This window comes from Centroberyx gerrardi, chromosome 24 (genome assembly GCF_048128805.1).
Source record: "Centroberyx gerrardi isolate f3 chromosome 24, fCenGer3.hap1.cur.20231027, whole genome shotgun sequence".
Classification (NCBI taxonomy): domain Eukaryota; kingdom Metazoa; phylum Chordata; class Actinopteri; order Beryciformes; family Berycidae; genus Centroberyx; species Centroberyx gerrardi.
The window spans coordinates 13599333-13671421 of record NC_136020.1 but is presented as its reverse complement, the minus strand read 5'-3'; the positions used below and the strand labels follow the sequence as shown (position 1 = coordinate 13671421).

General features: G+C 42.5%; 2 protein-coding genes across 3 annotated transcripts in view; both read left to right on the top strand.

Annotated features, from left to right (window-relative positions):
• The window catches only part of atxn7l1 (ataxin 7-like 1), a 34597-nt gene extending 17780 nt beyond the window's left edge, over nt 1-16817 (top strand). For both annotated transcript variants that reach the window (XM_071903186.2, XM_071903185.2), the window contains 7 exons: nt 2331-2413; nt 3886-4145; nt 5438-5654; nt 7896-8017; nt 8815-9354; nt 11318-11570; nt 12362-16817. In XM_071903186.2, coding sequence (XP_071759287.1) covers nt 2331-2413; nt 3886-4145; nt 5438-5654; nt 7896-8017; nt 8815-9354; nt 11318-11570; nt 12362-12379 — 1493 coding nt within the window. In that variant the 3' untranslated portion in view covers nt 12380-16817. The remainder of the gene's footprint in view (nt 1-2330; nt 2414-3885; nt 4146-5437; nt 5655-7895; nt 8018-8814; nt 9355-11317; nt 11571-12361) is intronic.
• A 9953-nt stretch (nt 16818-26770) lies between these two features.
• On the top strand, nt 26771-59176 carry znf800b (zinc finger protein 800b). Its single transcript, XM_071903187.2, has 12 exons — nt 26771-26837; nt 39753-39864; nt 42661-43024; nt 46830-46925; nt 48290-48433; nt 50940-51120; nt 53711-53900; nt 54841-55003; nt 55701-56065; nt 56531-57754; nt 58366-58509; nt 59144-59176. The coding sequence occupies exons 2-11, from the start codon at nt 39808-39810 to the stop codon at nt 58495-58497; spliced, it is 2916 nt and encodes a 971-aa protein (XP_071759288.2). The 5' UTR covers nt 26771-26837; nt 39753-39807; the 3' UTR covers nt 58498-58509; nt 59144-59176.
• Nucleotides 59177-72089: the final 12913 nt, after the last annotated feature.

Here is a 72089-nt window from a genome sequence, read left to right as displayed (position 1 = left end):
ACTAATTCCTAATGCATGCACAAGCTCACACACATACCAGTTCTTATCTCGGTAACCTTTGGAAAGTCTCCAGCGCTGAGAGTTTGGTGTGACTGTGTGTTTTGGAAAGGGAGAGACACCTCCCTACAGGTCTTAATCGCCTTCTCTCTCTCTTACTCGCTCTCTCTTCTTTCTTTCTCCCTTTCTCTCTGTTCCCCTGACGCCTCTTTCACTTTCTGTCTGATTCACTCTCTCCTCCCCTAGCTTCTTCTGTTTTCTCTCATTCCAACTTTTCCCCCCTCCTCCTCTGCATCAGAATTAATGTTATTGCCAAGTACATTACAAATATGAGGGAGTTGACCCACTCACAAAATATGAGAGGTCAGGACAGATTTAATAATTAGGACAAATTGTTTTGGCAATAGATGCTTTTCCTACAAATACGCAATTACTACATTCAGACACTTTTTTATGTGTTTGTTTCTTTCTTTTTTGTCTCTTCTCTCTCTTTCTATCTACTGTATCTATCTTTTCCCCTCCTCCCACTCCTCATCTCTCTCTTACTCGCTCTTCTGTCTCCACGTTTGTGCTGCGTCTTGCTGTGCTGCATGCCTCTGATTTACACACTCTAATTCATGAGCTCCTGCTGCCAAAAGCTGCTTCTCTTTTTAAAAATTTCTCCCCACCTCCTGTGTCTCTCTCTATTTTTTTTCATCCTGTCTTTCTCTCTCTCGCACACACTCCCCACCTCCTGCCTCGACCTCTCTCCTTCTCTCTCACACACTCATGCTCTGTCCTATATTTTTCTCTTTCTCACACACTCTCTCTCTCTCCTCTCTCTCTCGTTCGCTCCCCCTCAAGTATCCTATTGACTTATCGTGACAACCATGACTCCTCATTTTTATTTTAGTGTTTGTGAACCCATGTGAGTGAGCGCGTGAGGCTGTTTGTGTCTGAGTGTGTGCTTGTGTTTGTTTATGTATGTATGTATGCCTGCGTGTGTGTCTGACTATTTGTCTATCTACTTGTATCCACTGGAGCTGTCGTCTCTCACACTTCACACACACACACACACGAAGATTACAGGGATTATAGCAAAGGCCAGCACTAGATTACAGCCTTCTGACAATAACAGTATTTAAGATAACCTGCTGATTGGAGGTTGTTTGTTATTGTTTGTTTTGCTTCAATGGAGCACAGAGGTCCCGCCCCCACTGTGTTTCCAGGAAGTGTTTTTACCATTGATATTAATAGAGAAGATTCACAAAAGCTTGGTTTCAAATGGTTCTAGAAATAAAGTTGGTCTCAACATTTACCAGTATACCCAAGATTAAACTTTTTTTTTGTAGGTGCTACAAGAATAGAATTAAGTCATATTTCACCTTTTAGTTGATACAAATTTTAGGACTTTCTGTGTGTACTGTGGGTGATGTGGACAGGCACCTGTATTGCACACATTATACAAAGAAGAAAAGTTTCAGATGAGCAGTCTGATTGGTCAAAGATATGTTCCAGCTGTGCTGATAATTCCAAAGTAAAGTAAATAAATCAAGTAGGGTTAGATTCCCTTAGCTGGTTCCTATGTCAACTCTTGTGGAAACCAGGGAGTTAGTCAGCAATCAGTCTTGTTTTCTGCTGGTTTTAATTCTTATGCATACTTCTTACTAGAATACAAGAACATTTTTCAGTCAATACACAAGTGCTGGTAACAAAGCCATAATACCCTGTTCTTTACTGATCTTTACTGTTCTTTACTCAGCTACTCCTTACACCTGCAGTATTTCATCACATAACACAGAATTGCCATAAGAAACAAAAATCAAATACTTTCAATGCAAACTGATGAAATAATAAAAAGTGAAGGGTTACATTTCATCATGAAAAGTGTTCTCTTCCCTCTAGATTCTATTCAGTAAACCACTGGAGAGTTTGTTGGGCTGTCAGTCACAGACGACTCCTGCCAGCCTGTCAGTATGTCCTGTCAAGGGCGATTTGGCCCAGCATGGTGTTTTACAACAAAGATGCTTCATTGCCCTGTGTTTCTGTTTGAAACCTTACACAGAGCATTACTCTTAGACTAGCCATAGACCACCACTGAATGACTGAGTGAATATGTGAATAAATGAACAAACTTGTTAGTGAGTGAATCAGTGAACAAATGAAGAGCTGGATGGTAGTCAGTGAACAAATGAATGCGCTCATGGTATTGCAATGCTCCCAGCAAATGGGATTTGCTCTTTAAAATGAAGGAAGGAAGGAATAAATAAATGATGATCTATGAGTACCGTACCAGTCTAAAGTGTGTGTGTGTGTGTGTGTTTGTGTGGTGTGTATGTGTGTGTGTTTTACAGGGAGAGTGTTTGATCCTAACAAGCACTGTGGAGTCCAGGACCCCGAGAGCAAACGGCCCTGCACGCGGTCTCTCACCTGCAAGGTAACACGCACAAACACACACACACAAACACACACACACGCACACACACACACACACTCCAAAACCGCTCAAACCATCTCATCATCCATCTGCATGGAAATGTATAGTGCAAATATACAGACGCACATGTATACACCTGTGGCCCAGTGCACTGCAAACAATCTGTCATGTGTATGGACACACGTGCAGATAAACACACACACACTCTCAGAACAAGACAGAACGTAGCCCCCTGAAAAGGGAATTTGCTTCAGTGTGCAAAGTTTTGAGGGAATTTCACCACTGTACAGTTTTGTGGGGGAGACATTTTTGAACCAATCAGAGTTTGCAGACACCTCTTCCTAGTTCCTGTATTGGGTCAGCTGACCAGGAACAGCAGGAAGGAAACTTTGTTTGTTTATGGGAATTAAAACATTGAAGGCCCACTGACACGACTACAGTAGGACTCCAGCTCCAGCTGTGATCCTGTCTCTCTCTCTCCCTGTCTCTCTCCCTGATATGTCTGCATCCCCCAGTTCTCTGTTAATACCGGATAGCACTGCTTAAGCATTAGAGGGCCTACTCTGCCCTTGACAAGGTAATTATAGATGTTTGGTGAGGCCAGAACATTTTGGAGCACTAATACTGTATTTCACTGCCCTTTAATTACCCCTAGCAGCCTTTCTGATCATTTCAAACTGGTTATTAAGTAATAAAGGGTTTATTAGGCTGGCGTGTTGGTATTTGGAGAGGTTGGTGAGATTAATCACCTTGTCTGATATGTTGTTGTGTTTTTTCAACAAAATGCAGTGTTTCTCTCAAGATTTTTAAGCAGTAGGAGCAGTTTTCTTATTTAACCTTCTTTTATACTGGTCGTCCTAATGAGAGCCTCATTTTCAAGAGAGACCTGGCCAAGAAACTGGCATTATGACAAACATTGACGACAATGTAACAAAAGTACGTAACATCACAGGTAGCTCCCATTCTGACTCCTGCTGTCAGTTTCAGTATCTGTTGTGGATTCCTGTATCATGGTATATAAACAAACTGTACTGCACTTGCCCTATTTTTTGTTTGTTTTGCTTCAGCAATAAATTGTTGTAAGATCTGTCTCCATAGTTATCTAGAATATTCTAGAAATCTAGAATCTAGAATTATTATGAATGTACAGGATAGGACAGCACCTTACACAACCGAATCCCAAATATCACGTCGGAATGAGTACAAGAAACATTTTGTTTTTATCCTAATCTGTTAAAATGAGAAATTCACCAGCTGCTTTCACTATTTTATCAGACAACCAATTTTTTAGAGAACAGTTAGAAATCCAAATGATGGTGTAGTGATTAGGAAGACAGTCCATCAAGTTTCTAACGCTAATCAGGATATGAGCTAGTATCTCATAATACTCTGTGCTTATTAACACACTCACAGATGCCAAAGGACAAGCATGAAACTACTAATAACCTCTTTATCTGTATTATCTGGTGCAGACCCACTCGTTAACCCACCGCCGAGCCGTCCCCGGCCGAAGGAAACATTTCGATATCCTCCTGGCCGAGCACAAGGGGCGGGCGAAGGAGGAGGGAGCGAAGGAGAAGGAGAAAGACAGGGAGGGAGGACAGGGAAGGAAGGAAGGCGGCAGCCAGAGCGTCACGTCACAAGAGACCACGTCTCCCAGCAAGCCTCACTGCCCCAATGGACGACTCCTGTCCACACTGAAACTACGGCTGGCGAATGCACACATACCAAGGTAGACACACACACACACATGAACAAACCCAAAACACGCCAATACACTGAAGAACAAACCAGCAGGGTGGCTGACTTAAACTTATCCCAAAACCCTTAACCACAGCCTGAAGAGTCACATCTTTATCCCTAACTTTTAACTGAAAATGGCATCTTTTAAAGTTTTTTTTTTTAGGGTTTTAAATACCATTTGTTTGGATATATGGTCCTCACAAAGATAGAACTACAGGAAAACACACATACACACATGCTGCATTTAACAAGCAGGATGGAAAGCAGGTAAACAAATTTTTGTTTCCCTGAAAACAAAAATCGATAGAGGTGCACACACACACACACACACACACACACAGACGCACTGTCAAAACTACAGTTGTTTGAAACACACACGCTGAGGTGTAACTGGACTGACCCCAGCCTGATGCAGGAGCAATCCTTGTCAGTTCATGTTTCCCCCACTAGGGGATGCTGTAAACTAGATTGCTCTAAAAGTCACCAGTACAACAGACGACAAAAGTAGAAACAATAGTGAAAGAATAGACAGTCTGTCGTTGTGAAAGGGATGTTGTAGGAAACTTGTTTCCTCTTTCTGCTTAGAAAATTGTCATCTATTTCCAAGAAGGAAGTTATTTGGGTTTTTGCCTCAGTAGTAAACTTTTAGAACAAACAGTGTTAGGAAAGATGGGACATCAACCATTTGTGTTTATTCATGAACCGTTTTCTTTCTTTCTCTGTCTCTTTTTCTTTGTCTTCTCCTTTTCCTTCTTCCTCTCCTTTTTTCTCTTTCTCCACTCCCCCTGCTGCCTCTCTTACTCTTTCTCCCTTTTCTCCCCTATCTTGTTTTCCTCACCCACCTTTCCTCCCTTTTTCTTTATCCATCTTCTCCTCCCTTTGGCTCACTCCCACTCTTTTTCTCACTCCCTTCCTCCTCCTCCCTATCATTCATACTCTCTATCTCCTCCCTCGCTCTGCCTTTCACTCCCCCTCCTTTCTCTCTCCCGGTCTCTCTCTTCTCCTCTCCTTCTCCCTATCACTCTCTTTACCGCTTACTTCCTCTCCTTTCTCTTTCTCCCTCTTGCTTTCCTCTCTCTTCTCTCCCTCCCTCTGCATTTCCTCACTTCTCTCTCCCTCTCTCCCTCTTTTTTGTCTCCCATCTTCTTCCTCCCCCTCTCTCTCTCTCCTATGCTCTGTCCTTCCTCCTCTTTTACCCTTTCTCTCCTACTTCCTCCTCTCTCTCTCCCTCTTCTTTCCTTTCCTTCACCCCTGCCTCTCTCTATCACATCCATATCCCAGAGTTCCAGGGTCGGCCACCTCCACCTCCATCTCCAGTCCTCTGCCCCCGGCTCCAGCCCCCGCCCCGGCCTCGCACCCCGAGCCGTCTCCCCACAGCTGGGTCAGGACGGCGGGGGACGGCGGTCGGCTCTCCAGCGACGAGGGAGACGCAGAATCCCCAGAGGACACCGATAGACCTGCCTGTCACTACAACACTCGCCACCCGCGGCCGCTAGGGGTAAGCACTATGATATCCCTTATGAAACATTGTATGATGATAACACTTACTTCAGGACACGTCACCAATCAACTAAAGCGCTATATGACTTATAAACAAGTTGTTATGAAAGGCCTGAGAGAAGTGGCGTCTTCCGCAAGGATGTTTTTACATCTTAACTACATTTTATTAAAAAATAAAATCATGAAATCATTACATTATTAAAGAAATTTGAATTAAATGTAATTCTTATTTTTTTCGCCATGCCATGCCAGGTTTCTTCACATACCCACACTTTGATTAATACAGAACAGGGTTAGTTCAATACACAAAATATGTTTTTGTTTTTGTTTTTTGTTTTTTCATTGTAACAGTTGGGCTTCATGTCCCTAAACAATTAATTTCCTGTTGTTATTTTTCTTACGCTGGCCATTTATAGTTTCAGAACCTTCATTAGCTATGTTTAATTGGAAATAGGCTGGTTTTGTCAGCTTTGTTTCTTTATTTTGGTTTTTAAATTGGTCTTAAATTCAATTCCAGGTAGCATAAAAAGGTCTTAAAAAGTCTTGAATTTGGCTTTTTGAAATGTTCACATCAAGGGGAGAGAGGTTTCGTCCCGTTGGCTCGTTCACTTCGTGGTTCTTTATTTGTTCGACGTTTATTTCGCCCACCCAAACACTTGGGCAGGTCCCAGGTGTGAGTGTGCGTTACTGTATAAGTGTGAAGCAGGACGTTGCTGAAAAAAGAGCGTGTGTTCTCCGCCAAAAACATTCCCTGGATAAATATAGGTTTAAAACAGAACAAGAACCGTTCATACGAGGATGGACTGTTGAAACCTGAATATCAAAGCTTTTCAGTCCAATCTGTTTGCATTTGTGTGGGATCGCTTACCTGGGGCTTCTATGTACGGCTGCATATCGAACTGCATTTCACTATCGTCATGTGAAAAGCTCTTCACTCAAGTTGTTTTTTAGATTATTTTTTAGGCATTTCTGCTTTATTAGACAGTGTACAGAAGAGAGTGACAGGACAGATGGGAGGGAGAGAAAGGAGGGATAACGGTAAAGATCATGCCTCGGCTTCACTGTTCCCACCGGGCTCCCAAGATAGCCTGTCTTAACTCCACTGTCAGGCATTTTCATACTTTTGAAGATTTAGATAGTTCTGTGCAGGTGGGAAAGGGCATTCAAGGGCATTCAAAACCCATTGGAGCAATATCTATAATATATAGATAGCAATGCCCAATCCTTGGATGTTGCTTTTTTGAGCACCTAAGGATTTACTGTTACCTCTCTGTATTTATGTTTATCTCTGTGTCTTTTTTTATATGCCAACATAGGGAAGTGTACTTTCTGATTGCTCAACCTCAACCATAGCTCTTACCCAGTGTTTCCTGTAAAAAAACAAAAAAATCAGAGGTGTAAGGTTGGTTGATATTTTGATTCTGACACCCAGATTTCATCACACTTACATTTTCATTGGTGTGTGTGTGGGGGGGAAATAAAAAAGGAAAATGCTGCTCTTTCCATCAGCTAAACTGACCACTGTTACCACCTCTCAAGATAGGATTAATGGAGAATCATCTAGGGCAGTGTTTTTCAAAATCCGGGTCAAGACCCAAAAGGGGGTCAAAGGAAGAATGCATGGCTCCATTTTCTCTCTTTTAATTATACAGCATATATTGTCACTAAACCAATGAAATTAGGAGGCTGGGCTGCCCACTCTCCCGGGAAGTCTAGGCAAGTATCCTGGTTCTGGGGAGGGTTCAAAAATCTGTTCCTTTAACATCTGTCCAGTCCCTTTAGATTGTTGCTCAGACCTCTGAAGGGGCGAAGTCATGAAGTTGGTTTTAACGTTGGTTGCGTGTTTCATCATCCTTCATATCTGTCAATGTTAATTTGGACTTTTTCTGTGTGTCTCTTCTTCTTGTCTTGGTCCTCTGTTCTTCTCCATCTATCTCTGTCTGTCATTTGATGCCTGTTTCACTCTCACGTCCATCTCTCTCTCTCTCTTTTCCCGCCTTTGTCTCGACGCCCTCTTCATCCTTGTGCCCATCTTTTCCTCTTCCATTTCTCTATCCCTCATCCTCCTCCCTCTCTCCTCCCTTTCTCCATCGCCACCTCCATCTCTGCCTCTCCCTGTCTCACCTCACTTCTCCATCATTCTCCTCTTCCCTCTCACCCTCCATGCATCCCACTCTTCCCTATCTTCCTTTGTCTCTTTCCTCTCTCTTTCTCTCTCTCTCTCTCTCTCTCTCTCCAGTGTTGTGTATTCAGCAGCAGGCTCATGGGGCGGGGCCACTATGTGTTTGACAGGCGATGGGACAGGATGAGGCTGGCGCTCCAGAGCATGGTGGAGAAACACCTCAACGCACAGATGTGGAGGTGAGTGTGTGTGTGTGTGTGTGTGTGTGTGTCCCTTTACACCTGGCATGAACATGCATCCTGTGTGGCCAAATGTTTTTGGGATAGAGCTTAACCACATAGAACTACAGAGACAAATTTGGCCATACTGAGGACAAAGTGTAATATAGAAATCATGTGAATGGACTTTTGCATGCAGATCTTACCAGGAAGCTGCTGCAAATCAGACAGGTGGCAGGCAGCTTGGATAGTAACATACTTGTCAAAGATACTCGTGGATGAGGAACAAGCAAGATGAGGTGTTCACTGTCACTTTGAAAGGATGTAAATATTATGAGAGGAAGTGAAGTGTTCAGCAATCTGTGTTTTACGAGGGAGTGAGGAATCCGATTTGCATACCAGAGAGGCGCATTTTAATGTCAGGTGTAAATGTAATCCAGCTAAATCATATCTAGACACAATCTGGGCACAAGACGCCAGTCTCTGTTGATTAGAGAGTTGACAGATCATTGAAGGATGTAGGGGAAAGCAAAAGGGATTGTGTCATGCTGATCAAATCGTGGTAGGAGCAACAGTTTGAATCCCAGACCGGCTGAGAAAATCATACTGTAGTCTGATTTAAACCTCCCAAGTTAAATAAACATAAAAAAGTTTGTCTTTTTTTCCGGTGGCCCAAACTAATAATCCAAGTCTGTGTTGTTCAGTAGAAGTGATGTATTGATTGGTACTTAAAGTTTAGTACTGTGAATCTATATCGGCAGTGAAAGAGCCTTCTTGGTGCATTGCTCATTTAAATGGTGCTGTCCTCTGCGTTCCAGGAAGGTGCCCCTGGCTGCCGAGAGCCTCCTCTCCTTCTCCTCCTCTGGTAGCGCCGCCTTCACTTCCCAACGGGCGCTCTCTCCCTCTCCCACCTCCCTCACCCCTCCGCTCCTCTCCTCCCCCTCCAACCCCTTCTCCTACACCGCCGCCTTCCCCCAGTCTGCGTCCGTGGCTGGGGTGTTCAGCATCCGAGACGCCTCGCAAACCCTAGCCCCTGTTTCCATGCCCGGTAAACCCCGTAATGGCACGCATAAAGCCGGCCGCCCATCCAAAGAGACGGAGGATTCTGTAGTGGGAGCCAAGAGGAGAAAAAACCCTTCTTCCTCCTCCTCCTTCTCCTCTTCTTCCTTGTTTCCGACCATGGATAATCACAAGAGGAACGGCAGCAGCTATCATCCAGTGTTCCAAGGTTCAGCGGGGGCAGCCGCCACCTCGGGCCAGAAAAAGGGGCTTGGGCGTGGGGGAAGCGGGCTGGGGAGCAGGGGAGAGGACTGGCTCTCTAGAGCTGATGGGTCTCAAAGCCACAACTCTCAGAACAGGTGGGTTGACTGAGAAGCAAATACTTCAGGTCTGTGACTCAGTCTGGAGTTCCTACTCAGGTCTGGAAAGTTTGGAAATTAATTTGATCATTTCCAGGTCTTGAAAACTTTGGGAACTTTATGAAGTCAGACAAACATTGGTTACAGCTTGGAGAAATATTCAGTCCCAATACAGAACTCCCATTGTAATTTCACTTACTGTGATATTGTTGTGAAGAATACTCTTCAGCTGTAGAGTGTTATGGCCTAGTCTGTCGCCCAGCCACTATCAACATACATTATGTTGATGTATGTACTTAGGCTAATGTACTGACCATAATCTTCAAATCCAGTCAAGACATGAAGGTCTAGATAGAGTGTAGAATTGTCAAATGGAAATGTATGAAAATGTGTGAATAATGTGAGTAGCTTACATTGTACATTTGCATGCCTAGACACATTATGTACGTACAGTATGCTCTTTTTCTTTGTACACCTGACTATGCAAACAGCTAGCAATCACCACCTGTACATCTGACCTTCAAATATAATAATGTAGAGAGCCATTAATGCACATTTTACACACCCCCTTACATGTAGATCTGTTAACTGCAAGCATCTGGCAACAAGGATGCTTTATTTGTCGTATTACCTTCAATGCTCTGTATTTGCTCTATTCTTATCTACAGTATATCCTACTCTCTGCTGCTTCAATGTCCCACAGGGATTATTTAAATTTCATCTACCAGAAAAAAACACCCAGAGAGTGAACCATAACAGCCAACCAAAATCAGTAATTGGTAAAAGTCTTGGTTAAATTGAATGGTAGTCTTGATTAAAAAAAAATAATTTAAAGATTAAAATTCAGTTAACAGATTCCTTTTACTTGAATGCTGAATGCCATGTTTTTCTAACTTAAGTCACCAAGTCAATTATGTATTTATATTGAATATGCAAATATTAAGAACTCAAGCTTTTTGCATGAAATAGTGACGAGATGAATCCAGGTGAAAGCCAGGATTCCTGCCTATGTATATGTATATATATATATATATATATATATATATATATATATATATATATATATATTATTAATCAATATTATTATTACATCATCAAATATGTATAAATAAATAAATAAAATATACTGCATACCATATAAATTAATATTCACTGGTTAATGTAATAATGTGATGTTATTACTTTATCCAGCACTTTATTACATTCACCGGCTTTATTATATTTTCAACCCGTTTAGAGGGACATTTTGTTATGTTTTTGTTTTATTACGTTACTATATTTTCATTTTCATTATATTTTCAGTTGCTACAAGGATGCAAGTCATTATTAGGAACTTGGGGTTTATATCTTGCCATCCTGTTCTGGGGTCCCTAAAACTAGAAGTGATAGAGTTACCAATAACCAGAAGGTCACTGGTTCAATCCTCACAGCAGCCATTGTGTTTATCAACAGGCTTGTGTTCTTGAGCAATGCATTGAACCCCTACCTGTTCACACATCAGAAGTCACTCTGCATAAGAGCATCAGCTAAATGCCTAAATGTTCATTTCTAAATTCCCTCAAATTACTTGTTTATTCAATTCACATTATCGTTATTGTCCCAACAAGGGAAATTGGATTGCAGCCTGGGTTAAAACAACACAATACACAGAACCACTCAAAACGTGACTTGGCACGTCGACAAAACACATCAGTGGTAGAATCCGTAAAAGTAGAGCTGTGCAGAAGTGGAAGATAAAGTGCCGTGAGTGCAAAGGCTATGATGATAGGTGTTTCCTTCTAAATTATCTATTGCTGTGAAATAAATTGTGATGCCCCATTGTTATACTAGCTGAAAAAAATCCTTCCCAGGTTTCCCTTAAAGGACAATAAAGTTTGAACTTGAGCTGAGCAGCTGACCTTTAACCATAAAGGTGATTAATGGCCATTTTCCTCTTTTTCCCTCTTCTTCTGTTCCTCTCCAGCCTGGATCCCGGCACCACCAGCGTACCCTACTCGCCCAACAAGGAGCCGACCTCCGCCCCCCATCTGCCCCCGGCCCCCCCCTCCGGCCCCCTGGCCTACGGAGGAGGAGCGGAGGGGAGGAAGAGGAGGAGCCCCAGCTCGTACGGAGGGAAGGCCAGCAAGCTGAGCAGGCCAGGCGGGCTGGAGAGCCTCTGCAGGAAGGGGAGCGGCACCGGGGGGATACTGGCCTCCGGGCCCGAGTCCCCAAGACAGGTAGCTGCTACACACACACTACACTACACACTTAGTCTCCCTCCATTGCACAAACACACACACACACAGACACCCACCCACACTGTCCAGTCTTTGAATAACTGCAATTTATTTATGTCCATTTTATTTATGTCTTGTTTGTCAGAGGGTCACAGTGGAATTTCTTGCTCTGTTGTTTCATCTCATGCCTCTGTGCCCATGAACTGATGTAATAACAAGTACAGATTGAGCATTCATGGTTTTGCAAGTTACAGCTAGCTAGCTAAAACATAATAACACAACACAAATATCATCCATAATCCATGTCAGACAGGGTTCTGAATTGTGAATTGTTTTCCTATAGTATACATACAAAAAACTCCTAATGTTGACTTGATTAGTTTATGAGCATGGGTTTATTTATTGTTAATTTAGATAGAGGAGATGGAGTCGTTCTTTCTGAATGCAATAAAAGGATTGTGGGAGTGAAAATCCACAGGGCAAGGTGGGAAGAGCCAGAGTTAATTTAAAATTTTCACAATAATAGAACTTTAACTTCCTTTTTAATTAAGTAGATGCTACTCCGTAAACAACAGACATGGTAGTGCACAGGTACAGAGCAGCAAAGTGTCTGATGCCAACTGATTAATAACTTTTTGTTTTGTTTTATATCTCTTTTCGAAACATTTACAAAGTGCTTTACAGACAGATAATAAATGAAAGCCATTTTCAGCTTTCAATCAAAAATATTTGTATATATTCTATACATGTAAAATGGCACTTAATAAATCTGAGTCTTCCTCTCTCTGCAGGCCAAGTTGCATCATTGACAGCAACCTGTTCCCTGGACAGAATGTTGGGCAGCTGTGCAGGCCACCACCGTTTGTGACCTTTGACCTCACCACTCTTCCACTGACAGCACCAATCAGACTGCTCCACCTCGGCGATGTCACCCTATTTACCCAATGACAGCTCAGTTCACCCACGGTGACATCTGGGCTTTGGAGTCTTTTGTAGGAGCCTACTTCACTGGCTCCTCCCACTTCTCACACTGCTATCCCATATATGGACTGGTGGTCCCTTCCGCTCTCACTGTGGTTGCGGCCTTTTCAGAACAAGACAGTGAAATCCAAAAACTTACCCTCCGAAAAGGGAATTTGCCTCAGTTTGCAAAGTTTTAAAGGCATTGTTAATAATACCGCCACTGTACAATTTTTTGGGGGAGACATTTTTGAACCAATCAGAGTTTATTTCCTGGTTGTGTCCTGACTCCTCTTCCTGGTTCCTGCGTTGGGTCAGCCGACCAGGAAAGAAGTTTGTGGTCTGTGTTTGTTTTTGGGAGTTAGATCATTGAAGGGCCTACTGACACGACTACTGTAGGACTCCAGCCCCAGCCTCTCTCTCTCCCTCTCTCTCTCTTTTTTCTTTCTCCTCTGCTCCCCTTCCTCAGAAAGACAGAAGGGATAGCAACAGCCTCGTTTGGTTGATTGGTTGATTTCATCCAACATGTTCCCTCTCTTTCAGTTTCTCTCCATCTTTCTCTCCCACTCTCAACTTCGAACATCTTTGTCGACTTCTCTCTTTTTCTCTTTTTTCCTCTTCCCCCCCCCCCCCCCCCCCTCCACTCCCTGTCCATCCCCTTTCTCTACCCAGCATGCCCGTGTTCAAAGTGCACTTACTCCTCTTGCTTCCCCTCACCTTCTTCTTCATTGACACCGGAGCGGTCTCCAGCAGTGCCACACCAGGACCTGTTCATACAAGGGAAGACAACGTCTGTATTACCAGCGACGCCGCGTCAGTGCATTGCATTTCAATGTAGGAAGAAATCAGGTTTTTTTGAGGATTGTTCCTGTTTTTTTTTTTTTTTTTTTAAATGTTGCAAGAAACACAAACTCCTGTCTGTGTGTCAGGACTTGCATCCAAAATGGAATTATTACTACGGTGTTGGATTTTTTTTGTATAATAATTTATCATTTCTTAAATGATTGTTTTTTTTTTCTAACTGACCACCAGAGTTGAGCTACAGAGACATTTTGAGCAAAACAATATTTGTATGGCATTTTGGAGAAAAGTTGAAAGTGTTATGATGGTTGATATTGTTGAAAAATGTGTACATATCTTTTATTATTTTTGTATTTATTAATAATTGTCCCCTTTTACTAAAAAATGAGCTAAAGATGGAGTATTTTGCCCTCCTACCTTGGTCTGTGTGTTGAGATTGGCCTGGTTTCCCAAAAATGATTGTTGTTCATTGGCAGGTCTTGAAATTAATGCCAGCCAACAGCCAAATGTGAACTTTGGTTGTAGCTGCTGTGTCTGTCGATGCCACTAGCTGTGTTGCCAGATAACCAACCTGTGGTCTGTTTTCAAATGATTTTATTCAGTTCTGGTCTAATAGCTAATTGTGGTTGCTGAACAATGAAGTTGTCTTTTGAAATTTGTGAGTCCACTCCTGTTCCAGAGGTTCAGTCGGCACATCTGGCTCATGATAAAGCTGCAGTAAGCATCACACAGTTATCATTTCTAACTATTTTGCATGCTGCTGACTGCGGTGGAAGCCAAAAATGTTACGGCTGACATAGCCTACATCACAACTTGGGGTGCCAGGATGGCCTAGTGGTCCGTGAGGTTGCCATTCATCCTTGGGAGGTGAATAAAGTATATTAAATTACAAATATACTCATAATAAATTGAAACTGGGATAAAATGTACGTGAAACAACCTAAAAAGGTTAGGTTTGGCTGATAGTGTACACTGAGTGTCCAGGTAGTGTGCTCATTTAGGGGTGGGGGTGGGGGTGGGCACTTCAATCCCACCAAACCAAGATCTATAGATCTGTGTGCCTGCTTGGTCCAAAATCAATTCTGATCCAAGTGCTGGACCCACAGTCGCTAAACTTCCACCTCTTTCTCAAGACCTGATCATCTGTAGATCTTGCCTAAACCCTGTTGCACATTGACTGAGACGGTCCTAAACAGTTTCATGGACAGTCGTGTTCCCCTACCTGTATTTCCTCAGAATTCTAATTGGTTCACATCAGTTCTACCCAAACCCCGCCCCACAGTATGTATCTAATGTAAGCTAATGGACAAAGAGGATTTTAGCAAGTTGATTTTGTGAAACCAGGCCCTGGTTAGTATTGTAATATAAAGGGCCCCACATTCCTGTTTGCCTGTGGTTACCCCCTTTTTCATACTTCCAATGTTCAAAACTTTATTTTATTTTTTTAAACTGTCTTTATCTTCCAGTGGTCTAAGACAGATTGGTCTAATCTCAGTGCGATTCTGCTTGGTAGTTGTGTGTGTGAAGTCGGACCTGGGTCAAAATGCTTTCAATTACTTCTCAGACGGAGCCGTTTATCGAGGCAAGCCATTGGCTAAAATCTGATGCGATGGAGGCTTAAAATAGATCCACACAGCTTCAGTATTGTAGTTTGTCGAGATACAAGGCTCTGTTCTCAGCAATTGATTGAACTTGCCTGGCACCATTTCTGCCCTGGTGGCTCAATTGTTCACTGCTCTGGAAATACAACATACCTGTTACTACAAGAGTTTGAATCTCAGCTTTTCTGTATGTAATCTCACTTAAATATCTATATATATTGTTGAAGATAAGATTGTTGCAGCATGAGAGTAATTCAGTTTCCAAAATGAGTACGGACAGAACAGTGAGCATACAAAAATTCTTTAAAATTCAGTTAAATCTCCAATCGTTTGCATTCATTTCATGTGACAGTTCCCTGCCGCCATTTTGCAGAAGCAATTTTATGTCCCAAGTGACAAAAATATGGTTTAATGAAACCAAGGATGCAAAATGGCGTGACAGCAACTCGATCCCAAAAGCAACGAGAAAGGTTACAGTTTCTGAAATGTGAGAGGACCTGCTGCATAATTGATTACAAATCACATTTGTGTATCAGAAAGCCTGTGTATCTCCGTAGACTGGCTTTGCGTGTTATTGTGCAAAACACGAAAGTCTCCATTGTAGTAGGTTTAAAGAACAAATAGCGACACCCATGAAATTGTCTCAGAAGTAAAATTCCTATGCATGTGGCGCTGCTGATCAAGTAATTGAAAGCGTTTTGATTTGCTTGATGCAGGATTGATACAGTGTGAAGCTCTGAGCGACGCTCCCACCTGGTACTTGCCAACTGCTTTAGAGCCGGGATTAGGTTTTTGTCTCAAAAGCATCTCAGCACTAATGATGAATCAGTTGTACATAATCAGTTTCTATTTGTGTTAATGCTTTTCCAAGTGCTCAAAGCCCTTCCCATGATGACACTTTATTCGTCACTGATGTTTGAGATCGTCTAACATCTCTTGGATCATTGTTGTCATACTGGCTTTGTGTTCTTTATCTTACTGTAGATACACATGGTATATCTGGGTACTTGCGGTGTACAGCTAACTGGCTAATGTGCCTAGCAGTTTATACTGTACCTGTTAGCATTACAGCATTGTCAAATCTTTTTTTTACAAATCTTTCTATTTAGCAGTCTGTTGCCAGTATAGTGATGCCCATATGTGTTAAAGGTGACAGTTACATCAAAACAGGCCAACAAAAATACAATATTGATGTTTTATTTGGGTTCACAGAGTGAAATTACATGGTTTGGGTTGGAATTTATGCTCATGGGACGAGAGTTTACCCCGCTAGCGTGTTTCTCCCGCTTAGTACCGTCTTCCCTGTATATCTACAGAACAAAGATGACGATCTTAGCGCTTGGATGTTTTTGGGAAACAGCACCTTGACTTACTGTTGACAGTAGTAGGAAGTTGCAGCTAAAATGAAGGCAATGCTATCATGACTGGTTTTTTCAGAGCAGTTGTACATTGTCTTTGCTGGTGAATGGATGAAATATTTACGAAGGTATTGCAATTTTTTTTTTTTTTAATCTCCCTTCTCCTTTTTGCACTTTGTCATAATGCCCAAATCTTTAATCGACTTCTATTTATATAAATATTTGAGATATATAAATCTACATCTATATATTTGTAAAAGTGTTTTTGTCAACTGCAGTAAAAATATGAAGAGTATATTCTTGGTGAGTTGGTAGAAGGCCCCTAAACCAGCGCACTGTTGTTTTTTTTGCATCTGATCCAAACTTTGGTGAATGTTGAATGTCTGAACAACGCCTTGCAAGAGTTGGGGGTTGCTTCCCCTCTCACTTCAATTGGTTCAGAAAATGGATTTCTCATCAAAACAACTTAACACTTGCTGTAAAAAATGGTCTTATATCCAAGCTTTTATTAAATGATTGAAAATGGGTGTCCTGTTATTTCTAAATGAAACATGCAGCTTGTAAGTTGGTAGGAAAGCGGCACTTCTGATGGATGTTTGTGTGTGTGGGCGTGCTTTCCTTGGCATTATTGCTTAGCTACCTGTTGGCCATCTTCTGGCTAAACAACTCAGCTACACATAAGTTGCACAAACACTATTAGTCATGTTGCTCCAGAAGAGAGATTTATGAACTTCCTGCTGCCTTTTATTTATCTTTTTTTTCATTGGTGTTTGACATATTTTTCGATGCTGTAGAAGGGCGAATATGTTTTCTATGGTCATAGGCTTTTCACAAAGGAGCTTCATCGACTGATATTTCTTGTGTAACATGCTTAAAATCTTACCAAAGCCATCTGTAACTGCCATTTTCATTTTTGAAATTACTCAACTGAACCCAGCCCCACCTGCTGCCAAAGCAAAATATGAGCACTGTTGCAACATTTCATACTTTTGCCCAGTTTTCATGTTTTTTAAAGACACCACATATTATTTGGATTATTATTTAGATGATAACAGTTTCACTGGCAGCTCAAGTGTTAGTCAACCTATGAAAAGTGCATTTATAGTAGTATTTTTAAGAAGAAATCTGTTTTTGCTGATGTTCTTGGGTTGAGACTACTAGAAGCTTGGCTTGCCAGGGCAAAGGCCGGGTCTAAATGCTGATAACACAGGATCAGAAACACTGTTTGTTTTCTTTACACTATAGCCCTGCTGACAAATCACCTCTGTTGGCAGCAAAGTGAGGAAAATAATCGCATAAATGTTGCTTTGGGGGAAACCGAGCGCATAATGAGTCATCTTTGGGGAGTCCCTCTTCGTGCTATAGTGGGAGCCAAGCTAATACCGGACAACCTGGGTTCAAGCCTCTGTGTTGGCAAGAGTCCGCCCTGCTGAAGTGTCTTTGAGCAAGTCACTGAATCCCTAGCAGCTCCGGAGGAGGCTGAAGCTGACCTCTGACCTCTGACCTTCCTGGAGGGGGACATTGATGCATTCATCTGAAGTAAGATAGATAAAATTGAAGCTCTTGATCGAAAGTTTAGCCAAGTTGTGTTACGGTGCCGTATTACTGCCCCTTCATTTTGTCATTGTTAACAATGGAAAGCAAGCACAATTTTACTTCTTTGACAGTAATGAAAGCTTAGCGTGTTTTTAGCACTCGGAGCACAAAGCACAAGAAAATCAATATTTTAAACTTTCAGCAAAAAGTGCCGTGCTTCAAACTGATCATGCTTCAAGCTACTGAGACGTCATTTCTGGCCCAGTCGGTCATTGAAAAAAAAAAATCCCTGCTCAGGCTGAGAAAGGACGTTGCGGGCCGTTATCAGCCGCTCAGCTCTGATCATTCTCTCCTTCCTGTGTTTCTGACTTGTCCTTAACTCAAAACTTTGTGGGCGAGGTCAAGAAAGGGATAAAGATTGCATTTTCTTTATGATACGAACAGAGCCTGCCTTGTCCAGCACTTAGCCACGCATTCTTTCTGTTCATCTTCCTTTGCAGACTGCCAAGGCGAAGTGGCGACCTCAAAGAATGGCCTTCTTCTGTAAACGTATGTAATATCAATTTGGTGTCCGGTTCTTTTTTCTCTTTTCTCTATAGTTTTCTGTCACTGCTCAGGAACTATTTGAGCTGCGTCTTTTCTCTAGATCAACAGCCTAAAGATATGAGTGTAAGTGTGGTAGGACTCACAGACCAATCATAGTTTATTTACTAAAGAGCAAAATATAAAGTAAACCCAAGGGAGCATAGCTTGCACCTGGATTCACCTGGATGTCCTATTTCATTGAAAGAACAGGTGTTTCTAATGTCTTGTGCATCCAGTCTGTGCCAACCTCTTTTGGAGGGAGATTAGTTATTGCACATTAAATGAGCAGGATGGTGAAAATGTACGTTTAAATTAAAAAAAACATGAAATGGATTAAACACTGGGAAAAAAATGAATAAAAAAGATATTGGGGTGACAGTGGGGCGACTTATTAATATGTGGAAACTCAAAAACTTCCTCAACCATCCAAACAAATATAGCCAAAGTTAATGCATTATTTGTCAGAGAATTTCTTCTTAACTTTCTGCCAATAGCGATGATTGACGAGGAGAGTTATGGTTTGAAATAAAAAACAAGTCTTTTCAATCTATAAGTTACAATCATTTTCTGTCAGCCCTAGCCCGGGTAAGTGCCACTTGTCACTGTTGTGGAAAATGGATAATTTGTCCTGAAGACTGAGTCAGATGTGACGGCAGCCTCCTGGAGAGTGTGGTGACTCAACCGGAGGCCGAGTTCAAAAAACCATGGAGGTCATGGAGCGGTTGCAGCCAACCATGGAAAGGACGGCTGAATATTATTCCCCTCTGTACCTCCCTGAAGCTTCATTATATGTAGTACTGTAGTCAAAATATGACTCATAATAACTGTCAAATACTTAGAACTTAATTTAAGTGTCATCACATGTACCAAAAATACTCGCGAAGCTGAAGATGCATATTTGAATTGTAAATGTGGAGGAACTCTTGGAACTCTTCCACTTCTAATTTCTAATCTATTTTAATGAACTATTTCAGCACTGTAACATTTAAAACGTAACATTTTCAGACGTTTAAATCTCCTTCCAAAAACATCACAGAGCGGTTTTTAAACATCTCTGTTGGACGTTGTTTGGAGCGACATCACATGCCTGAGTCTGCCTTTAAGACTCCCTGAAGAGACTTATACCCCCATTCAGAGGGTCGGGACATTTTAACCCCAATTCACTTGTAGTCCATTGAACTTCAGCAGGGTCCCTGTATGGCCCGCCATCACTCTTCCATCTGGTTATCCTGTTCAGATCCTGGAGTTCAACTTGGAGACCATCCGGCAACATGGGTGTACTGAATTTCTTTTATTTGATTCGTCCAGAAGTGGGCTTTTGACCAGACGGTTGCTGGTTTCAAACACCATTGGCTGGTGAAAATCTGGGCAGAAAAAGTGATCGTTCCTAACTCTCAACAACAATCGTCTAAGTGCCTTTTAGCGAGGCACTTTGAGGCTGCTCGGTGCCCAGCAGGGGAAGACGGGTGGTTGTACCGGTCGGTTCCCAGGTGTGATGCCTAATGTAAGAATAAAGAGGCAGGGAGTGGCTGAAAAAGACCATGCATACTCAGCAAACGTTCCCTGGATAAATAATGGCGTAAAACATGTTGGTTACTCCAGTGAAAATGAGAGAAGATTAGACAAGTAGAAACAATGGGCAGAGTGTATAAAGATGGCAGCCTTCCAGTTGGATGCCATTGTCATAAAATCTCTCTAGTCTGACCCGTCCCACAATCCAAACGTTGACATTCGCTCTGATCCATTAGGAATTACTGGGCGTGTTGCACTGTGGGAGGTAAAGGGGCTGCAAACTTTAAACACATAGTCATTTCATTGCTCTCACAGTTAAAGTGTTATGTGTGATATATGATCTATACATTGTCTATAAGCTTCTGCAGTTAAATTGAATTCAGAAAAACATTTGGCTTATTTTCATAGACTTTTTGCCGCATCTGACAGCAGATGTAGAGAGTGAGAGAAAATGTTGGAAAGAGAAAGGAGATGGCACGTCACAAAGGTTGAAACGGAGCCGAACCTTAACTGCCAGGAAGGAATTTAACTTGCGCATAAAAACATGTGAAAGCCCCACGGTTTGCATTTGAGGCTGTAGTTCATGAGAATCCTGCCCAAAAAAAGGACTGCTACATTATGTTTTCATGATCACTATTCCTCACAACGCACCATGTGTCCATCTATGATCTTGCTCACATGCCCGTGCCATTTCCCAGCATAATTTTCATGAAAAGGGGAAGATCCACCCTAACACATCAGATGTATATTGTATGTTATTCCTCTGATGATTTTAGGCAGTTAATAATGATATATTTCATTTGTAACACAAAACATAGCATATTTGTAACACAAAGGAAAACAGCAGTAAGAGCGAAAAACCCGTTCAAGAGAATTCAACGAGAATTTAGGGCCACTTTTAAAATGGCAAAAGTCGAGTGAAGCCTATTTTCATGTAAAAACTCACTGAAACACTCCATGCGTCAACAAATTCAGTCTCCAATTCATTATCAAATTCAGCAGCTCCCATTTTTGTCTCTTGAGGACATCACAGATTACAGCTTTGGCCCTCAGGTTTCTAGTTTCGGGGAAAAGTTCACAACTCAGGACCAAACCGGACAAGATAATAGGAATAAGCAAAGGAATCCTGGACTTAACTGTGAGAAGTGCTAGGTAAAGAAATGAACCGGGGAGGAAAGGAAGATTTTTTTCAGGCGCAAGTAGAGGAGGAAACTAGATGGCGATGCGATTCAGGGTTGAATATTTAAAGTATTCTGGTTCAAACAACATTTCTCACAGCGCTTAAGAATATGGATGGAGAAGGAATACTGACTGTGTAATAGTCTAGGCTGGAAGAATTACAGTGAATAAACAGGAAGGCTATACATTTCACTGCAAGTACACACATCCAGATAGTCAGTGGTGAAATCTAGCACTTTAATACACTGTACAAATGTAGTGCTGTAGTGAACTGAGCCAGTATACAATGGGAAAATTACACTAAATAGAATGAAATGCAAGAAATAAATGATGAGCGATGGAGAACCTGCAATCCTGAGGCTGTAAACCTTTATAGTGTGCAAAGTCTGAAACAGACCTACAAAGGGTTCTGCAAACATTATGCGTACTGCAAGACTGTGCAAAACTGCTTTGGTAGTAATATTAAAAAGTACTGGTAATAAAGATTTACATATGGCTCTATAGGATTGTGATGGGGAGTCCAGAGATTGAGAGTGAGGGTCAGGATGAGTCAGTCAGGATTCAATACATCCGGCTTGATTTATTTCATCATGCTGTGTGTAACCAGCAGATGTTTCGGCCTGCTGCTTTCTGCAGTGCTTTTGCATCAAGGGACGACTCAGATGACAGAATTTATAAGCATTCTCACCAACATTGACACCTTGTGGTCAGTTTACCTCTAATACTGCCCCGAATCTCATCAATCCAATAACACAAACAAAAGCACTCAAAGAAATGGGATGCACAACAAATTATACTAACCTAACTAAGGAATTATATTTTATTTAGCCTTCATTTAATCAGATAGTCCAATTGAGATGAAAAATTACTGAGCACATTGTCTAGTGAACTGATAATCACAGCATGAGCATAAATTAGTTACCACACACACACACACACACACACACACACACACACACACACGACAGTCCAAGTATTTCAGATACTAAAACGCTGATTACCATTATTGGTAAGGACAACATCTTTCATCAAAAAAAGTTTAATGTTCCATTAATTTGCAAAGAAAGGTGAACAAAAAAGCACTCAAGTTACACTGGATTTTCATAACCTTTGTGAAACTCTTAGCTGTAGTGTTAGCTCCTATTGGATGGCCTAATAGGGAATCTTGCAATATGAGAAAACCAAAAGATTTTAGCAGGCCAGTGTATTCATCATGTTTTTGTTTTTTACTAAGTGGGTCCCATTGGAATCAAGTCGTAGCCTAGTCTCCAGCATCTTCACTAGTCCCGCTTGTACCCCGTGCTTTAATTATAAACAGGTTATTTAAATTACCAGCGTAAACAAATTAGTTATCATGCACAAAAAGTGTCCAAACATGTCACTAGGTAGTGTGATAAATGCAGTCTGCATGTAATTGAGAAGATAAAAGCTCTCGGCTCTATTCGGCCACGTCCATGAATGCCGAGGAGTTTCCCCCCCCATTGCAAACAGCATTCTTATGATAATGGTATAATGCTGGTGCTTTAGTTAATTGTGTATAGGCGATAGCGGTGGGCACCTTTTGTTGCGTGCTCTCATGGGCCCAAAGGAAAGGGCTGGCAGGGATTATAACTCTTATATAGAACTTCTCAAATTCCCCTAACAACCCCATTTTCTATAAAAGGGCCACCCGATTTGCATTCAAGGAGTTGAGTGTTTTTTTTTTCTTCTTTTTTATTTATTTTAAATTTATGTAGGGTGAATTCAGCATAAGTTGGACACTTTTTGCATTTTCAACTTCTGTGACATCTATCAACCTCTTCCCGACCCGGCAGCCCAACGCAGTATATTTCTGAATTGCTTAAGATGCTGCAAAAACCAAATAAGAAGGATCCATGTTGTGATTGTATTTACAGGAGGTGTGACACCCATGTGTGTACAATGTGCCCAAAGCAAAGTTCCATCCAGTATTTGGTGAAGTGGGACAGCAGTTTAGATAAAGTGGTACACTCTTCAATACTATAATTCAGTTTCTGACCCTACAGTACCCCAATTACAATTAATGCACTCATAGATTTATATATTAATATATATGAATTACATAAGACTAAGCTATATTAAAGTGATAATAACACACAGCTTAGACAGAGCATTGCGACTGAATGTTTTTAGAAATGGCTTCCATAAGATTTCTGTCACGAGATCAAATTTTGACTCACTTAGGCAAAGGTATAGGGAGTATCCAATATGAGGACACATCACTATAAGATCCACAGCCTTGCCTGGCTTAAATACAGGTGGTCCCCTTATGTAAATTGGCTTTCTTACCACCACTGCAAAAGTCTAAAAGACTGTCCCACTTTATCTAGCTGAGTCTGATAAAGTGGGACAAAAGAAAGATTCACTTTCAAAATTCAAACATCATATAATATTTTGGATATCATAAGGTTTTATAGCATTAAGATCAAAACAAGAAAAGTTATGTCACAGATCTTACCTTGTGATTCAGAGAGTGAGCTTCCTTTCTGAAGCCCCTTTCTACAACTCCACACCCAGGATCTCATGTGATTTTGATCATATAGTTTCTCTGCTATGTTTCAGTAACAATACTGTTGCTTTTCACTCATCAGGCCAAGAAATATGTTGACAAACCATTTAACCTGACGTTCCACCTTTGCTAAACTCACCCTATGTATTTTTTTTAATAAACCAGTAAATAGGCCTACTTATAAAACCTTGGAATTCAACAGACCTTCTTAATTCTGGACAATTTGCCTGATTATTTTGAATAAAACGTCTGTTCTTGAATTGGGCTGATTGAATATCCTCATTGGTAACCCATTTCATATGTAAGAGGAACATTTACACATTTTATCTTTTTTTTAGCCATGTAGCAGACATTTTTATCCAGAGCGACTTGAGTGACTGGACAGAGTTTCAGTGTCTTACTCAGTGACACTTTAACAGGACACATGGCTGTTGAAGGGATCTAAACTGAGACCTTCTGTTGATGGGATGGTCTCGCTAACTGCTATAGGCACCACTGCTGCTCCGAATCGCCACTGATGAGACTGAAGCCCACATCCTGGAATTACAACAAAACAACTATAGTAATCACATAATACATTTCAGTAGGATACTATAGAAATATAACAGCAAAACTTTAAAATATCATGCAGGTACTACAGGAAAAAAATAGGTCACAGAAAAAGATAATATCATAGAAGGTAAAAAATACCATAAGGAACGATAAGGTCACTGAAACTCACTGTTCATTACCACAGCCACATTATAAGTCCCTAGTCTAGTCTAATCTAGTCTAGTCTAGTCTAGTCTATCTTGTCTTGTTCTGCCATATTATACTGCTACTACTAGACTATTACACTGTATTATACTACTACTATACTACTAGGCTTCTCTGATATACTGCTACTACAGATAGTAGCCTATAGGTCTACTTTTAGTAGTAGTGTAACAAATTGTTATTTCATTTTCAGTAATATTTTAAGCAATAAGCCATGGGAGGCCGTACTTTAACACTGATTTTAGAACAGCTAAGAGGTGCTGTAGGCATGATGCCAAGCAAAGTCTTATAAAGCCTATAAAGCACTGAGTCAAGTGACTTATTACTTTTATAAAACTGCAGTAACACAGCGCAGATGTCCAATAAATGTTTTCTTTATAATCACAACTAGCCTTCTACTACTAGCCTAATACTACTAATAATAACGTTGAATGTTATTCTCCCGCCAAACAATATAGTTCTGGTTTTCGGATAGCGCATTAATATGTAAATAAATTGTCATGCGGTCACAGGTGTGCGTTTATTGGATATTGTACAATGCTTCCAATTTGACTCAGCCAATCAGAACTGAGGACCGGAACTACGCGTTTAACAAGCACCGGGTTCTGTCAACTGTTGGTCGGTCACGCGTTAGTATTAGCATTAATTTTCCCAGTAATGAGTAACGTAAACAATTACTACATCAGTTTTAGAAATTATATTATAGTTACTCGTCATTAAATAATCAACATGTTTGTTATTGCCACCTCTGAATATCAAATTAATGGTGAATTAGGCTATGTAAAACTTTATCCCATTGGCACGGGCAAACCCTAAGCTTGCTTTGATGAGACATGGGACAAAAGTTGACTCTTCGGGTGGAAATATTCTCACTACTTTGATTTTATCAAGCCAAAAGACGACAAAACATTGGACGTCAACACCATGTGGTTCCCCTGATCGTGTACAGGCGAGGCAATTGAGTTATCCTGATTTTTTAAGGTATAACTTAGCTACTAGCTAGCAGTGTGACGGAAAAGTAGGCGAATTTAACGAGCAGTGCAACGATTTACTGCTTCCAGGGAGCAGTAAAGTAATAGAAATGAGTAGCGTTAAAGAGTACTGCGCAAGGCATTACTTTTTGGAGTACCGAGCTCAACACTGCTTGTCAAACACATTGTGGTTTGTATGGTAGGCTGCCTTCCTTTACCAAACAAGTAGAAAGCATTTAAAGATGATTTCCCACATTATGTGGGAGCTTCTCCCATTGTCGGTTGTATTGGGTGAGTTGGACGGAAAAAGGTAGATGAAAAAATGATAACTTAGTCTATTATTATGCCTCTCCAGCCATTTTATTAGATATTAGATACATATAATAAGTCATGTTATTCACATAGGCTAAAAGCAGGCTGGGGTTATTTTGTCAATTATAGTGACTCAGTGGCACTTTATTCTACAAGTGCACTGGACTGCCATTTTTGCCTTAATATCTATAGGATTTGGAAACTAGGCTAAAACCACTGAAATCAGCATTATGATGGAATGTATTAATCAGATCAGCGGTTCCCAAAGTGTGGTCCGGGGACCGCCAGGGGTCCTTGAAGGGACCCAGAGGGCCCCCATCAAAATGAGGAATAGTTCAACTGCACTATTATTTCACGCACTAGAAATTTGCACAATGCGACAATGGATAAGTCAATTTACAGTGTAGACAGTTATAGTGCTATAAATCTGTACCAATTTATATCTAACAACAGATGTGGTTCCTTTGGAGAAAATATGAAATGGGGATTTGTGGTCTAATGTACCTATTTCTAACGGGGGAACCTTGATCTGAGGAAATCTGGGACCCCCTGGACTAGATAATCTGTATTTTTAATCATACTTTATTAATGACCATGTGTGTGCAACATGGGGAAACCGTGACTTCCTTTCATATTTTGGCCACTAAATCTAAATTTTTTCCCCCCTTTAGTTTTACTACTATAACTGTGAAGAATTATAAACCTTGTGTTCGTGACTTTAAGTATTGAAAGGGAAGAAAAATCACCCCTGTTTTATTTTGTGTTTGCGTCGTGGACTCTTGTGGAGAGCCATGTGTCCCCAAAACCCTGCGCGCTTTGGGGGCTAAATTGTGACTGCAACCGTGGCCCTTAGTTAAAAACTAGAAAACTGGAAAAACTTTTCTTTGTTCCCGAGGATCACAATTCTCCTCTCTTTTTAAAGTCACCCCTAAAGTACCGGTATTTCCAACAAAAATTGGACGTAGTGGGTGCACCTTTGCGCAGCGACTGGCTCAATGCTGAGAGGCTCCTCTGGGTGCACAAAGACAGCCGCTCACAGAGGAACTTGTTCAGAGTGAACCGGGGACGCTGGGAGGCGAAATAAACAATCTCCGGACTCGAAGTAGCCACAGCCACGCAGTTTTACCCCTTCAAACACCGTATCCCACCGTCCATCCAAGAAATACAAGGTAAGGACTTGTTTTTAATACGTTTCAGCGGGATCGGAGGGCTGCGGAGCGGGTTAAAACCCCCTTCGCTCTGGCTTCCCGAGCATGGTTGTTTTTGCAGAAAATGGCGTCATCGCCCTCTTGTTTCTGCCTGGCCGCGGTGGGGAGAGGGATGGTTTCAGAGACTTGTAGCGGCCTTTACATATGGTTTTGACCTCCTCGAAGACGATATCATCTACGACAAGGTATATTCGTCAATAGTGAATCGTCAAAATAGGAGTAGGTTCGTGATTTGGGTCGGTAGAAGGACGCGCAAAGATGGAAGGGTCACCGGTCCTGTGCGCCAAGCTGCTTCTTGGAAAAGGTGGCACGGAGCCGCAAAGCGCAGCGTTTTACATTCATAATACCACCATCCCCAGAGGCTCTTGGCTAATCCAAATGACCGAGAATGGTTTAGTGTTATTACCGAGATGGTGATGGACGTATTTATGGGAGTGCTGCACCTTGTCTTTGTGTGTATTTTATTCGGGTTAGCTCGTTTTTACGCCGCACTCCCCTGCCATGCTGCAATCGTTATGAGGGGCCTCTCTTTTACGGCTTGAAAGGTGCATTTTGTACTTGGCTTTTCCTTTGATCAAGTTAAGCTGCTCTTTTGTTGCTCAAAATAGTGGCGTTTTTAGGCTGACAATATAACCGTGTAAAAGGAGATTTTCGGGGATAATGGGGGCGATGCAAATCGTGCCATGAGAACGGCAACTGCCCTGCGCTCTGGTTCGCTGGTTGCCAGACGAGGACAGGCTGAATAAAATAAAATAAAACAGTCTTTTGGACAAATCACATAGTTTGCACAAAACTGGGGAAGTCCGGCGCTGCGCAATGATTGTGCTGCTGCTTTGCGCAGAGCACGGTGGCAGCTGCTGTAACCGCCGCCACCATCTCGCCGCGATATTTTTTGTGTGTGTTGGCCAACCTTTTGTAAATAGTTGGGGACTCTTGGATAAAAGAGCACAATAGTATTCATGCGGGCCCTTTATGGCCTGTGAATGCGGTCCTAAGTCCCACTCCGGCTGCCCTGTCTTTCCCCGTCAGCTACGTGCATGCGTCCTAGCACTGGCCACCACACATCCACCATAGCGAGGCCACTCGGTTCCCCATATGTATGCCCCGCTTGGTTCCTCCTGTAACCAAAAGTCGAGGACTGATCTGGTGCTGAGTGATAGGCCCCAGGCCATCACGATCAAATGGAAACAACCACAAACATCAGCCGTGGAGACTGCACCTCGCCCGCTCCGTGCACAATTTTATTAAGTTTCCTGGCGAGTTATGCAACCGCATCCCCGTAGAGCGAACTGCTCATCCGCCTATATTTTACTCGTCACCCACCACCGAATGGGTATTTCTGTGTGAAATATCTGATGAATTGGACCAGTCCCGGCGGCGACGACACTGAATTAGGAAGATATGTCATTTGCAAATCACCCAGTCCCATTTGCGTCACAGCCCGCGGCCTCGCACGCCCATGGGGGGCGATGGAGTTGCAAATGGAGACTGTGTGTGTGTGTGCTGACGCTACCCCAGCTGAAAGGGAACCAATAGACACGGACCCAGGCGGCAACAATCGCCGTGCGCTCCCACACTCTCGTAGTGCACCGACTTGGGGATTTTTTCTACATCAACACGGAAGATCGCGTAATTCATCCGGGATGGCTAGGTTTCCATCGCCCTGTATGGGATGCGTAAGTGGATGCGTTCACACTCTGGTTAGACCGGCTTCAGGGCTCGGCAGGCCAGCCGGAGAGTATGCACGGCCGGTCCTTCCTTCATGGTGCTCGGTGCATGTGGCTATTGTGGAGTCGCTCGTGTGTGGATGGATGTTTTTCCACCGGGTCGTGATGATATGACCGTAAAACCTTTATTAACAGCGCAGGGAATAAGGTTGGATTAACACAGGCACATCGGATAGACACTTACGTCGTTTTTTGTTATAGCCACAGTGCGCCACGCGTTTCTGGTTTGGAAATGAACGGGGCGTTTTATCCATGAGCACTTTATTTGTTGCTATTGCGCTTTTGGGCACTGCGCATGGCTCCATCCTCCACAGCACATCGACAAGTTATTTGCAAGGCAGAAAGTCCTGAATTTCTCAAAGTAGAAAGGACAGATTCAAACAGTATTGAAAATCGCGTGGGGAATAGATCTAATGTTTATTTTATCAGTATTTTTGGTTGGTTGGTCCCAGCTCCGTTGGCAAGTGTTCTGTTTTGTTATGGAAATAGATTCGACACCTACCGTTCTAATGGTATAACCTTATTTTGCAGGTAGTGAGCATAACAATATAAAATAGCATGGTTTTGGCTCTAAAGGCATATTAAACTATACGTCTAAAATGGCCTTATGCATATTAAACTGCAGTGTTAGGGTAATATTACAATAGGCTGTACAATATTGAGATAGTGTGCAAAATGTAAAGCATTTTGTATGTGCCATATTGACATACAGGCTTCTGTTACCTAAAAAGTTTTCTTATCATCAGATGGTACGGGGATTAGGCCAGGCTTAGGCCCCTATCTTGACATATTTGTTGTTTAATTAAATGATGGTGTTCAACCATCATTTGTTCAACACCTGTCTGTTTTATAAAACAGACAGGTTGTGTATCAGGCATTGGTACCAGGTGCAGTGTACAAAAACAAAGCAAAAGGAGAAGTTTACCTGCGCCCTGAAACATGCTCCCTAGGGCAGAGATTCACCCCAGAAGGCCTGAGTCAGGCAGTCATCCTGCTAGAGACTATTTTTATCTTTGATAATTTAAGATTCCCAAATTACTGCACAGCTTGGTGTAACTTTTGAACCTGCATTTAGGCCATGGTAGCAATATGTGTTTGTTTAACTTTAAAATTATTTTTGAATCTTAGATTGACTAAGTACCTGACTCTGTATAGTCTAGGCTCTGGCCTAGAGATGGTTTTACATTAGTACTAAGGTTAGGCCTAATTCATCAATTCAGATTAGGTCTAATACACACCGCCACACTCACCTCTAAAAGCCATAATACATGTACAACTCTTTGAGGCAATGGAGATGGGCAACTTAACCTTCATCAGGAATATGAACTGGTAACTGGGACATCAGTGTGGATAACAAAGTGGGTTATACAGAATAAAAATATAATGAAAAAACATGGTTGGTCTGAATAGTTGAACAGAATTGCCCATCTGAATTCTCAAAATTTTGTATAGATTTATTACCAACATTATTTCTGATAGGCTACTTGATAATTTTTGTTCCCTATAAGACACTATTTTATCTGCATTCATCCCGTTTGCAAGTCCTTTTACTGCCTCAGCTTTCTTTCCATTATCTCATGAGACTTGGGGGTTATAGCAACCTGAGATTAGCCTTTCCTTATTGGAACAGAGGCCAAGATTGTCTGGCTCTGTTCCCTGAAAAAGTTTCCCAGGTATCGCTGCCTTTAAAAACAGAGTGGCCGTTGACCACAGCAGTTTAATGATGTCAGTGTATGATTCAGTCAGTTTAATGATGTAGTATTCTGTTCAGTCAGTTAGTCAGCTCGTCAAACCAATGTGCAAGTCAAGTCAGTCAACAAACCAGTTAACCTGTCAGTCATGCAACCAGTCAGTCGGTGAGACAAACAGGCAGACAGGTTATCAGACAGCCAGTAAGATACTGAGTTATACATCCTGCAAACAAGATAACCAGTAAGTCAGTCAGCCAGCCAGCCAGCCAGCTATACATTGTACAAGGCATCCAGAAAATCAGTGTCAGTAAGTAAGTAAACCAGCCAGCCAGAGACGAGTCATCAGTGAGGCTGTCAGCCAGTCATATAACCTGCAAACCAGCCAGCCAGCCACTGCCAGATATTCAGAGAGCCCACCATCCAGCTAGTAAGTAAACCAGCCAATCCTAAATGGATGTCCTGCTGTGTCGATGGTGAAAGTGAAAATAATGAAGTTTCTAGCACAGCTCTCCACAAAGGCCTACTTTCTGTTTCCTCAGTGACAGAGAAGGTTTAGACCACTTAAGAGATGATTTGGTCCATATTCATTCATCATTTATCCAGTCTCCTACTCTGTATGGCGACTGTGGCTTTGCTGAGGAGGGACAGCCTTCCCTCATCATGGAGATGAGATTCTCAGGTTATTTATTTTTTTTGTCAGGATTTCATGGGGATTGTTGCTTTCCTGCCTTGCCATTTCATGTTTTGTTGTTGTTGACATCATTATATACCTGTATAAAGAAAGCATCAGTTCCACATTACGTGTGATTTTAGAGACCTGATTGTAAAGATCATAGATCATAGGCTGTGCGTCTACACCTGGCCTGAAAATGCCCATTATGCATTTCCCATGGCTGTATTTATTTAAATCTGTGTCCGCATTTTTCACACTCTCCCTCTACATCTCCCTTTACATTGCTTGTATGTGCATTGTGGCTGCATTTCATCCAGACTTCACGGTGTACTATGTAGACTTCCAATCACAGTCCTTCCCTGGTTCTGGTTTTGAAGATCCAATAGCAATTTGAGTAAAATCTGATTGTTGTGCATCCAGACCTGCCGCTGAGTGTATCCTGGCTTGATTGGATGATAAAAGTTGTAATGGAACAACAAGTGTAGCTTATTGCAGGTGCAGGGGCTTGCAAACCTAAAAACCTTAGGTAAAAGAAAACGTTGTGATTATTCACTGTAGTATATTTTTCAGTCCAGTAAACTTTGTTGAGCAATGAAATCTGGGCAGAAACTGAAATGTTGCTGTTTGGGAAATAGAATGATATTGCTATAATTTAGTGTAATCTGTCTGCATGTACTGTGTGTGTGTGTGTGTGTGTGTTTGTGTGTGTAAGCGTGTGTGCATGCCTTTCTGGTATTGCTACATTTGTAATGAAATATGCACAGAAAATGATGCCACGAAGATATGTCTTTGGGAGTTAGCCTGGTATTTCTACACTTGGGACCAACTGATGCGTGTTTGCATGCATGTTGACACGTGTGCATGTGTGTTCAGGCACAGGCTCATTTGTGAGTTGTCACATAGGCCATTACAGTGATCACCAGAGAGATTAGACAATCATATGTGAAAATCAATTTAGTACAGCCTAGTGTTTTTGTGAATGACAACTCATCTGAATTGTCCTGAGGTGGTAAACCCCACCCATTCAATTTCATGCCTCAATTTTCATTGAGGCAATCAACTGGCAAGCAGATTAAATTAAAATAATTTGCAAATGCTTTTTGACCCCGTCTGTTAGTGGAATAAAAGTGATCGTAGTAGGTGTTTTTGGGAGACCCAGGCTACATTGTTAAATTCACACTGTGGTTGCATCTTGCCCTCTGTTAGCCTATAGGGCTCTATGGTAATGTGTGCATTGAATCTCAAGTTTTTTGGGAGCTTCACAGCAAGAAGGTCCTGGGTTCGAATCTCGACCCTGGTCCTTTCTGTGTGGAGTTTCCGTTTCCTCTGGGTGCTCCGGTTTCCTCCCACAGTCCAAAGACATACCAGTCAGGTGAACTGGAGACTCTAAATTGCCCATAGGTGTAAATGTGAGCATGAGTGTGTTTTTCTATCTGTGTCCGCCCTGTGATGGACTCACGACCTGTCCAGGGTGTTTCCCTGCCTTCTGTCCAATGCATGCTGGGATAGCCTCCACCCTGGTAAAGAAATAAGAGTCAGAGAGAAAAGGAACAAAATACATTCTTAAGCACTGTGGAGCCCTGTCAATAGGTCACATCGTCGCTTCCATCCTATCCCATGGTCAGGTAGTAGGCTATCATTGGTGTTTTTGGCATGTCAGAGGATGTGGAACCCCTCTATTTGGAGGAAGCCCACCTACACACCTACCTTACATAACTGTATGAGAAGGCAGCCTAGTGGTGGCTGCTGCATCCCAGTTCCCCTGACTCTAGCCACACACACATATAGACATACATATACATACACTCTTACTGACCAAGGATGAAACATGACGTCACATTTCTTTTCCGAGTAGGCATCAAAGAAAATTAGGCCTAACTGTGTCACAGAATAGAAAGTGATGTGGGTTTGCCTCCTCCGTTGTCTCTGAAAGGGCAAATGAGGGTTTTTATTCCAAAATGAGACGTACACCATTTGGAAAAATGTGATGGCTACTGTGACAAGATGATTGCTTACTGGCATAAAAGTAAAATGAAATATGGATTATTATTGAATGTGGAAGGTAAAAATGTTTGCTTTCATCGGAGATGACGTAATCAGGTGTATTTTTTGAAATATTGAGCAATGAACATCAAGTAGCATTTTTCCCCCCCAAAAAAGTGTTTGAAAAGAAACCTTTCAAATGAAACAAGACCCTGGAATTTCCAACACATTTTAAAAAGCAGATGTAGTGGAATGGCTGATGATAGAGTGATTCAGGAGACTGGATCTAGTTAGCAGGCAGTGTGTGTTTTGTTCAGGGTTGTAATGGTGTATGGCTGAGGAGAAGGTAAAGTCTTGTTTTTCATCAGTTTTAGCCCAAAGTTATGTTACCACCATGTAGTTTACAAGAATGTCAACTTTTATTTTTTCCCCCAGTATCTCAGGCATTTTGGTCACATCTCACCCATTTATTCTAATGGAGGTTCAAGTTTTCCAGCTCTGCCTGCAATATTAGCGGTTGTTCTAGTGCTGACCTGATCATGAACACTTGTTTGTTGTTTATTCTTTCTATTGATCTATTTAAATTGGTCTTTTCCGCTTGCATAGAGCAGCTCCCCTGGAACGGGCAGGGATTCAGTGTCTTGCTCAAGGACACTTCCGCAGGGCATCATGGGACATCCAGCCTGGGACTTTGTGGTTACAGGACGGGCTCTGTAACACCCGGCCACCGGGGAACCAGAGGGATATAGGGGAGCAAGGCACTTAGGGTGATGCATATAGTTTTTGCTTAATCAGGGCCTTCTCTGCTTTTGACTGAAAACGGGTTTAAAGTGGATGTTTTGTCGCTGGAAGTTGGTGTCGCTGAAAATGAGTCAGGACATCAATGGGTTTGCATTCAAATTATTTACCACCCTTCCCACCATAAAGCAACTTTTGAGCGGAATATGATCAAAAGGTATAGGTCCAATCGCTTCCTGCAGTACTTTGTCGTATTTTTGTCATTCAGTTCATCCAGAGCAACTTACAATGGGCACAGCAGAAGAATAAACTTGAATTCGTAGTCTGCCAACATTACAAGCAACCAATAGTAAACAGTAAGTGAAGTGTAGATTGGTAGGCTGGACCAGGGATGCCAGCCACCCTCAAATCTTCAGTTTGAGCCCAGGACACCTTCGCTCTCATTACCTGAGTCAGAACAGAACTCACTACTTCACAACCACTTCTGTCTGTCGCCATGGAAACGCTTGAGTCCCCCGTGTTAATATGTATGTGTGTGTGTGTGTATTATTTTTGGTGTGCATTTGTGGGTTTTATTTTGAGTGTGTGTTTGTTTATGCTCTTGTACTACATATAGCCTCTGTAGAAGTGAGTTCACAAACTGGTGTGCATATGTTTTTAAACTGCTATGAGTGTTATGTGTGTGTGTGTGTGTGTGTGTGTGTGCGCGCAAGTCTCCATCCTGGGGTTTTTAAGCCTGGGTCAGCAGCACCAGCAGATTGCGGCTCGTCAGGTTTTTCTGAAAGAGTCCTCAACAAAGTAATTAGACTGCTATTAGTCTTGCATTGGGATTTTCAACCTTTTTAATGCCATGCCACATTTAAGTGAGACTCCCAAGATGAGCCTAGTTGTTGATTACCATTTAAAGCCTTGTACGTGCGTACTGTATATGTAAAGGAGGGCAGGAAAGGAGCTTTTTTGGTTTGACTTAACCTCACTTTGACATTAGACGGACATAGACTTTTCTCATCCTCCCTATACAAAAGTCCTTGACTTGTGTAAAGCCTCACTGCACTGTTCTTTTTAGGTACAGTGGTTTTCTTTTCCACTTTTTTTTTTACGTTCAAAGTAACTTCTTTGTCCACCAGCTGGACATGCTGTTGGTTTCTGAAATTCATAAGCCACTTTTAAGTAGTTTACCAGCCAAATATGATTTTTGATTTAACATGGATTAGGGCCTCTAAATGATGGTTGTTCACCCGTTACAGTGGTTAGTAGAGTAGAGAAACTTGCCCGTCAAAGTCCTAATTTCCTATTATAGTTGATGGCTAGTCTTAATCTCCTAGACTCCCACTCTAATATAAATAGATCCTGGAAAGGCGGAGAATGTATTAATATGGGTGCTCTTAATTTTGGTAGAATATTAATAATGTTCTTCTAATAATTCTGTTTGACTTTCATTGTCTTTGCGTTTGAACGAAATCTCAACAAGACAAACTCGGAGATGGTGCAGTGGTAAAGATCCCGTATCTGAAACCACATTTACCCCTGGTGTGTTCCGATCAGATTTCACCTGAACCGTCTCTCCTGTGTCTCCGCTACTTTGTGGAGCTTTCCTGCTGTCACAGTAAAGAAAGAAGATTAACACCTTTTGCTACACAGGACCTGATGTAACTGTGCCCTGTGCCATTGAACTAGGGTGACAGCTCTTGTAGAAACCCAGGTTGGATATACTCTACTGACAACACCAGTTAAAAGACTTTCATTGCCTGTGTTTGTTCCAGACTGCATGGACCTGTGTTTCGTTCCTAAAGACTGATGTTCCCTTGTTTACTCCCCTTTCATTGAGGCTTGAAACTCTGATTGTACTCGTATATGGAGTAACAGCTCCATCATTGCAAGTAGCCTAAGTATGCTGTCATGTAATTACACAGTTCTTGGTTGATTTATTGTCATTTCCAAAAGCAGGGGTTCTCAAATGTCTTAAACCCAAGTTTGAGAGAAAAAGGTCTTACCAGGGTTCCTACAGATCTTCAAAGTCTGGAAAGTATTAGTAGCCTACTTAGTACAAATCATTTTTCCTTATTTGAATGTACATGTACATGAATCAGTTCCATGCCGTTTGGGAAATACAAAAGTATGGAAAGATATTGTTGTTTAGATCTTGATAAACACATGACTAAACATTTTATGTAGTTGTAGAGCCACTGTCATTTCACATAGTGTGATGTTTACAGTTTTCAGCAATAATCGTCAACTATAAAGTGATGAAACCTAGTTGACTGTCAAATTTCCCAGCCACTATCAGCATAGATCATGTTGGGACACCAACTAAAATCTTGGAAGTTCAGTTAATAAATTAAAGCATGGAAAAAGTCTGGAATTAAAAATTTGTAAGAACCTCATCTTCCTGTGGGACCCAGACAGATAATAGTAGTATTAGTGCTCTTCATATGTGGGGATCCTCTTGAAACAGGTCTATGACCCATTTTAGGTCTTTCCCTTTTATTTCCATATGTGCAGAAATCAAAACTATAGTGATACCCATTCACTATGATGTTCAGGCCTATACCTGTGTGATAACATGATTTACACAGCTGTTGCTTTACAAAATATAAAATTTCCATGTCCAGCATATAAAGTGGTTATGACATTATTACAAGACCATAAGAGCGATCTGGCATTTGCCTCTTGACGTACTCAATGCTTTGTTGTTGACATTGTTGGAACAGATATTCTGGTTAGGAAAGCTACGTTGTCACATTGTATTTTTTAGTTATGAACTGCCTCAATAAGACATTTATACGCTCATCCTACTTTAACAGCACAAGGAATAGTTAAATCCTGTGTATTGTTAAAATGTCTGTTGTATTGGAGCTACAGTTGTGTGGCCCCTTCTCTGTGTTGGCCTGCACCCCATCATGTTCACCCCACTAGAAAACTTTTCGAATGGCCCAGCATTAAAATCACAGACTTTGTCTCCCTCTGCTGGTCAATCCATGGTACTGCAAATCTACTTTGTATGGTGGATGCAGTAATTGATGTAGGCCTCGAGTGGGAATATTGTTATGTCTGTGAATATGGCGTTGATTTGACCTCATGGAGACACCTGAGGTCCCTGTAGCACTTCACTGCCAGTGGTATGTAAACTCATTGTAGGTATACGCTAAAACTCTGCATGACAGTGTTTCCCAAACCGTGGGCTTGGGCCTAAAACGGGCCACAGGGCCACTTACTTGTAGTGGACCCCCATGACATGAGCCTGGGTCTCAGGACAAGGCTAAATTTATTCTATTTCTGCCCCCAAGCTGAAAAAAAACACAACAAGCTCTGTTCTGTTTTACAGGAAGACAGACCCCTGTTTGACCCATTATTACATGTATTATATATTATTACAACTGTTATGTATTCACACTACTGATTGTACATTGCTGAGTATGGCAAGTACAGATGATTTATTGCCCCAAACTAATACTTCCGCTTTGACTAAAATGATCCTTATGACAGTTTGCTGTAATATCCCAGGATAAACTGATGTTTGGCAGCCTACTCTTAGCACAAATGTGATTTTACAGCGTATTTAGACTCCTTAATCCCCCCTGATTTCCAGCGGAGATTACTATTTATTATTATTACTATTATTCTTGCAATTACAATTTTTTTTTTTTTTTTACAGCTTTTTGCCACTGTCTTGTCTGCTGAGTATGTTGTTGTCTGTTGTTGTCTGTGATGTCAGGTGCAGGTGGTTGAGTTGGACCAAACTGTTTTAACTTGGGCTACCAATAGAGGGCAGCAGTAACTGTTTTTTCTTTTACACTGTATCAGTGCTGTGACATTTACATTTCAGCTTTTAGCGGGTGCTCTTATCAAGAGCGATTTACAATGACTGATTAGGTAGGGGGTCAGTGTCTACTATTTTCTATTTTGAAGATTCTCAAATAGATACAGAACTCAGTAGTCAATGTGCTGCCTGTTATGAAAGAGTTTGTCCCAGGGAACCTATTTTATTACACAACTTACCCCATAGGGGGAAGACAACAGTGTGGGATACAACAGAGTGACACCTCTGGTAAAATTGTATGCGTTCTAATTCTCTTTCCACCTCTTCAACTCCTTTACTAGAAGTAAGGTGGATATAACACAACCCCAATACCATCTGTGTACTTCATAAGCAGTTAGTTTGACAGGTTCTCTATTATGCCTAATGAAAAAGGGGGGTATACTTCATATGCTTGTGTATGTTGACTACACCAGTACTTCTGTATATGGATTTACCAGTGAAACTACCAGTGGTTCAATTCCCTCTGGGGCCACTCATATTGACAATTTATGCTCTCATAGCACTGTAAGGTGCTTTGGTAAAACCATCTACCCAGTGGCATAATAGTGAGGCACACCATTTTCAATCCACACACAGATAGCCCTTGCCTTATGCAGAGTAATGTTGCAGGTAATGTGTGTTTGCTGATACCTTTAACTTCTTCTATCACTGATGAGCAACCAATCTATATGAAGTGTAAAGGCCAAATTAGCATTGCCATAATGTGGAATATTCAATTATCTCCTATGTTTAGATCCAGTGGGCGGCCTTTTGAGTGCTAGGTACTCTACAGTCAGTAAACACACACACAGCCTATATGTTTGTTGTGTGTTTACTAATGCGTTATACATGCCTTCACAAGAAATGTCATCACAGAAATGTGTGTGCATTTTGGCAACGGAAGTAGCACTTTGCTATTGTTGATTCTAATGAGAAGCCTAGTTAGTCAATTCATTGAACTTATTAATTCTATCTGTTTAAATAAAACATGTCCAGTTGTTGTGTTTATGGATGTCAGAATAGATAAATACAGCGGACCCAAATTCTATAGAATTCCATCTGGATCACAACCATTTCAGAGTATCTCAAGTTATAGACTTTCACACAGGAACGCAGGGTTCGAGTCTCAGCCTTTCTGTGATGTTTTTGCTTTGATGTTTTACTCATCCAAATATTAAATTCTAGCTTTTACATGCCACATTTAAGAATGTTTTTAAGGGCTTAACTCTCTTAACGTTTGCTATCTGAGAGGAATGGTTCGTATTTTGTGTCAATCTGGTGCTTATTACGACTTAAAATGTCAAGGTCATCACTTCATAAGATATGTCAACATGTCCCTATTTTCCTTAAACATCAAGTACATGGAACACACATTCTTTCCTTTCAGCGTCCTTGTAAAGATAAAGAAATGCAAATTCCAAGTAAAACATTAACATCATAGCACTTTTTTATTAAAACTTGCTTACAGTAAACATTACTTTTCTATCACATTGTACTACATGCGATTATCAATACATGTTTGTTATGCCCATCCCATTACTGTAGTCTCTCAGAATTACATAGTTTGCCCAGACACTCACAGGTGGCCAGCACAGTAAGTAGCACAAAGCTTCCACCCATTCTGTGAAAACATAAGGATCTGGAAGATGGTCACCTGTTGGCAAAGTCAATTATTGTTCTCGATTTTTGAAGTTAAATTGCTTCTCCTAGTTGGACAGACTGCATTCTGCCCCGCTTTCTGTTGCCAAAATGTACTGACATCATCGTTTATGGACCTTGAAAGGGTGTATATGGAGCATTATCCCATTGTTATCATTATCATGTATTGCCATCCCATTATACCCACGTCCTTGAGCATTTAAGTATCGTCAACACAGCAAGTAGCCTCCATGTACGTCCAGTAGTAGTGCCGCTACATTTAGTCCACACATGGACTGTCCTTGGCTTATGTGGAGTATTGCTGCAGGTAACAGAAGTGTAAATCCTTGCATCACCAAACATGAAAACAGTGCAAGGACAACAGAATGACAAAAAACATTCCTGTGGCCCGGGAATATTCAAATATCTTCAAAAAAACAAGTAATCTAACAGGAAATAAGTGCTTGTCATAAATAGGAACTTACCATTTTTTTGATGGATCAACAGTTGTACCAAGCCAAATGATAAGTGCTAGGTACAGAAGTAAGTATTGTATTTATATGTACATCCAGTAGCAGTGCTGCTGCATTCAGTCCAGCCCCTGGCTTATGTGGAGTGTTGTTGCAGGTTACAGGTGTGTGCTGGTAGTGAACGTGTGGTGCAGCAGGCCAGTCTTGGCAGCATGGTGAAGGCCCAGCAGTCGACTGGGAGGAAGATCTCTCACTGTCTCCGCAGACAGGTACTGGTAAATACACAACAATGGCTGGATGTTATTGTCCCATTTTTCTCCCTTCACTGTCAGATTGTTGAAAATGCACTACCTTGATGTTAAGATCCCACTCAACCCCACCTGTGCAACCTGGAACAGTTAACATTGTTATTGTCCCATTTTACCCCTTCACTGTTAGTGGAGAAAAACACCAACTGGATGTTGTTATCCCATTTTACCGTCCCTGTTGACCAGTATATATCCCACTTTACCCATTAACTGTCGTATTGCACTATCTAGATATCATAATCCTATTTTACCTGCCCTGTGCTCTCTGTTAGTAACCACCCATATGTTACCATCCCATTTTACCCGCTGTGCTAGCTAGAGCCCCGCATAAGGGAAATACATTGTGCGCTTGTACACCAGACAGTACGGTAGAATCACACAAGTTTGAGCCAGCTCTAGGTTGGTGCGCTGTACATCCACATACCAGGAAGTAGCTCTGTGATTTTCTAACTGTTGTGGCTAAGTCAGTGCATGAATTAAATATTTTGTTAGCAGTTCTCTTAGAACAACACTGTGCTACCACAGCACTTTGGTGTCAGCAGGTGGAATTTGTAGTTTCACTCAATCATACATTCTCCAATCATGTATACACCTGCTATCCCACAACCCCTATAACGCACCTATAATGCATGCCCCCTTGCTAGTGCACTTGTTGGAACAATCAGTGTGATACTATCCCATTTTACCTGCCCTGTTGACCACTTCCATTTTACTACTGTCTATCATGTATTATTTGTTTTCCACTGAGGACCACATTGGAATTAAAAGAATAAATAAGATACTTTGATGTACTTGGCTACAGATATGAATATGTAAAATAAATCATTTTAAATAATCACTCATAATAATCATAATCCACCTCCCCTTTTATCCCAGTTTCACCTTTCATGTGTAGTGTTCAGTCCACCTTGTAGTTTCATTGAGCGGTTGCTGCTACAAACTCTTCAAACTGCTTGTCCACCTACACTAATGAGTCCCCTCTCTCCTGCTTTGTGCTCATTGCCTCCCAATGAAATTAAAAACAAGGTTGAGTCATCAATTATTGATTGATTGACTAATTGATATGCAGACTGATGGGCAGCTCTGCCTGACATTTCCTTTTGATGTTATTAGAGCAGGGATCCTTGGCATGTCTGTTTGACTGTGTTTTTATTGTGGTTGAGAATGTCACGCCCACACACACACACACATTTGTATCAACAACCTTTTATATGTATTTTAAGGTACGATAAAACAAGGAAAAGATGCAACTTCAGTTCAGAATGAGGCATTTATTTGAACTTGTCCTTGTTTAACCTGTTGCTGTTTTTGTTTACATTTACATTCAATAGTCAGTGGTGTTTGTCTGGCCGTGGTCGAATTCAACAGATTTTTATTTTTTCATACAATTGGCTCCACTTGATTTTTTTTTTCCTGGCCTCGTCACGCTGCACCTGCAGTTCTACAGTGCCTTTCCTAGGGGGCATGACCCAGTGGTTGGGAAAAAATAGCTTGTGTTTTATGCTTGTAATGGGCTGTGTGTGTGTGAATGCTGTGTCCATGCTATGTGTGTGTATGTGTGTTGCATCTTACTGCACAGGTGGCCTGTCTCTATTGTAATGCTTCATTGTGCATGTGTACTGTACCCAAGTGTGTGTGTGTGTGTGTGTGTGTGGTAGAGTGTACAGGTGGTCTGTTGTGCTCCAGTGTTTGTGTTGTGCTTTCATGTGTGGTAACATACTGTTCAGCTATTTATAGTCTATTTGTTATGCTCTAGTATAGGTGTGTGTTGTGCTAAAGTGTATAGTGTGTTTGTGTGTTAATGTGTGTGTGTGTGTGTGGTGGCATACTGTCCAAGTGGCCCAGTTGTGCAGTGGTGATGTACTGTAATGTGCTTGAACGGTGGAATCATTTATCCCTTTTCAAGGGCAGTGGGGACACAAGGAGTGAGAGAGACAGAGACAGACACAGACAGAGAGGGAAAATGAGGATAAATTGGTGGGTGGGAGAGCAGAAAAGATTGGGGACTTGGAGAGAGAGAGCAGGTCTGGGCGAGAGACATAGATGCACACACGCACAACGTACTCACACAGACAGACGCGTGTACACACACTGAAGGGTTGGTGTGTGGAGTCACTTATCTGCTGAAGGGTGTATGTGTGTGACAAGGTTAATGTCTCCCTGCAAGCTCTCTGGATGCTCAGGAGACATGACAGCGACGCACACACACGCACACACACAGCCTGCCCTTATTCTTTCCAGCAATGTGATTTTTTTCCCCACTTTTTTTTCAAGGATACAGACAACTCACTTCATTTGTAAGGGAGACTTCTTTTCTCCTGTTGGGTTTATGCCATTATCCCCTACTTTCACCTGTTAAGATCCCTGATCAGGTTCCCTTGTGTATTCAGAAGATATTCAGAAGGTTATTTGAGTGCTGTTTCACCCTAATCATGACTGTAATGACTGATGATACTGACCATAAAACTTCATGATGCAAAGTTGATGTTGGTATTTGGTGATGTGACTAAATCTTAAAATGAGATGATGGGGGGTAAATTGTTTTTTGTTTTTTGTTTTTTTTCAAGAGGCAATCAGCCTTCAAAACACCCCTTGGCAATGGGGACTAGATTGAGGGGAATTTGGTATTATTGTGGGTTATTCTTGTGTTTCCCCCATCATTTTACTTTAAATCATTTTTCCTTCCAATTTGGTGAATTTTTTTTCTTCCTTTTCCTGTATCTCATGGCTCCCCTGTGTCTGGTTTCGGTCCCTTAGAGTGGCGGTCGGATGGAGACAGAGATGGAGGAAGCCCAGCTCCAGACAGACACCCAGCATCCTCCACAGGCCCAGCCCCGAGGAAGAGCCCAGTCCTTGGATAAACTCCAACTCCAGGCCCAGGATCCAACTGGGGCCTCGCCTGAGAACCAGAGCCAGAAGGAAACTCCGATGGAGACCCAGGAAAAGGAAGATGCTGGTGCCCAGTCCCAACCCCAGGCCAAGACTCTTTGGAAGCCCATTCCCCCCCTGCAGCCCCAGCCGGAGCCCGAGACGGGCTCTGCTGCCGTCACCAGGGACCAGAGCTGCCAGACCGAAGAGCATCTTCAGCAGAGCAGCGCCAGCAGCCACGGTCATAATCCAGGTAGCTAAACTTTTCTGCCTTCTGCACTTCCTGCTGCTGTGATCCTCCTCCAGGCTAAAGCTGTCTATCATGGTCCTGTGTAGCTTCTTTGGTAGAGCATGGCACTATCACTGAGTTAGGGGTTCAACTCCCACCAGGACCACCCATACACTGGTAGTGTAAGACACGTTGGATTAAAGCACCCACCAATTGGGCCATGCTTTACTATCTGTCTTCCCTCATGTTGCTGTCCCCCAGAAAGCTTTTTGATGAATTACCTTAATTGACAGCAGACATGTTTCAGGACCCTAAAACCTGGGTAAGCCATTGATATTTGATTGCAAAATGTCTAAAATATGCGCCATTTAGATGATGCAAGGTTTCTGCAGTATACTTCCATCGACCTGCTTATGCTTCCCTCCTTCCTGCCTTCTTTCCTTTCTTCCTACCTGCCTTCCTTTCTGCCTTCCTTCTCCTTACCTTGCTTCTTTCCTTTTTACCTTCTTTCTTTCTTTCTTTCTTTCTTTCTTTTGTTTGCTCCTTCCTTCCTTCCTTCCTTCCTTCCTTCCTTCCAAGTTTCAAGTTTTCTAATTAGCTAGCATGCACATAGCAAGTGTCCTCACAGTGCAGTGATGTGGAAAATGTTCAGGATTTGTCAGACAAACTGTCTGACAAAGCCAGGAAATAGTTTCTGATTGGCTCTTGTAGTGGATTTAGAACTCCATTGTTTGACAAATCTACTTACTAAAATGGGCTCAAGCTCTCCTCTCTTCTCCTCTCCTCTCCTCTCTTCTCTTGCCTTGTTGGTGTTTTTCTGCATTCTCATTTTCATTCTCTTCCTCTCTCTCTCTCTCTCTCTCTCTGCCTCTCTTTATACACACAAACAAACAGAAACTCCTCTGATTCAAATGTAAAATTTGAATCAGGAGTTAATTTCTACCCTAGTAGGTAAGAAAAGAGTAGCGCCGTCAGTGGTAGAAGGGACCTGTTTGTGTCGACTGATGTTTCTGATTGGTTGATCTTTGACCTCGTTGGGGAGGGTAGGGTGGAGGTTGGGGGGTCGTTGACCTGCCCCATGGGATTATAGCAGCATGCCTCTGAGGGGTCGGAGTGGGGTGGGGGGTTGGGGATGAGGAAAACGCACTCTGCCACACATAAACACACACTCACTCTCTTCATCTCTCTCTCTGTCTTACCGTCTCACACACTTGTCATTCACATGTTTCTTGCTCTCTTTCTGTCTTTGTCTGTCTTTTTGTCTGTCTGTCTTTTGCTCTTGGTCTTTCCCTCTGTCTCTCTCACACACCCACACACAGACTCACTTTTTCCACTTTGCACGGCTTACCCTGTAACACGTGTTTGTGTGTTTATGTGTTTGTGTGTGCGCATTCAAGCGTATATGGGGCGAACAAGGCTTTGAACGTGTGAGGTCTCCACCTCTAGTCTTGTTATTCTGACACTAACGTATTCTTGGAAACAACAATACCAGCAAAACAATTCTGAGAGAATGCTGTCAAGTAAAACAAACCACAACTCTCTAAATATTTAAGTTTTTGTTGAATTAAAAATAAAGCAACGTTCTCTTCAGATTGATGACACAAAATGTGGTTTGTGGGCTATAATGATAGTCCATTTCACTTTAACAGAAATTGGGGACATTTGTTACAGCTGGAGACAACCTCAACCTGTTTTATTTGGAGCTTTGCAATGGTCACCGCTCTTAGAAAATACTCTGTTTGTGCTCCAGTATGATCACAACAGAAATTCTGTTTTCCCTGTTACATGCCTTTCTGAAAGAAAGGCATGTAACGTAATGAAAGTGAGAAATTTGATTTGTGTGATGAAAGTGATGGCAGGGAGTGTGTGTGTGTGTGTGTGTGTGTGTGTGTGTGTGTGTGTGTGTGTGTGTGTGTGTGTGTGAGATTAGTCTGCTGTTGTGATTGTTTACCCCTCTCTGTTTGTATGCCCCTCTCCATGACAATTTAAGTTAATGTACTATTGATGTAAAAATGAAAAGAAATTATTGAAATAAACAAAAAATGCATGAAACCAGATGGAATCAGAGCACTTTACCTCCCTACCATTCATCTCATCAGATTTGAGGGAACAGTGTGCTGCCCATAGCGGGTCATGGAGCCAGAGTCGGCCTGCATCAATAATGCAGGAACCAAACCCCAGCTCCTGCTATTTTTTATTTAATGTTTTATACAAAGGAAAAGCAAAGATGGTCAGCACTCAGATCAATAAGTCAGCCTGTAGGCTTATTTGTTTCAATATATATTTTGTTTATTTTAGCATTTTTCTTTTTTTCCAGCGCAGAAGAACCGTGTTTTGGACCTCCTTGACGTTCTAGGAAAGCAGAATGAGCAGTCTGCTCTGCTGCAGTATTGTTTTCATTCTTAGGATTGTCAAGGATGTGAAATAAAGATTTTCAAGCTAAGATAAATCTCTATGATCTAAATTGCTTATATACACTGTAGTAAGAAGTATGATGCTGAAATAACAAACCTGAGCAGCCTTTGCGCATGCCTATATCCGGGGCCTACATATAACATTCTGATTATCACACCAAATAGCTTACTCCCCACCCCAATTATAAAAAAAATAAAAAAAGACGTTATATCTGACCACGAGACCGGCCCGGCCCGGCCCGGGCCCGAGGAATGGAGGGGAAATTCCTAGAGAATCAAACCTCTGATATATTTAATCACTTACATTTCAGACAGCTTACGGTCTTGTCAACTAGAGTGATTTACAGCGAGTGCAATAGTAGAATACATTTCAATTCCTAGATCAACAAGAATTACAAGCAACCAAAAATAAGGAGGGCAAAGGTCAGGGCCTTAATGCCTTTACAGTATTCATGTGACCATAGCGGGAGAGAAGAGAGAGATAGAGGGGGATTTTTTTACTCGCTTAATTCGCATCAAGGATGTGATTTCACAGGGGGTTTTCCAGGATTTCAGTGGGGTTTTTCTATTCAGTCTATTGGGCCGGAGGGTGGCGTAGTTGGTAGAAAGACAAACCTTCAACCAGAAGACCTGAGTTCTGTGTCAGCAACCAATTAGTGTCTTGGTTGCTGTTCTCTAGTCTCCCTGTGAAGGGGGTCAAGCTAAAAAGAAAATTTCCCGATGGGGATTATTAAAGTGTCCTTCCCTCTGCATGCTCCCTGTTGCATGTTTTCCAACAGTCAGAATGGGACTGTAGCACTGCAAGCATCTCCCTGTTTTCATGTCTTTTCTGCAAGGACTCATTAGTATGTATAGTTTGTGTGGATTATTCCATAGGAGACCTGTGTTGAAATTAGTTTGGTTGCACTTGATCGGAGTCCACTTGGAGTTTTTTTGGGAGATTGTCGTCCCCCCCCCCCCACCGCCCCCACAACTCACATTCCTTTCTAATGGAGATTCATGTTTTAGTGTTCCCACCCCTGTATTTTCCTTCTATTCACATCTTTGATCTCTGAATGAAACTAAGAAATGAGGGATATACAGTATTTGAAGCAAGACCTATCCTGGATGGAAAAGACAGATGACATGCTTTTTCATAGTCATCTTGTGTGTGTGTATGTGTGTGTGTGTGTGTGTGTGTGTGTGTGTATGTAAGAGGAGTAATGAGATCCGAGCGAATCACTGTCTCTCATAGACCTCATAGTCTGACTCTGATTGTGTGTCCCCCCTTACGCACATAGCAATATACTGTGTGTCTTCCCTGATTCCCAGACAGTGTAGTGCTGTAAGATCATCCTATAATGGTATGTGTGTCTTTTTTTTTTTTTTTTTTAGCTTGCTTTGCTAAAATGTATTCTCTCTCTCTCTCTCTGTAGGTTACTGTGTGGAGCCTGGAGATCCTCCTCTGCTCCAGCAGCCTCTGCAGACCTCCAAGTCTGGGATACAGCAGATAATTGAATGCTTCCGCTCAGGTTTGTGTGTGTGTGTGTGTGTGTGTGTGTGTGTGTGTGTGTGTGTTCTGTGTGTATTGTCCCTCATTCCTCACTTATTTACCATCTTCCTTCTTACCTTCATTCGTTTCTTCTGTGTGTGTGTGTGAGGGAGAGAGAGTGTGTTCATTTTCTCATAGATGCCAAGAATACACAATTCTAAAGAGGAATACATTTTAGCAAAGCCAGACATTTTAACACGAGAAAGTGAAAGAGAGCAAGAGAAACTGACAATAAACAGTGCAAAAGACAAAGGCCAAGGGTGCACAACTCTATATGTGTGTGTGTGTGTGTGTGCTACACAGGTACAGAACTCTGTGTGTCTGTGAGTTAGCACAGCAGAGTTTACTAAGTGCATTATAGGAAATAGTGTGTGCGTGCGCAAATGTGCGTGAGTAAAATATTTAACAAAGCATAAGTGCTGCTGCCTAGTTGGGGGGGGGGGGGGGGGGGGTTGTGTGTGTAAGTGTGAGTCAGATATCCAACAAAGCACTGAATACTTCCATACAGACAAACAAAATTCATGGATGAGTAAGTAGGCTGACGACAGAAATGAAAACAATAAAAGATGGTGACAGCGACGACGATGATGCGTGCAAAACGGCAGTTAATACAAAGCCAATGATTAATTATCATTAACATTATTAAATTACAGCCAAACAGACCAAAAAACTATCACTCATCACTCTCTGGAACTCTGTAAAGGGTCAGAAAGTATTTGGCCCTTTTCTTTGCGATGCAGATATTTCTAAATTATGTCCATTAATCAAAATATTGAAAAATGGGCAAAATTGATTATTAAATGTGAATCTGTGTAGCTCAATGGGCTGACGCTAGTGTTCATTCCATTTTCTGAATGGGAAAAACAACAACCAACAACACATTGTTTTTAATGTCCTAAGAAATGTTTATATTCAAATAGACTATTTTTTGTGATTTGGTTGATATAGAATAAATAAGATGTCCACCCATATAAGAGCCAAGCACAATATATACGTCTAGTATTCAGTTTGTATGGTAACTCACTAGCTAAATCGTATGTAACCTGTTGCCCAGATTATGATGATGTACACAGAATGCATTAAAACAATATTACTTAATGGGTCGGGAATAACCGCTGAAATTAGGGCAATGGATAATCAGAATGCTGTGGATTTGGGGCGCTCAGTGTGTAGCAGGTAGAAAGAAGCATCACAGCAACGAGACGCGCTCCCTCCGGTGGAGCCTCTCTGTAACATTGCCAAGATTAGGAGTCTGATGACGTTTCAGAATATATGTCAGCATATTATATTTCTGTCTGGGTCTCTTCATCCTGTCTCAAATCACTGCTTTTCTTTGGCTTGCAGGCACCAGCCAGCTGAAACACATGCTGCTGAGGGAGGTGGACACCATCTTTGAGTGCAAGCTCTGTCGCAGTCTGTTCAGAGGCCTGCCCAACCTCATCACGCACAAAGAATACTACTGTCTATCACGGCTGCCCGAACCCGACGGTTAGTGTCCCTTCACATCTACATGCAGACACGCACACACATAGAAACATTGTCTAGAATATTTATAGATTGCTCTTAACAAACTCTTTTGTCACCTCAAGTGCTATACAGACAACAAAGGACACAAAAACAGATAAAAACAAGGATAATAGGAACAAATACACCACAAACTTGAAGAACCAGAGACATAGCTTGTGTGTGTGTGTGTGTGTGTGTGTGTGTGTGTGTGTGTGTGTGTGTGAGAGAGAGAGAGTGGATATGGGAAGTACAGAAACGTGAATGCAGACACACACACATCGCACACATCAAAAATATGACTATCTACCAAGCTGCCCTGAACGAGGTGCAAATGAGGCTGGCCTGAACTAGATGTATGTACACACCTAGTTTTGTTTACACACACTCACTCACACACACACACACACACGGGCCTATGCATAGAATCATTGATTACTCCGAAGGCTCCTGGGGGTCCTCTACATTTTACTTTCACAATCTGTCGCTGCAAAGTTTCATCTCTCTCCCTCTCTTTTACACCATCTGTCTCCTACTCATTATTCCCTTCTCATCTCATCTGTCTGATACACACCCCTCTATCATTCCTACACACACACACACACACACTCACATTCACATTCTAACATGTTGGATCCATCAATCATTTTCCCTACTCAGAGTGCAGTTTCTCCCCTGCTCTCCTCTCATATCAGTAAGGAAATGGACTTTGATCTTGCAGCGTCTGTCTTTGATCTAGCTCTCATTAGCTATGTCTCCATCTCTCTTCTCTGCTGCTTATAGAAGTGGTGGGAGACTCAGACAAAGGATGAGGCCTAGGAGACTCTTCTACTCATGTTTGTTCTCTGTTACTCTACTCCCTTCTGTGTCTCCTCTCCTCTTTCCTCTCCTCTCCTCTCCTCTCCTCTGGCCCCTTTAGAAGTGGCGAGAGACTCAGACAGAGAATGAGACGCAGACATTTACTGGATTACTCACTTCCCCTCTCTTCTAATCTCCAGTCCTCTTAACTGCTCTCCACTTCTCTCTTTTCCTTTCTCCTTGTTCTCTCCTCCTCTCATCCTCTCATCTTGTCTCCTCTCATCTTGTCTTGCTTCCTCTCTTGTTCTTATGTAAGAGTCTCAGCGAAACACTGAGGTGTAGGAGAGTCCCCCTTGTTTTCTCTCCTCTCTTCTCCTCTTCACGCGGTTCCTCTTTGCTTTGCTCTGCTCCTCACTTCTCCCATTTGATCCTTGTTTTTTCTTTCCTCTCTGCTCCTCTTTTCGTCACTGAAGAACAAGTTAAAAGGAGAGGAATCGGAGCAGAGTAAAGACTCTGCTCCGATCCCTCTCCTTTTAACTTGTTCTTCATCTACTATACTCTTGTCTGGTCTTCCCTTCTCGTATGGCTTCTTCTATTCGTGTGTCACCTCCTTGTCTTCTTCTCTCCACTTTCATTCCCCTTATTCCTCTCCTCTCCTTTCCTCTCCTCACCCTATCCTCACCCTATCCTCATTTTCTCTTGTCTCATATTTCATCATATTCTCTGTATCCCTACTGGAAGAGAAATCAATCTCAACACTTGGAGTCAACTATAGTTGCTCAGTTTTAACCACCGTAATGATTGCTGTTGATGAATTTTTTCATCACAATTATTTTCTTTTCAGCTGCACATGGCCTGAATTAAGTTGTTTCATGCACCAGTGACTTAATTTTTCATAATCAGCAGTCCGTAACCAGCAGTGGCTGAAAATGCATCTTTTTGTTATTTTGATAAATGGCTCAATTGAGAGTCTGAGCATTAATTGTTTAGTATACTAGGTAAACAAAAAGTGTTTTCTTTGCACGACTCTGTTTTTCCCATCGGTACGGTGACAATTTTTGGTATCAGTATAATTTTTAAGTATTGAAAGGTACTGAAAAGCTTCTTGCATTGAGAATTCAATTCACCTTTTTTAGTTTATGGACCTGAGTGTGGCCTGATTCTGTTTAGGAAAGCTTATAGCATGTAAAAATGTTACAGAAAAAATAATTTATACTCACATGAAAATACTCGCATGATGAAATATGCTTTCATAATACCCAGAGAATTTCAGATACTAACCCATCACAACATAAGACAAGTCCAACACAAATTCAAATTGGAGCCTGTCCAAAATGGGTTTGATGACATTATGGATTACAGTATTGGCTCGTCTTAACTTTTTTACATTTTGGGCGTTTAGCTGATGCTCCTACCCAGAATGCCCTCTAACAATTGAGCAGGTAGGTGTTCAGTGTCTTGCTCAAGGACACTTCAACAGGACACATTGGCAGTTTATGGACAAGCTTTGGTTGTTGCCATTGCTGTTTAAAGGCCTATTCAGGGCCATCTCCCCTAAAAAGGACAGACTGGACTATGTGGCTCAACTAGTGCCATCTATAAATATAGAGGATACAGACTGTAAATGTCCTTTCTCAATTAGGATTACACATACTATCCTCATACATATTTTGTGTGGGTCCTGTCCCTGTAGGTCCGCCAGGTGACGACAAACAGAGTGTAGCCATTAAGGATCTGTTGGAGGCCATCTATCCCAGAATGGACAGACCGGACTATGTGGTTCGACTGGAGCCCATCCAGACCAGCACCAAGGCCGTGTTCCAGTACCTGACCACAGAGGAGGAGCTGGCGAGATACCCATCGCACACACCCAGGTATGTTGGAGGAATTTAAATCAAGACAAGTCAGCCGTGAATCATACTGCAGACATCCATCCTACATGCTTCACCTACACAAATGGATAGGAAGAATGTAGCATCAGTCATGCCATAAATTATCTTACACATAGACCATCCAGTTTGATCATGCTCCGGAGTGAGTAGATATCTCCTCTACTAGTCTCTTTCTGTTCCACCTGTCTTTCTCTGTAAATGGTATCTCGACGTACTTCATTCAGCAAAATTCTTGTCATTCAAGACTTAAACTTTACTGTTCAGGGTCTATATCCTTTCACAGTAGTAGAACAGCCTGAATTTAAAGGTCCGATATCGTACACTTTCCAGTGTTCTTTTTTATGTCTTGAGCTCCAATAAACAACGTTTGTGTGGTGTAATGTACCAAAAAAACTCAATCCGGTTTTATACGTTAATTTTCCAGCATCTTTCAGAGCCTTGCCGAGAACAGGCTGTTTTTGCAGCTGTGTCTTTAAGGCTCATTAATATTAATAACCCTCTGCTCTGATTGGCTAACCGTTTCGTGAGTCAACCACGACACACCATGCCCCCACCAGCTACAGATGATGAGCTGTAGGCTAGCGAAAACTAATGGCAACCGCTCAAGCTAATCTCATTCAACCTTACATGAATCGTTTACCAGATGTTTGTTTATGGTGAGACAGCAAGCTGCAGTGGAATATAGGTGAGCGAATAGAATTTCCAAGCGTCTTAAAAAAGCTACTTGGACATTTTGGCCTCAACAACCACTTTGCCAGAAAGAATACATTAATCTAAGATATATTTCATTAAAATATTGATGTGATCGGTTGATACATATTATTAAATTAGTTAAACATCATCAGAGTGAAACCTTTTTTGCTTTTCATTCCCTTTTTACCTGAGAACTGTCTAATAAAGCAGACGTTTTGTACAGTGGCATGTTCATACCATTTCAAGAGAGAAAATACATTATACTTACATTTGTGATCTCTGACCTTTCACTGAGATTAATATGTATCCAGTCTACCATATAACGGTACCTTGGAGGTCCACTGGATAATTGGCTGTGCACAAATAATGACATGATGATTTATCATGTCTTTTTCATACGTTTGCACTGTTTGCAGTAGCCTCAGTTTAGAAATGCAATCAGACGCCAGGGGGCATGTTACATCCAGCATCATAAGCCATCCATACGGGCTTTATTTTGAAAGTAATAAGCGGAAGTCACCTCGTTTATTCTGGCTGACTTGAAAGTGGTGAACGATCCTCCCCGCCCAACATCGCTCTCTCCGCTAGTCAGAAGCAAGTGATGAGTACTGGAGGAGGGTGAAGTGTAAATACTGAAGAAGACATTGTGCTCCAGCTGAAAACAACAAACTCAACTGGCGTTACAGAACATTTTGGAGTTAAACCACCACGTCAACAATGAAGTTGACAGCTGGTCGCCCCTCCAGGGTGGATGGAGGCTCCGAGTTGAGAAACCCCTTCGTCCCTTCATCATGAGCCAGGAGTCTCCTATAAAAGGCCCAGGTTGATCTGTAGAGTTTGTGCATTCTGGTGTACCGGTGTTACACACATTTTGTTGAGTAAACTCTGATATTGACCTGCTGTCTGCCTCCACTGATATTTATTGACTGGACTCTGTTGCAGCTGATTGAGAATTGGTTGCTTCATGAGACTTTGAGTCCGACTGAGCTGCAAAACCATTGAACTCAGTTTTTGCAGTCCTTCAGTGTGCACCTATATACTTTATCAGACAACCTTACCTCTGCCGTGGGAGTGGGGAAAAAATAGAAAAAATATAGTTTATTATTATGTAGTTTATTTATCTTGGAGCTGTGTAGTGTTCTTCTAGCAGTTAGGGTTGTAGTTCCTCGCTTCACGGCACTCAGACAGTAGTTGTTCAGGGAGGTAAGAGTGTTTGTCATTCACTTTCCCTTCCCAGATGGTCCAGTGATTCGAACCGACAGCCTGTCAGTCACAAGCCCCGTCTCCTCTTCTTCAAAAACATTTCTCCTCCTTGAAGTGTATGTACATTGTGAAATGTAATTATAGCTTTCACCTGGTCAGTCTGTTTTATGGAAAGAGCGAGTGTTCCTAATATTTTGTACACTCACTGTAAGCACAGCGATACAGAAGGACCTCATTTATCTTAACCCTAGACATCTAGTTATAGTGAGTCGGAGAAACACTGAAATCTTTTACACAAATGCGTCCGGTCACCAACTCACTTATGTAACCATTATGCAGCATTTCGCATGGGACACTTCAAATTCACAGACAAATATGTGTTGAAAACCACCTAGGTTGCGCTGTTGTGGGCGTGTCTCGAAACCTTTTGAAGCAGTCTGTACAGATTTCATTGGCTGATGAAGTCTGTTAGCAGATGACATTTACCTGCGCTCCGTCAAACGTTCAACTAGTTTCAACTTTTTTGATGGTCTGGGTTGTGATATTTTCGCGCACTGCACTCTGTCAATCCATGTTATCTGCAACGCATAGGTCTTATTGAAATACATGGAATATTGGCTGTTTTTTGATGTATCACAAGTGCATATATATATGTATATCTATCCGTTCTTCACAGTGCCAGACAGAGCCCGGACGTGTGGGGCGGAGAGCAGGGGGAGGGCGTGGAGAACAACCCGCCCAGCCAGCCAGGAGGGTCAGAGAGCCACAGCAGCCCGGCCCAGAGCCAGGGACAGAGGAGACGAGAGGCAGAGGAGGAGACTAAAGAGGAGGCGCCACAGCCCGAAGAGGAGGGCTCCACTAGCGGGGTGGGTGAATGGACAAATGTCAAGACGCACACACGCGCATGCTCACACATACACATACACATATACACACACACACACACACACACAAAGGAGGGGTCCTCAAGTGGAGTGAAGATGCAGTGGAAGTCACTGCATGTGTATTTCTAAACTCATTTTTGCGTCATCCATCATCGCAGTCATTTTGCAGTTCCCACATTTGCTTGTTTGTACAGTAAAAGATGGACGGAACAGAGAAAACATCATTGCTGCTCTCAGCACAGATCTTTCAGTCACTGCAGATACAAAGTTGCCAATAGAACATTAGGTCTGTCTCCAGCAGTCATGAGTGTCTCCAATATTGGTTTATATTTTGGAAAGAGACAGACGCATTTGCATTGTGTATTCAGTTTATACTGCCTAGAACTACATTTTGCGGTTTTATTCAAAACCCTGCTTACTGGCTGGAAATGTATTTGTTGCCTGGCAACCTTAGCTTATTGAACATTCTATGAGGAAGCATTGGTAGCTACTGGGGAATTTGTTGTTTTCAGTTGCCAAAAAACTTGTCTCCAATTTGTTTTTATGTTTTTTGAGTTGGATACATGAAGTGACAGTTACCCATATGCGGAATACATTTCATGGACCTCAAGGCAACTAAACCCATATAGAAAGCCTTGTAATTTATCATATATGGGTGTCTAGAAGAAAATGAACCTCTTCTGGTGTGCATGTGTACAAGAAAGAAAGAAAGTGTTATGTGAATTTGTGCATGCATGTTCATGTATGCATATAAACTGTGTAGGAAGACTCAATTCAAGGTCCTTGCCTCAGAAAATAAAACTCTCTCTCTCTCTCTCTCTCTCTCTCTCTCTCCCTCCTTTGCCCCCCCCCTCTCTCTCTCTCTCTCTCTCTCCCTCTCCCTCTCCCTCTCTCTCTCCTTTGCTCTCTCTCCCCCCTCCAGGTTGAGGATGTGACAATCTCCTGCTGTCTGTGTGGTCAGGACTTTAACTCGCGCCGCAGCATCCGGCGCCACTGCCGCAAGATGCACCAGACCAAACTGGAGGAGCTCCGAAAGTACACAGAGACCCGCACGGTTCCCACAAGCCTGCTCTCCATGGTGAAAGGTAGGTTATTTATTTATACAAATTAAAATGACAAACAGATTTATGAAATAGATTCATTTGGCAATTCAATATTGGTTTGGTTATTAATCTTGATATTGATGGAAATTGTAATGATTGTGGAAAGGGGGGGGGATGCAAAGGGTGATGATGATTTTTTGGGTGATGCAAAGTTAACACTGTAAAACTCTATGGTCATATTTTACTGATTTCTATGATAGAAAACAAACTGAATAGTTTCAGTCTCTAGGCTTCCTCCATTAATTAGTAAAGAGAAATGGTATGAAAAGGGAAATTTCAATCATGCTTTGGTGTCATAGTTTTCCATTCTGTGCATGCACAATGGAGGTGGAGGCGTTGTGAGTAGGCATACCTTTGTGGTTAGGCATTTACCAGTAGAGAATAGCTGAACAGAATAATTTGTAGTATAATCTATAAATCAATAGTTAATGACTGGATCATTTCTACAATGCTTTAAATCCATTTTGGGGGAAAATATTTGCTGACGTTCATCATTCAGTACCTTTAAAATATAGGGGATTTTATCATTTTGTAAACCAAACACTGTAAGTTACCTTTTATCCTATAAAAAGTACTGTCATTTGTTTTGTTTTTGTGTTGTCACTCCTTTAAATGAGTTGGTGTCATATCTAATTTTAGAATAAAACTTTTCAAATAATAATTATTGTTGTTGCTGAAGGTCGGCCGAGGACTCTCAACACACCCACTGGGAAATCCTGCCCGGTCTGCTTCAAAACCTTTGCTACCAAGGCCAACGTACGCCGCCATTTTGACGAGGTGCATCGCGGGCTACGGAGGGACACCATCACGCCCGACATCGCCTCGCGGCCCGGCCAGCCGCTCTCTCTGGAGGCCACACCCCCCAAGAAGAGCGCCACCGCCTCTCCGACACGCAGCAACACTCCGAAGACCACCCCCATAAACTCTAAAACCCCCCCTCAGAACCAAAACCAAGCCAAACCCCAGAACCAGCCTCCAGCCTCTCCACAGTGTAACCTGGCCTCGTGTCGCTGCTTGCTCTGTAAGAGGAACTACAGCTCTCAGGTTGGTCTGTTGGCTTACTGGCATCTTGCTATTGCTCGCTATTCTAGCTATTGGTGTCTTTTGCTGTCCTATTGCTCTGTAAGAGGAACCTTAGCTCTCAGGTTGGTCTGTTGGCTGGTTGGTGTATTTGTTTTCATCTTATATGGGTTGTAAGCTAATTCTAGGGGATCCACACAAGAAAAGAGAACAAAGGCAACTAAATATTATACAATGTACAGTCAATCTAAATCAGTTAGTGTGAATACAATTGATCACCTAAAAGTACACAACCTCTACGGTCTTGTAACTATGGCTGTACAACTCACTCTAGCACAGGCTGGGGCCAAATAGTATGATAATATATTTTTTTATAGTATAGTATTGTAGTATACTTTTTATGGTTTGATGTTCCTACTTTTCAGTTATTTTCTTTGTCTGAAGGAGGCAAATGTATTAATTGATTGTACATTTTTTTGTATATTTCAGCTTATGCTCAAGAGACACATGCGCATTGTTCACAAGATCTACAGCCTCAAAAGTAGCAGGTCTGCTACCGCGTCTGCTACCGCGACTGCTACCGCGTCACCCGCCGCTACCACGGCAACCACCCCTAACAGCAGCAGCAGCACTAACTCCACCCCTAGCAACAGTATTCGTGTGAAAGAGGAGGTAGTGGAACCCTCGGATGAAGATGAGGAAGAGATTGACAGCAGCCCTGCCCCGTCTCCTAGTGGCAGCACTGGGACGACAAAGGCCGTTTCTGTGGCAACCAAGGCACTGAAGGTCAAGGAGGAGGAGGCCCCGGCAAGCCCCAAGTTGACGACGCCCGTGTCCACGCCATCGGCGACTCGCGGGGCCAACACCTGCAGCGGGAACGTGGGCGGCAAAGCGCCCAAGCTGTCGGTGGGCTTCGACTTCAAGCAGCTCTTCTGCAAGCTGTGCAAGCGACAGTTCAGCTCGCGCCAGAACCTCACCAAGCACATCGAGCTGCACACGGACGGCACCGACATCTTCATCAAGTTCTACCGCTGCCCGCTCTGCCGCTACGAGTCGCGCCGCAAACGCGACGTCCTGCGACACGTCACCGTGGTCCACAAGAAGTCGTCTCAGTACCTGGCGAAGATCATGCCCAAACTGGAGAGCAGGGCGGTGAAGAGGCTGGCCGAGGTCGTCCTCAACAACTCCAACCCCACCAAGAGGGCGACCGGCAGCGTCAAGGAGGAAGTGAACGGACGCCACACCTCCTCGTCCTCCTCCCCTCCCTCACCTCCCGTCACTCGCAAGCAAGACCTCCTCCACTCTTCCTCCTCCACCACAGCCCCAAGCTCCTCGTCAGCCTCGTCCTCCTCCTCCGCGCCTCCTCCCACCCCCGTCACTCGGAAACAGCAGGACCTCTCCTCGTCGTCGACGTTCACCCCGTCCCCTCCTGTCACCCGTAAGCAGGAGAGACAGCAGGAGAGACAGCAGGAGAGACAGCAGACCCCCCAGCAACGCCCTGTTAGCCCCCCGCTGACTCGGCGCAGTGACAAACACTCACACCAACGCAACCCATCCTCCTCCTCCTCGTCCAGCAACCAGACCCCACAAAGCCGGCGGCAAGATGCCCAGTCAGAGAGCGGTAGCACCGGGTCCACTTCCACTGAAGTCAGGGTGACCAAGAACTTCTCCCTCCACGCCTGCGACCAGTGCGGACGCGCCTTCGCCAAGAAGGTACTGGGTTTTGGGCTGCTGACATTAACTCTTAATTTTTAAAAGACTACATAGACATTTCCCAACAGGGGATCTCACCTTTCATTGGCAGTTTAGAAACTGTGTAGTTGTAGCCATCATATAAACCCCATTTAAGAGATGTCGTTCCACTGTTTCTGTCTGTGTCTCTTTCTGCTTCCCCACCACTCTCAATCTGAGTCACACAGACACACACTGTGAAGCTTCTTTGGAAGCATGGTTTCACAAGAAGTTGAACCACAGCAAAGCTACCATCAAGAGAAATATAGACTAAAGACTTTACTCATAAAATGTAGTTCATACTACTTTGGAAAAAATTAGCATATCTACATCTGCAATATGATAATAATAAAAAAAACACATCACAAAACATATCACTGATTATGATTTTTATTTGAAATAAAGTGCAAGGAATTTTCACTGTGCAACGCCCAAAAGCACATGCAGTTGGGTACAGCTTTGTCAAAATATGCATAAACTACTAGATTAATTACATGGAATGAAACTCCTCTCCAACACTGCATGTATCCATATATGTATTTATGTGTTGAAATTCATTTTTTTGCCCTCTTGTTTTGAAATGATTTTGTCAGTTGTACCTGGAGTCCCATAAGCGGAGCCATCGTAATGCAGCGGCGGCGGCGGCGGCAGCAGCAGCAGCCAACAGTTCAGGACACCGCAGGAGGAAAGGAGTCAGCACCCGCTCCAAGTCCCTGCTGTGGTGAAACACACACAGTGTAAGAACTGACAGGGTTTTACCTACAGTACTAAGACTCTGTTTCTGCAGCTCTGCCACTCTGTCACTGTCTATTTCTCTTTCTCTTACTTTGCTTCTGTTTCTTTTTCTTTGTTGTTTCTCTCTCTCTGAGTTGCACTTTTTCTTCCTTTCTTTCTTGCTTTCTTTCTCTCTATCTATCTCTATCTATCTATCTATCTATCTCTCTCTCTCTCTCTCTCTCCAGGTTGCTGTGTTTGTGTGCTTGAGTAAATTTGTTTGTGTGTGTCTGTATATGTGTGTTGGCTCGTAATATATGAGTTGCCTTTGTGGCAAGAGGGGTGTGTACGTGTGTGTGTGTGTGTGTGTGTATGTCCCTGGGGCAGAGATGAGAAACCACAATCATTCTGCAGGCCTTAATTGACCGCTCAGCGCCTTTTACCAGCTGCTGCTTCCGCTCTCTCTCTCTCTCTCTCTGTATCACTCTGCTCATTAGAAATCTTCTCTCTTTGTCTCAGTATTGCTTTATCTTGCTTATTCATTACCTCTTTCCTCCATTCTGTCTCTTTCTCCCTCTCCTTCTCACTTTCTGCATTCTGTTCTTTCTTTTGTTCTCCTCCCGCCTCATCTCTCTCTCTCTTTCTCCCTACCCACAGTGCACTGGGGATAATGGACGAGCGAGCCACTAACAATGATGAAGAGGAGAATCACAACTTTCAATTGGAAAAAATTGCTGGACAAATGGAAGGAGCTCAGGAGAGAAGAAGGAAAACAAAAAAACAATGGCGCACGATAGAGGTGTGAAGCAGGAAGGATTTTCCACCTTTTTCTTAAGGACCAAATATATTGTTGGAATCCGACATTTTTGTAAAAAGATTCATGAAGAGAGCCAACTGTAGTGCACAAGCTGGCCGGATGGTGGCGCTGCTATCCGCGAAGAGACTGTAGTGTATAGAGGACTCACTACTACTACTGTATGTAAATATAGATCCATATACAGACGACTGATTCACACCGGGTTGGTCTTGGTAAACCCCCTTTAGTGAAAGGATGAAGGTAGACTATGGAAGTAAGTGTGTGTGTGTGTGTGTGTGTGAGAGAGAGAGAGAATTAGAACTGGATCGGAAGCAGACTGGAAACAAACTGTTTTATTATTTTTTTGGAAGAGAAAACAGAAAGTGACCCTTGCAGTTCTGCTCAGATACACACAGCCCATCCGGGTTATTTGTGGGGCACAGCTAACTCGCTAGCATTGCTACCAGTCTCCCTGAACACCTGTCAGCCATTCATTCTTACCATTTTGTAGTCTGCTGAGAGTGGAGACAGCTCAATATGTTGAAGTCCACCTATGTAACATGACAGATCAACAACAAAAGAAAAGAGAAAAATTTGGTTCACCAACAGTCTTGATCTTGTTTGTTGTTTGGGTGGGAATCTCCCAGCAGGACGCGACTGTGTACCATGCTAGTGTGTTTTTTCCCCGCCTCACTGTGTGTATCTACTCATGTTTTCAGATATCTGGTACTGTGTGCAGAAAGCTTCTCAGATTAGAGTACGGATCTCGATTCACTGCTCAGGTCACATGACCATATAAACTTCAGTATGGCTGCATTTACACTAGCATGAAAGATCTGATTTTCAACTCCTTGTGGTACTGATGTGAGGTATTCATGCCTGCACAAAGTTTTAGTGACATCTTTTCCGAGGAGCATATGTACAGTATACTGCCACGGTGGAAAACTTAGGGCACGTAGGGAAACAAATCTGAGAATGATCTGTGAAATTATTGCAGATTTCCATCCACTACTTTGAATCTCCTGTACAAGATGTGCTTCTTTTTCACTTTTCTAAAGGCCAAGTTACACATCTGGGTTGAAGTGCCGCTGTTGCTACTGAGCATTTATAGTTCTGCATTGGTGATTCTGTGCGTAGACCACCGAAACGCTAGGCGGCGTGCTTTGTTAGCACGAAGAAGAAGTAGTAGTGTTTACATGTTTACATTCTCTGAAACTCGCATTCTGGGATATTTCACCACAAATTCAGTGACATCTGGTAATCTTGATAATTCAGAGATGAGGTGTCCTACAAATGAACAGACCTCCTCAGCTGGTCTCTCTTTGATCTGCTCCATTGTCTTCTCTATCTTGCGTCGCCCCACACGCAGTTACATTTTGGAGAGGTGCACGTAAGCTTGAGGTGCACACTCGATGCAGAAGTATAAATTGGCCTTTAGGTAGCATATTTATTTTTAGGAGCATATTCTACTGAAATGGATGCACTGTAGTGTCATGCCATCTAAAGGGGAGAAATCACAACAGGGCAAGTGTTTTTTTCCCCAGTTGATTCTTTAGATCAGATGTTTGCCACAGAGTTGAAAATCACATTTTTCTTCCTATATAAATGGAGCCTCTGACTATAGAGAAGCAAACAGATCACAGATCAGCATTCCTATTCTAAGTTACTTTATGCAAACAGCCCACAGACTAGACAACTCACCACCAGTTTCCTTTAGTTGCCAGTTTATCTGCCTTACAGGGTGAAGTGCCCTCTCTGACCAGTATCAGGCCCTACAGTCTGAGTCATGTTTTAGTGGATCAGACATTCATAAATTACAGGGTATGGTCAAAATAAGGGAAAGACCAAGCTATATTTTTCAGTTTTCCCTTCAGGAGTTCAGTTTTTTAAATGCCACTTCTATCAATTTCTAATGGAGATTCCTGTTTTCTTACTTCTCCCCATTATCTTCTGCCTTTTCCGTGCTGGCCTGATTGCAGTCTCAGTAACGGGTTCTGACGGTTCGCATCGATGTGAGGTGCATTTTCTAGCATGGAAACAATCCAATCACCTCCGAGAGTGTGAGGCAGATTCTAGCACGACAAACATCATTAGTCTTACCAATCAACTTTGTCCCGTAATGCGCTTCTTTCCTTGTGGGAACAGTGTTTTCCAGGATGTCTGTGCCCTCACCAACAAAGCCCAAGTGGTTACCCAGTGGTTTGAACAGGATGGCAATGATGTCTGCCATTTGCCAAAGCCTTCTCAATTTCCAGATTGTTATCCCAAATGAGCATTTATGGGAAATTCAGACCTCCTTAGGCAACATTTTTTTACCACTGTCACTCAAAATCATTATGGTTGCATTAGATTTACCCTTTGATCTAAAATACTCTAAACTACACAACAAAAAACACCGCACCATTACAGCGTACCAGCTATTAAGTAAGATATTCATGCATGTGTTTCCTTTACCTTGACCATACCCTGCTGTAACTCTGCATATTAGCCTGATCATCAGCCCGAGTAATAGGCTGGGGAATATAGGGAATCATAAGGCTATGTTAAGCAAGGCTTGCATGATGCATCAATGCTACTTAAGTTTAGTAGTATTGAGGAGTTTTGTTAGGAAATTAGATATACACCATTTGAACAAAAATGACCCCTACTCTTACAAAATGATTGAAAGCCCAAAACTGGAGTCAGTAATGATACTTTTTAAAGGATGGTAGGAGACGTAATGATAAAATAACACTTTTGAAGACTTATCCTTTATATCTGAGAGATATTAAATCAAATCACATCACCTTCAGGTATATTTTCCTCCCAAAATGGATATGTAGCATTTTGGAATATAACTCTTCAGTTCTACTGTGTGCTACCACAGGCGAGACATTCAGGCTAGCTCTTTACCAAATCAACCCCATTATTAGCCCCTACTTGGCCATTCGCTTGTGTTAATGTGAGAGAATCCAATTTACAGCTAACAGATAAGACTGCACATTTCAATGAGTAGTGATGTGTGTGAGTGCAGTGATTTTTTTTTTGCACAGACAAGCCCCTTGAGGTGTAACCATAATATACACACCACTAGAAACTACCAACAACTACCAGCACTAGAAACCAGGAGGACTTCATGTTAGGCTGATGTTGACCACTGTCACCTTGCTTGTCATTACGGAAAAGGGGGCTCTAGGTGAACTTTTGGGTGACATCTCTCATCAGAAACCTATCACCCACTACTTTAAATCCCGCCTATCGCTGTGACACTCTACAGCCATAAATACCCAAACTGGCCATAGGACAGCATCACGGCGATGTGGGCGCTGGTGGGGTGAATGTGGAGTTACTGCAATGCAGACACACAGCTGTCTGTCTCTAGTGCCTATATGGTAGAGGTACAGGGGGTTTGAATTGAAACCAACTGTTTGACTGTCCACAGCTGGCTACTGTTGGTGGTGCTAATCCCAATCACTTTGATGGACACAAAATGGCTGCCAAAAATTGGCCAAAAATGGGAGCAGTAACATCAAAAGGAAGGAAATGATCCATGCCCTACTTTGCTATGCCAGTTTGCTGTTACATACCCATAGTCCAGTTCTCCTAACCTAAATGCTGCATCGTTTACATTGAACATTAATTCCTTTTTTTTTTTTTCATTAACCAAAAATGTAGGGGCGGTTTAACATAAACTTTGTGAACTTTTCTATCCTTACTTTATAGAATCTCCATTATTTGGACTCCTAGCGTAAATGCTGCATCAGTTCCATTGAAAATGTAAGTGTTTTCGTTTAGTGGAAGATTTAGGGGTTGGCATTTGTTAGATCACAGCAACTAGACCCCCGAGGTAGTCTTTGAAACACTGGCACATTACAAGAGTCCAGAGGAAAGGACTGAGGAAGACGGTGACCTTCTGACAGACCAAATGTAGATATGTCTTCTTGTTCAATCGGAAAGCCATGAAACGGAACAAAACCAGAAAAAAGGAAAGACCAAACTTTATTTTTCTAACTGAAAGCACTAGTGCAACGAGGTCTTGAAAACATGTATATATTGATTTATCCTATATGGATGGTATAAATGATAGCTATATCTGCAGAATAAAATGTTCAAATAGACTTTGAATCCCACAGTAGTTATTGACTGTACTTTACTGTTGGTTGACCATATTCTTCAAACTTATGTCTGACTAGTTTCTGCTCCGTTGCGGTTTCGTGCCGAGGCAAGTTTTCTTTGTTCCATGTTTGAGTTTTCTTTTTATAATCTCATTCCTTTGAAGGAGGACATGTTTCTTGGTGGCATGTGTCAAGAGAATGGGAGTCAAACCTCGAGAGATTCTTTAGACTGTTTTTTAATCTTGTCCTTTTTTTTTCATCATCATTCGTAATATCTTATTAAGCTCACCTTCTAGAGAACCAGAGAAGAGTTAGAGAAGCCTTTCAGATGTGACAAGAATGTTAAACCAACCACTTAATAAATAAATAAAACTGTACTGCTTTAAACCCCTAAGGGGAATTTTGTGCGGCTTTTTGTCCTCAGAAATGCTTCCATCAGTCATGTTTGTTTACTGCATTTGCAGGGAGGATATTTCATTTTCTTTCACAGGAATTTCTTTTATTTGGACATTTCCATTTTTACTTCTGTTGGAGGGTTCTTGTTTCCCCTGCCTTTTCCATATTATTTCCTGGTGTGTAATTTACCATTTACTTTGATGTCACCAAGTACAATAAAGGCACAGGGGTTTATCTTGGTGACATCAGTGAAGAGTCACAGATTCACAGTGTATATTGACACTTGGTACAAGGACAACATGACCGCACAAAGTGTAAAGTGTAAAGAGACAGTGCAGGACATTGTATGGTAATTGTAGTGAGTGACCAGTAGTGCATGGGTTTCCATGCAAGGCCCCACAAACAAACCAGACCCCTATTTGATTGAAAAGTTTTGTCCCAGCGGCCTCCATCTGAGAGGATTTCTGTTGTCTATACATCTATATGTCTATATGTGGGTGGGGAAATAACAGTGGAGAGAGTGAAACCTCTTATCAGATGAATCATTCTTAGACTCTCATGGTGCTAACTTATAGTGAATCAAATAATAAAATGAAATTGAAATTATCCTCGTTTTGCTGGAGACCCCCTGGAACCCTCTCACGGACCTCTGAAGTCCCCAGACCGCAGATTGGGAACCGCTGCAGTCGTCCATTGGTCCAGTGTACCAAGCAGAAGATATACTGAACAGAATAAGATACATGAAGTCATGATCTCTGGTTTCACTCACTTGTATCATCTGAGAAAACTCCTGGGCATCCCTCTCTCCGGATAATAAAAGGTTTGCGGACTCTTGGCTGCTGGTCTTCAGTTGCAATTACAGGCTCCTCGCCGCGAGATGGCGGCATCGCTCCGCGTCTCCGCATCGCGCCGCAGCGGCAACGCCACAAATTGGACATGTTGCGCACATCTCACACATTGTCACATGAGAGAACACCCGGGTCTGCTTCGATTGCCTGGTTTCTCACTCCACACAGCTTATCAAATTGTTATTACACAGCAGATGGGATGCGGTTCATTTATTTAATTCGATTCACCACATAGAGCCGTGGCGCTATGGGTTTACAAGGGGGAATCAATGGGCGCAGTAAAAATGGATTGAGGTGCAGGCAATTAAGAGTGTGGCGCAACGCCTATGTGAGCATATTTTGATGACTTATTAATGTGTTGAAATAACTGACCAAAGCCCTCTATTGCGGTGACTATCGATCCGATTGATTAGTAATAAACTTGATTGATTCGGCGGACTTTGCTGCTCGACAATGGCGCAATTAGACCATGATTTGGTGCAGGCGGATAAAAAAATTCGATGCCTGAAATAAATATGTTGCATGTATGGAAGTGAGCGAGTGAGAGAGAGAGAGAGAGAGAGAGAGAGAGGGAGAGAGAGGGGGGGGGGAGAGACAGTGGGAGTATTTTTTGTGATTCATTTGGCTGTGGAGTCGTGCGCTGTCCCTTTCAGCACCGACAACCGGAGCCGTATAGGAGTCTGTGCGCGTCCGCGGTGCACGAGGCGAGCGGGCTTATGGGAAGGGTTTATGCGCAAAGTGGGGAAACCTCGGAGAAGACCATGGATAAAAACCAGGTGGGTTTACCAACATTATTGATCATGAATAACACATCCTCTGGTCTCCTGAATACCGTGCATTAGGAATTCCTCAGCACTCCCTCTCTCCCTCTCTCCCTCTCTCTCTCTCTCTCTCTCTCTCTCTCTCTCTCTCTCTCTCTCTCTCTCTGTATCTGAGTCTCATTCTTGGGCATCGACTTCATTAGGCAGCCTCCCTCTATTGTCTCCTTAAACAAGCCTAGGAATACTAATTGCATTTTAACCAACAAATCAGCCTTGGTGCTCACGGAGAAGCACTTTAATTTTTTTCCCCTTCTTTTATTTAACCGACTTGTGGATGGTCTAATTCTCTTTAAATCCTTTTGCTGTTGTATGGGGGGGAAAAAACCAGGAGGACTGATATTTTGGGGGGCTAAAAAAAAACAAAAAAACTGCTGAGCTCCGCAAGGAAGTTGCCTGAGGCGGACAGGGACCCCGAGGAGCCCCGGGAAGAGGCTGGAGACGGTCCCCCCCTCACCCTTCACCCACCCTGGGATGGATTTGATTTTCTGAGGTATCAAGGAGTCTCATCTAGTCTAATTTCTTATTTTTTCCCCCCTTTCTGACTACATGCTGTTGCCTTGTTTTTTTGCCTCTCTGTAGGTGTCGATTCAGGGTCCTGGCATTCCTCTAGTGATGGATTTACGACCCGATCTTATTTCTTGTCTCATTTTCTGTTCATTTACTCGCTATGCTGCCTGTTTCTTTGGGGGAATTTTATCGATTTCACTCATAATTTTTTATTTCACGTGGAAGTAGCCACTGGACAATAGAGGTGAGGGGAGTAAATGTCTTATCAATAGCAGCTCATGGAAAGGGGTATAGGGGCACAGTATTTCGCTCTATATGTTGCAACTCAATATGTGGAGAGTTACACAGCGCTTGCCAATATTGGTACACAGAGCATTAAAAACGAAGAAATACGCTCATATTGTGTTTCACATTGTAATTTGATGTCGTTGTAATGGTGTTTCTCTGCCTTTACTGTGGCTGGTGCTGTCTTAATTAGGGGCGCAATCAGAATAACACCAGTGTAGTACAGAAGCCTATTATATATAATGAGCATACACCCTACACTTTGATCTCACACAGTATAATATATCAACCTGTAAGCTGTGTTTTATCACCAGGCACATGACTTCATCATGTCAGACGCTCTACCCCTGTCTCCTATCAATATAGGATATATTTTATGCATGTATCCATACTGGGGGGAAAATGACATACACTTCAGGATGTCTGTCAGAATATGCAGGAAGAAATGACAAAAAACAAAATGTATTTCAACCTGTGGATGACATTCATCAGAAATATATTTTGGAATTAAATTTGCAATATATTTTCAGATATATGTTGTCACCAGGACGAAAATGTATTTACAGTGTCCAAGATGTATTTCCAATGAATGTCTTCTACATGCACAGATACATTTTAGGGGCAATTTTTTGGCATAACCTTGTATCCCTCGTTATGTCCTTTTTTTTTGCAGTCTGGTGTGATGGGGGTGAGTCCAGTGAAGTATGGGGAGGTGGGGGTGGTAGAGTTGTGTGTGTGTGTGTGTGTGTGTGTGTGTGGGGGGGGGGGGGGGGGGGGGGGGGTGTGTCTAATGGTGGAGTGTCACCATTTGAGTGATTTCAGATGTTTTGTGGAATCTTTCTGGAATCTCACAGTCTGCCTCATTTGTCTCTGATCTTGTAAAATCAAATGTCATAGACATCTGGTGATGCCGCTGTAAAACGGGAGAGGGAAGAGTGGCGAGAGAGAGAGAGAGAGAGAGAGAGAGAGAGAGAGAGAGAGAGAGAGAGAGCTGCTGAAGAGAAATTGTGTGAGATGTAGGAGATTGGAGAGAGGGAAGGAACAGGTAGGGGGGGAAAAAAGGGAGTTATGAAGGAGAGAGACCAAGACGGAGGTGACAGAGAGACAGAGGGAGAGACGGACCGCATTAGATGACGAGAGACACAGACAGACAGCTAGTTACAGAGAGAGAAAGAGAGAGAGAGTGAGAGAGAGAGGATGGGGAGAGGACAGAGCGGCAGAAAAGCTATCACTTTCTGAAAAGAGCAGCACAATCCCGGGAGAGAAGAGGAGGCCTGCAGAAGGCAATGTGATAGAATAGTCTGGGAGAGGAGGAGGAGGAGCAGAGGATGATGAAAAAAGAGCAAGAAGGTAAATGAGGAGGGGAGGAAAGAGGATGAGAAAGGAGGTGATGGGGAGGATGGAGGGGCGAGAAAAGGGGAGAAGAGAGCAACAGAGTGAAATGGAAGGAAGGAGAGAAGGGAGAGAAGATAGAAAGATTTAGGCAAAGGGAGGAGGGGGGAGAAGGAAAGGGAATGGGAGAAAGGAGGAGAGGAGAGAGGGCAGGAGAGGAGGGTAGAGGAGAAGGAAAGAGAATGAGAGAGGAGGAGAGGAGGAGACAGGGAGGGAGAGGAGATGAGAGAAGGAGAGGAGAGGAGAAGAGAGGAGAGGAAAAGAGAAGAGAATAGAGGAGAGAAAGAGAGGAGAGAAGCCAAGAGAAGGGAAGAGGAGAGGGGAGGAGAGGAGAGGAGATGAGATGAGAGAAGAGAAGAGGAGAGGAGAGGAGAGGAGAAGAGGTGAGAGCAGGAGAGAAGAGGAGAGTAGAGGACGGAGGAGAGGAGTGGAGAGGAGAAGAGAGAGGAGAGGAGAGAAGACAAGGGAAGAGGAGAGGGGAGATGAGAGGAGAGGAGAGGAGGTGAGAGCAGGAGAGAAGAGGAGGGTAGAGAGAGGAGAGGAGAGGAGAGGAAGAGGAGCTATCAGCCAGGAGGAGAGGAGCAGTGAGAGTAGGAGACGAGAGAAAAGGGGAGGAGGGGGAGGAGGAGAGAGAGAGGAAAGGAGACGAGATAAAAAAAAGTGGAGCAGAGATTAGGCGACACTCACCTAGACATCCAGCCATTGGTGTAAATTAAAAAGAGTGATGAGCCAGCCGGGCGCTGCGCAGGGTTATACCCCCTTCATCTCCCAGCCAGCCACTCACCATCACAGAGCTGGAAACCTCCTCTCTTGGGATGCCGACTTCCTCCTCTCAGACGGAAACACGCAGGAGGAGAAAATCTGCTTTTTAAGCCTTTGTTAAAGCAGATTTGATCTTGTCATGCCTTTACTAGAGATAGGGCTTAAAGGACAGGGACTCCGGTCAGAGCGTAGGGTGTAGAGACAGTAATGACCAAGATCAACTGGATAATATGCACACAACTTGAATGGATAGAACGCTCTTTCCCATCCAAATCAACGTTCCTGGATGGTCGGAGCGGCGGCCATTTTTATGTGTAGCCTACCGCTGAGCTAGCTTCCGTATAAACCGACTTACGGCAAGTCACTGAGGGGAGAGGTTTTGCAGCAAGGACCAAAGCAGTGGAAAACTGGCATTGCAGTTGAATGAAGTTGTCACTCATGCCACAACTAGGTGATACAAGCTGCTGCTGCCTCTTTAAGTAGATGAAAAGTTTTGACGTCTGCACAGTGAGAAGAACTGGTTGAGTTAATCTGTCTCTGTTTGAAGTTAGTGAATGCTAACTTTCCTTCTTCACTAAAGGTAGGCTAAGCTACCTTAGTTTATAGCATTTGAGAGGCAGTATTAAGTTAAAGGTACCTGTTTGATGATGCTAATATGCTGATTTTGACGAGAAGAGCTAGCGAGAGAAGCAAAATGTTGATAATAATGATAATGATGATAATGCTACGTTAACCTCGTCGCTAACAGCAGTTTTGACCTATGGTTTTGACAGTTTGCTAATCACTCCTGCAACAGACACATCTGCACAGTTCTCAAGCAAGTGTGACACACTTTACGGCCTTAATGCCCAGACTTGCGTTGTCACCATAACAACTGCTAACCTCCATAGTCGCCATTTTTTGCTGTACTAGCCAAATTACCATGACAAACAGTGGAAGGACTGTCCATTCAAGTTCTGTGGTATAACAGTTGCAGCCAGGCAGATATAATGCCGTGTGTGTGGTATTGTTGTATGAACACGTGGACAAGGTTGTCACTGCTGTTCACCCCTTGGAAATATGATCATTCTCAATGAACGTTGCTCTAAATGAGACATAAAACTCATAATAACCTCAGGGCTTTGGTTCCTTCACAGTGGCAAAACAAAGACCCACAATGCCCTGATCTGATCTTTTGGTTCCCCTCCAGAGATGTTTGGGTGTAGTTAAATCTTACATGGATGTAGTTATATCGTACATGGATGTTAACTGTTTTTTAATTATGAATGTGCTTATCCCTGGATTTTCATTAGGCCATCTAAGCAAGGGGAAAATCAGAGTCCATGTGGTTGCTCCCTGTTTGGGAAGATGCCATGAGAAGATCAGATGTGCGCTGCATACAAAGAGTGCCGCAAAGATGGAATATGAACCCAATCCAGCCATAGTCTTCTAACAAGACTAGCTGAATCTCTGAACTATGCTGGACTCTATTAGACTATATGCAGAAATTATAATGGGAAGGGGCTGAAGCTAAAAAAAGAGCATTCCCACGCATAAAATTATCATTGGTGCCTTTGGGTACGGTTGCTTAAGTGGATTACCTCGTTTTCATGGGTATGATTCCCTGTTTAAGATGCAAATGATGGTAAAAAGAAAACATACATGATCGTAGATATGCACCACAGTCGCACCGTTGTATGTGGCAAGGCAAAAAGACAGGCGCCCCAAGCCTCCTTTGGATCATCTCTGTGCACATGCCCAGTGGAGCCTGGATCCAAGGAGAAAGTGTTGAATAAACAATATTACGGAGGGTAAAATTCTTGGGGTTACCAGATGAATCAGAGCTGGCTAACCTATATAAAGCAGGGATTTTAATCATAGCGGGCCATGGCTGCCTATGAGTGGCTTTGACCTAATTCCATTTAGAGTAGAAAACTGATGAATTAATTGGGACAGAATCGAATTATAAATGGATTCATCGAGAGAGCAGCCCATGCTGTGATGAGATCTGAGCCCAAAACCTGTTAGGCACCCTAAGCGGGTGAAATTAGGCAGGCCTCCTGAATGTTTTCAAGACCTACAACAATGTGAACAGTCTTATTCCCCTTAGTCTTTTTTTACTTTATTGAGACAGGAGGAAGGCTGAGGGGGGGAAAGAGTATTGGGACACTTATGGAATTTGATTTTTCCTGCTCATAGGATCTCATGTAAAGATCCATTGCATTCATTGGGATCCATTGGGATTATCAAGTGGACACCAACTCTTCTGGTGTTTCTGTTGTTGATGCAAGACTTTTGTACTGAGGCATTATGTTCTATGGAAAGATAATGTCAAGCAACTGAGTGAATCGCCAAGCTAATTAAACGGCTGAATTGTGTGAAATAGGCCATCTCAAAAGGATAGGTTGGGTGTATTGAGGTAAGCAGGACATCCATAATAAACGGTGGCGTTTCAGAGCGGTGGCCCCAATATCCAGAAATGACATAATAAAAGGAAATGGGGATAGCCATGATACGCCCACCAGCCTTGTACAGTATTGTAAGGTGTTGAAATGAATGTCGTATCTGGTGCAGTTCTCAGACGCTTCCATTCTGATGTTCATTTTCTCAAATTTGCAGAAGCTTTACGTCTTCACTAAGAAGGGGAACAGTATAACGCCCTGGGAATAAATTCAGGCCTGAATATCCCTCGCTAGCAAATACAATAGATGCTCCTTTTGTTTTCCGGAAAAAGGTGAGGGAAAAATAACAATTAACCTACATTTAATCCTCTTTTTTGGGAACAAAATTTGAACAAATTGCCTCCTGAGTGTAAACAGTCTCTGAGCAAAAGATCAGGGGTTTTGGATCAGGGGAGCCAAATGAGAAAATTAATCCCTGGGACACAGGCTAATGAAAACATATTGGTACTCGTGTCATGTAGGAACCAACCGGTTTGTCAATCCTGAAGGAACCAAGGAACCAAGTTATAGATTATAGCACTTTGAGGGATATGTGTAGCTCCATGGGTAGAGCAAGGGTTAGAGGTTCAATTCCCTGTCGCTAAATGGGTAGAGCGAAGCACTAAACATGGCATATAAACAATTATACATTCAATATTCTTAACAATGGAGGGATTAAAATCGCAGGCATATCTACAGGCTAATTCTACCTGTTGGAGATTTGCGTGTTGGGGGTGGGGGGGTGGGGTGTATGGGATGTAATGTGTTTATGTGGCTGCAGCAGAAACAGCAAGCAGGTGTTGGAGTGACGCAACTCTGCTGCCTTCAAGGCACCAGTCTAAACCTCTGTTCCCCCGATGTCTCTCTCTCTCTCTCTCTCTCTCTCTCTCTCTCTCTCTCTCTCTCCTACCTTCCTCCCTCTCTCTCTCTCTCTCTCTCCCTCCCTCTCTCCACTGCAGCAGGTAGTCGGAGGTCTGTGCCTTCGTGTGAATACGAAGCCGGCCAAGGTTCTCTGCTGTCATTTTAACAGCTGTTCCACTCATAGATATGCAAGGCTATGAGTGTGTGTGTGTGTGTGTGTGTGTGTGTGTGTGTGTGTAAAGGTGATTACAAACTGACAGACATCGGGTTTTTCCGATAATGGGATGACAGTAAAGATTTTGACAGGTCTGCTAGAAAGACTATGCCTGAATGTGTGTGTGTGTGTGTGTGTGTGTGTGTGTGTGTGTGTGCAAGTGAATGAGCATATAAGTGTGTGTATTTTGTGACTTGCTGTTGGCAT

Excerpts from the sequence above, each read along its gene's own strand:
- znf800b (XM_071903187.2), top strand. The coding sequence starts at position 39,808 with ATGGTGAAGGCCCAGCAGTCGACTGGGAGGAAGATCTCTCACTGTCTC. Across the intron at positions 43,025-46,829 it reads CAGCCACGGTCATAATCCAG|GTTACTGTGTGGAGCCTGGA; the intron begins GTAGCTAAACTT and ends CTCTCTCTGTAG. Across the intron at positions 53,901-54,840 it reads AGGAGGGCTCCACTAGCGGG|GTTGAGGATGTGACAATCTC; the intron begins GTGGGTGAATGG and ends TCCCCCCTCCAG.